Source organism: Pipistrellus hanaki (genome assembly GCF_964339955.1).
Source record: "Pipistrellus hanaki genome assembly, chromosome: 2".
NCBI classification, from domain to species: domain Eukaryota; kingdom Metazoa; phylum Chordata; class Mammalia; order Chiroptera; family Vespertilionidae; genus Pipistrellus; species Pipistrellus hanaki.
Window position 1 is genome coordinate 180,726,829 of NC_140504.1, and position 58,279 is coordinate 180,785,107.

The 58,279-nt window shown below is 50.0% G+C and overlaps 3 protein-coding genes across 11 annotated transcripts; 2 read left to right on the forward strand and 1 right to left on the reverse strand.

Annotated features, from left to right (window-relative positions):
* Positions 1–468: 468 nt before the first annotated feature.
* RNF19B (ring finger protein 19B) lies at positions 469–25,684 on the forward strand. 7 transcript variants are annotated; one of them, XM_084873070.1, is made up of 10 exons: positions 469–1,246; positions 12,466–12,671; positions 13,847–13,991; positions 16,723–16,885; positions 17,340–17,454; positions 18,470–18,610; positions 19,659–19,866; positions 22,505–22,636; positions 23,668–24,166; positions 25,463–25,684. In XM_084873070.1, the coding sequence occupies exons 1-9, from the start codon at positions 579–581 to the stop codon at positions 24,125–24,127; spliced, it is 2,238 nt and encodes a 745-aa protein (XP_084729196.1). In that variant the 5' UTR covers positions 469–578; the 3' UTR covers positions 24,128–24,166; positions 25,463–25,684. The 7 variants fall into 7 exon arrangements, with proteins under 7 accessions (XP_084729196.1, XP_084729197.1, XP_084729199.1 ...); XM_084873071.1 differs by having other exon boundaries at positions 13,850–13,991; XM_084873073.1 differs by lacking the exon at positions 22,505–22,636.
* Positions 25,685–40,838: 15,154 nt separating this feature from the next.
* Positions 40,839–45,776, forward strand: TMEM54 (transmembrane protein 54). Its single transcript, XM_084874374.1, has 6 exons — positions 40,839–41,062; positions 42,239–42,432; positions 44,279–44,338; positions 44,480–44,668; positions 44,803–44,937; positions 45,213–45,776. The coding sequence occupies exons 1-6, from the start codon at positions 41,047–41,049 to the stop codon at positions 45,285–45,287; spliced, it is 669 nt and encodes a 222-aa protein (XP_084730500.1). The 5' UTR covers positions 40,839–41,046; the 3' UTR covers positions 45,288–45,776.
* HPCA (hippocalcin) lies at positions 45,441–53,945 on the reverse strand. 3 transcript variants are annotated; one of them, XM_084874379.1, is made up of 5 exons: positions 53,741–53,945; positions 52,258–52,398; positions 50,686–51,084; positions 46,374–46,479; positions 45,441–46,288 (listed from the first exon to the last, which is right to left on the reverse strand). In XM_084874379.1, the coding sequence occupies exons 3-5, from the start codon at positions 51,061–51,063 to the stop codon at positions 46,191–46,193; spliced, it is 582 nt and encodes a 193-aa protein (XP_084730505.1). In that variant the 5' UTR covers positions 51,064–51,084; positions 52,258–52,398; positions 53,741–53,945; the 3' UTR covers positions 45,441–46,190. The 3 variants fall into 3 exon arrangements, with proteins under 3 accessions (XP_084730505.1, XP_084730504.1, XP_084730506.1); XM_084874378.1 differs by lacking the exon at positions 53,741–53,945 and adding an exon at positions 53,310–53,358; XM_084874380.1 differs by lacking the exon at positions 53,741–53,945 and adding an exon at positions 53,310–53,328 and having other exon boundaries at positions 52,258–52,350.
* Positions 53,946–58,279: the final 4,334 nt, after the last annotated feature.

The window sequence follows — 58,279 nt, forward strand, 5'->3', positions numbered from 1 at the left end:
TTCCACTGTGGGCACAGCCATCTTGTCATGGCATAACAGTCAACTTGCATATTCCCTCTTTATTAGATAGGAAGATGGTGTTTGCTTATTAAGAAAACAAAATAACAAAAGAAATGTTGGAATCACCAGACCAGTTGAGAATCACCACTTAATCTAGCCTTGCCTGCTTTTCGCACATGAAGTAACTAGAGCATCAGCTGCTGGAAGTGGCATTCAGACTCTCCATAAGGAGAGGCAAATCGAAAACCCCACCTCGGAGATGATGCGGTGTTAGAACTGGGGAAGGAGGTCAGGAAAAGCCCTGGGGGTTAGTGTCTCCTTAAGATGGCTGTCCTGGAACCACGTGACCGGCGGCGAAGCCCCGCCCCCGCCGCCGGCCCCGCCCAGCGCCCGGCAGGGGGGTTGTGAGGTGTCCCCGCACGGCGCCTGCGCAGTGGGCCGGCGCGAGGGGCGGAGGCTTTATAACCACTTCGCTGAAGCTGCTGGGTTTCTATCTCGGGGAGGGCGGCGGCGGAGGGGAGCTGAGGCGGGAGCTGTGGCGGCGCTGGGCGCCGCTCGCCCCTCGGCCTCCGGGGGCCATGGGCTCTGAGAAGGACTCCGAGTCGCCGCGCTCCACATCCCTACACGCGGCCGCGCCGGACCCCAAGTGCCGCAGCGGCGGCCGGCGCCGGCGCCTCCCCTTCCACAGCGTCTTCTCCGCCTCGGCCCGGGGCCGCCGCGCCCGAGCCAAGCCGCAGGCCGAGCCGCCGCCGCCGGCCGCGCCGCCGCCGCCGCCCACCCCGGCGCCCGTCCCGGCCCCGGACGCGGCCCCAGCCCCGCTGCCCGAGGCGCTGCCCGCGGATCCGGTCGCCGAGACCCAGGAGGAAGCCGAGGCGGTAGCGGCGGCGGCGGCGGCGGCGGCGGGGCCCGGGCTCGACGATGAGGAGGCGGCGGAGGGCGGCGGCCCGGGCCCGGAGGAGGTGGAGTGCCCGCTGTGCCTGGTGCGGCTGCCGCCCGAGCGGGCCCCGCGCCTGCTCAGCTGCCCGCACCGCTCGTGCCGGGACTGCCTCCGCCACTACCTGCGCCTGGAGATCAGCGAGAGCCGCGTGCCCATCAGCTGCCCCGAGTGCAGCGAGCGGCTCAACCCGCACGACATCCGCCAGCTGCTCGCCGACCCGCCGCTCATGCACAAGTACGAGGAGTTCATGCTGCGCCGCTACCTGGCGGCCGACCCCGACTGCCGCTGGTGCCCCGCGCCGGACTGCGGGTGAGCGCGGGGGCGTGGCGCGGCGGCGGGCTGTGTGTGTCCGTCCGTCCATGTGTCCGTCCCAGTGCGGAGGGACAGCTGGGGGGTGACCCACGGGAGAGGGAGGTTTAGCCGGTAGCCATCCCTAAGCCCCAGTGAGTGCGGTGGCGGCACCCAGCACCCCACCCCTGGCCGAGAGCTTGGGCTGGAGGCTGAGCGGTGGGTGAGGGAGGGAGCTATCCATCAGGTCAGGAGGCAGGGCGGGGGTTTTTTGTCGGGTAAAGGCCCCTCTGTCCAGAGGGGAGGGGCGCTCCTTCATGAGGGGCTCTATGGCAGAAGATAGAATGAGAAGAGCATCCTGAGGGGGCAGCACTCCGGAGGGGTGTGTCCACCGGGCCGGAGGCAGATCAGCCCTGCCGCAGAAGGTGTGTTCTTCTGAGCACCCCTCTGCCTGCCGAAAGTTGGGGCGGAGGTGATGGGGAAGGACAGCTCCCGGGGAGGGTCCGGGGCACCCTGAGCATTGTGTGTCCTCTGTGCCGAGCTGTTGGGGGGGCGCCTGGGGGTTCCACGCCGGTGCCTCAGGCAGGGTGAGGAGTGGACCCTTTGTCCAGGAAGCCATGGGGCACTCAGAAGAAGGCTGTGGAGAGGTTGATAGGGGAGGAGGAAATGTGTCTCCTAGCCCCTCCGATCTCGAGTTCTTGACAGTCTTTTTAATGCACCATGTATGTTGAATTGTTAAGGTCAGTGAGAAAATATGCCTCAACTGCAGAGACATAATACCAACAGATTTACTATAGTGGAGACCCTCCTCCCCTCTTGTGTAAAAAAAAAATATATATATATGATTGTGTCAGTACATCCATGAATGGCTGCATGCAGCAAAGGGGCTCCTGTGGTTGGGAGTCAGGCGTGCCATCACCTGTTCTCTGACCTTGGGAAGATCCTTTTATTCTCGTGTGTCATGTTTGGGGACTGAAGGATGCTAAGGACTCCTTGCCGTGGGTAAATGGAATGCCAGTAAAAAGCTTCCTGATCTTTGCTTCCAGGGAGTTGAGAAGGACTTTTCATTGTAGCCTGTATGTCAAGGCTGTTTTAAGATTTCCGTGCTGCTGCTGTTTGTCTCCTTCAGAAGAAGCCGGCACAGACTGTTCAGGGGAGTAAAAAAAAAAGTTAGCTGCTTGTATTTATCTACCAGACTTTGTTTAGAGAGGGGTGTGTTATTTAACCTCACCGAGACGGGGTTTCTAAATTACTCTGAAGTTGTTGTCAATTCCTGTGTTTAGGTAAATCACTTTCACTTTCAGTTAAGTATCAGAAAGGACTATGTAGGCTCTTAGAAGTTTTTGCTGGTGATCCGACTGGCCTTAAGAGGTTAAATGTTATGGTATTCACATATTACAGAGACTATTGATCTATTTTCTGAACCAAAGGAATTTAAATGAACACTGTTCACTTTGGAATAGTATATTCACTCCTTTTTTTTGAGATGTGAATTTCCTTGAATTTTAACTAAGAAATGTGGCACCTCTGATTATCTTTCTGGAAAAGCTTCTTTTTGTTTATTATTCCTCTGAAGTCCAACTCTTGACTTTGTTCACATCAATAAAAAGGGACAGGAATTAATTTACAATCTTGACGACAACTCCAAACCATTCCTGATTTTGAAGTTATTAAAATATTAGGCCATTTTCTCTCTTAGCCAAGTGTCGCATCAGTTGTCATCAGAATTTATTTTTTAATTAGTTAAAAGAATTTTTATGTATAATATTTTTTAATGTATTGTCTGTGTGTTTAAAGAAGGTGAAGTCTGGGGAAAGAAAGCAAGCTGGCAACATATGCCAGGCATACATAATTTAATTTGATCCCTGCAACATGATAAGGTAAATTTGATCTAGTTTTATAGGTGAGGGAACCGAAGTTTAAATAAAGTGAGTGACTTGTTCAGAGGCATGTAACTAGTGTAAACACTGGTCTTAACTCTAACCAAGTTTAATACTTTCCTCGCTATCTGTTTTAAAAAGCATGGTTTGTCAGCATTATTTGGGATGTTAATGTTTGGGTCATTTCAACAAGTGTGCTCTAAGGACAACATTGAGAGAGCCAAGGATGCTAGAATCGATTTTCTTTCCTGATTCCTGTTGTTAACAGGTCTTACCTACTTTATTTTTCTTACCTGAAATAAGCCTGATCCTTTCCTGACTTTAGAGGCTTAATGCTTGCACAGTGTTTTGAGATCTTCAGTTGAAGGTGGTAAATAAACAGGGAGTAACTTTAAAATTCTGTTTCTTCCCAAACAGGTGTCTGGGTTCCCTGGGTAGGTGGCCAATGGTTTTGCTTCTTTTTAATGCTGGGAGAAAATTAGCTTGTTTTGTTTTAGTCAAGCTGGTCTACTCTTCTGGGTATGGTAAAAATCGTGGATGAACACTAGGACATAGCCCTAAGGCCCCATCTCTTCTCATACCCAAATTTATCAAGTTCGCAAGGTGTGTTTGGCAGGATGAGGAGAGTATGTAAGTGATCCTACAGAGTTCTTTGATTATATACAATATATATATATATATATATATATATATATATATATATATATATATATTATTGATTTTTTTACAGAAGAAGGGAGAGGGATAGAAAGAAACATCGATGAGAGAGAAACATCGATCAGCCACCTCTTGCACACCCCCTACCGGGGATGCGCCCGCAACCAAGATACATGTCCTTGACTGGAATCGAACCCGGGACCCTTGAGTCCGCAGGCCGATGCTCTATCCACTGAGCCAAACCGGTTTTGGCTGATCCTACAGAGTTCTGATCAATAGTTTCACTGTGGTTACTCATGATAACGAGAACACTATATATTAAAAGATTTCATGATTTGTTTGCAAAATATTTATAGAACAGAGCAAATAGATTTGAGTTTTTCTTTACCCATATTTGAAACAATTTTATTTTAGTTGTAAATAAGGGAACTAATTTTAATGGGGAAACATTCACATTGTTATTTATTTATTTTCTGGCCTTGCAATCCCTTTTATTCAGGTTTGGGATCCACCTGTAGCCCTTAGGCAGGCAAATTCCAATAACAGGCAAACTATCTTTATATATATATAATAAATCTTTGTTCAGATTATTGCAGGTGTTCCTCTCTTTTTCCCCCCATAGCTCTCCTCCACCTGATTCCCCACCCCACCCCACGCCCTTACCCCTGCCATTGTCTTCATTCATAGGTGTAAGATTTTTGTCCAGTCTCTTCCCGCACCCCTCAGACCCCTTTCCCCTGAGAATTGTCAGTCTACTCCCTTTCTATGTCCCTGATTCTATTATATTCGCCAGTCCATTCTGTTTTTCAGATTTTTTATTCACTTGATTTTTAGATTCACTTGTTGGTAGGTATATATTTGATGTCTTTTTGTTATTCATAGTTTTTACCTTTACCTTTTTCTTCTTCTTCTTCCTCTTCTTAAAGAATACCCTTCAGCATTTCATGTAATACTGGTTTGGTGGTGATGTACTCCTTTAGCTTTTACTTGTCTGTGAAGCTCTTTATCTGACCTTCAATTCTGAATGATAGCTTTGTTGGGTAGAGTAATCTTGGTTGTAGGTTCTTGCTGTTCATCACTTTGAATATTTCTTGCCATTCCCTTCTGGCCTGCATAGTTTCTGTTGAGAAATCAGCTGACAGTTGTATGGGTACTCCCTTGTCGGTAACTAACTGCCTTTCTCTTGCTGCTTTCAAGATTCTCTCTTTTTCTTTTGCCCTTGGCATTTTAATTATGATGTGTCTTTGTGTGGTCCTCTTTGGATATTCCTCTTGTTTGGGGTTCTGTGTGCTTCCTGGACTTGTAAGTCTATTTCTTTCACCAGGTAGGGAAAGTTTTCTGTCATTATTTCTTTCAATAGGCCTTCAATATCCTGCTCTCTCTCTTCTTCTGGCATCCCAAAAATCCGGATGTTGGTACGCTTAAAAAGCTGCCCCAGAGGCTCCTTACACTATCCTCACACTTTTGGATTCTTCTTTCTTTCTGCCTCTCTGGTTGAGTATTTTTTGTTTCCTTATATTCCAAATCTTTGGTTTGACTCTTGGGGTATGTTGATCTACAATTGAGTTTCTGTATATTCTTTATTTCAGACAGTGTATGCTTCATTTATGACTGGTCCTTTTCCTTTTTTTTTTTTTTTTTTTTTTTTTTGGTATGCTCATTAAGGTCTTTGAATGTCTCTTCAAGTTTCTCAGTGGTTTTTAGAAGATTCTTGAGTAACCTTATAAACATGATTCTGAACTCTGTGTCGTCCAGTAGTTTACTTTCCTCCATCTCTCCCATTCATGACATGCTTCTGTGTCTCCGCATTTTGGTTGCCTCCCTGTGTTGATGGAGTGGCTTTGTGTGGTAGGTGACCTATAGGGGCCAGTAGCTCAGCTTCCTCAATCACCTGAGATGGTTGCTCTTGGTACACCCCTTTGTGGGCTGAGTGCAAAGTCTTGGTGTAGTTAAGCCTTGATTGCTGTTGGTACACTGGGAGGAATTGACCTCCAGGCCAACTGGCTGTGAGGACCCGCTGTGTCTATAATGGAAGAACTGCTGCGCTGGAGACACACTTATGGTGCAGGCCTGGTTTCAGTGGGGCTTTGGTGCTTTGGTGCTCACTGAGTCCGCCTTCCGAATGTGTCACTTATGGATGTGAAGACTTGAAATCTGGTGTCTCACACTGATCATTAGATACACTGGCTTCTGGATCTCCAATGAGATGCAGTTCAGCTACTGTCCTAGGCCATCCTGCAGGAGCTACAGCGAGAGCCACAGTCCTCTCTTCCCTGCTTGGAGCTTAGAGGCTTTGGAGCTGTCTGCACCAGGTTGCAAGTTTGCTAGGTTAAACTGCAATAGAGAAAGCCATTCATATGCAAAAGCTGCTGCTTGGAGCTTGAGTGTGTTTGTGCGGGGCAGGGTCTCAGGGCATCACTAGGCCAGTCAGCCGTCTCTGCCTCTCTGACAGCGTCCCCACATCTTGCACCCAGCACAGCAATTATTCTTGAGTGCAGCTCTGCATGCAAACCACCCTCACTTTCCAACCCGATGGCAGACAGTCCAGCTTCTTTCCAGAAACTGGATTTCAGAGAGATTGGGAGCTTGTCTCTCTTCGGGTTGAAGAAAGCAACACCCTCCACCAGCCTGGACCTGCCACCAGCCCGTACCTCAGCTTTTCAGCGCTTGTGCCCCGAGTGCTCCTTCCTCTTTCAGGCTAGGTGTGGAGCTTCCACTCAGCCAGCTTCCCCGTGGTTCTGGGTGATAGACGTTCGGTCTTGTAGTTGGACTTTTGAAATTGTTGTGCACGGCAGCAGTTTAGGTGTGTTTACCTACGCCGCCATCTTGGATCTCCCACATTGTTATTTAATATCATTAAGTACAATACTACCAAGTATAATCTTTAAAACATACTTTTAAATGAAAATTTGTATAGTTCTTTATAATTTTCAGAAATTATTCAGAAATAAGTAATTTTATTTTTTAATTTTTATTTATTTTGTTTTGTTTTATTCTTTTTTAATCCTCACCCTAAGATTTGTTTTTTATTATTGATTTTTAGAGAGAGTGCAAGGGAGAGGGAAAGACAGAAACATCAGTGTGAGAGAGATACATTGATTGGTTGTCCTCCACACACCCGACCGCCTGGGTTATTGAGCCTGCAACTGAGGTGCATGCTCTTGACTGGAATCTAACCCACAATCCTTCAGTCCACAGGCCAGCACTCTATCCACTGAGCCAAACCAGAAATAATTTCATTTTATTTTCATGCAGGTACATGGTAGTAAACTCATTTTATAAGGGAGAAACCAGTGCAGAGAAGCTTGTATGGGACCCAGTGTCTCATAGCTAATAAGTGGTGCAGTTGATCTTGTTACCGCTTCTAGCCTCTCATTTCAGATTCCCCCTGTACAGGGCTCCCTCCCACCTGACTGCAGCAGGTAGGATCAGCTATTGGCCTTCCTAGACAGCTAGACTGGACCATCCCATAAACAGGAAGCACCTGTTTGTCTCTAGCATGTTTATGAGGAAAGACCAAGCTCCCTGAGCAAGGCAGATTTCTCAGCCAGTGAAGAGGAGTTTTCCTCTCTGAAGCCTTCTGGACCTCTTCTCTTAATTACTCCATACCTTCTGTATCACAACTCTTCACTTCATCTCCCTTACCCACCACCTACATCATCCTTCTCATCCCAATACATCTTTCTCATATTTGCCAAGGTACTCATTCCATAGTGCTTAAAACTGCTCATGTCTGACCTCTATAAGATGACTTATATCTTTAACTAGAGGCCAAATGCACAAAATTTGTGCAAGGGGCTTGGCCCTCACAGCCCTGCTGCCTTGTGGCCCAGCCCACTGGTCATTCCGGAAGGTCGTTCCGCCATTCAGTCTAAGTAGCATAATAGCTCTTTATTATACAGGATAACTCATTATTTATATGGTCTATCCTTATAAATTAAGCCCCTTTACAGGCTTATACCCATCTTTTTTATCTTATTTTCTACTTTTCACATATATCAATATTTCCCAAGAAACGTTATAGACATTACTGGAAAGAGAAGTGTTTTGTTATCAGATAAGCTTGGGAAATACCGGATTGAACAAAAGAAAGCAAATTTATTTCTGAGCTTTCTGAGCTTCTTAGTTCCTTTAAGCATGCTAATATACACTGTAAATTTTGTTAATACTAATAATGCAGTGTAAGTCTTCAATCTGGTATAATTGTGCCAAACGTAATTACCAGGAAATGCTTTTGTTTTTCTATGGCATCTTTAAGGCGAAAGTAAAACTCTCCCTGACTATTTGCGGTTTGGTAAATTCCTTTAATGGTTATTCTGTTCTGCCTTCTGTTAGTGTCCTTATTTAACAGTGAATCTTGATCTCTGAGGAGATAGGGAGCTCCTCTAGACTAGGTTGTCTATATTCCAACTTTTCTCTCAATTAGCTCCCCGAACAATAGAATGAATAGTTGAATTTTGAGAAAAAAGATAAGGCATACAAATAGCATGGTTTTTGGAGGAGAAACAGATAACTGGAGGGTGGCTGAGAAGAGGACAGACAGCTGATCATTCAACAGACACTTTGGAGAATTATATAGTGTTTGAACCTTAGGTGAGTACTAGATATTACAAAAAGGACTTCAAAAGTAGTCCTCTTACAGGGAGTTTGACCTGATAGAAGAGATAGATGATTGATTGATAGATAGATAGATAGATAGATAGATGATAGATCGATAATTGTAACAAATACGAATCCTCTTATTGGATACATGAAAGGTTTTGCATGATGGTGTCAGTAAAGACTTCACAGCCCAAATCGGTTTTGCCTGCAGACTGAAGGATCCCAGGTTCAATTCTGGTGAAGGACACATGCCCGGGTTGGTTGTGGGCTTGATCCCCAGTAAGGGGGTGTGCAGGAGGCAGCCAATCAATGATTCTCTCTCATCATTGATGTTTCTGTCGCTCTCTTCCCTCTCCCTTCCTCTCTGAAATCAATAAAAATATATTCCAAAAAAATTATATTTTAAAAAATCAATGGGAAAAATATCCTCAGGTGAGGATTTAAGTAATATTTGATCTGGGCCTTGAAAAATATCAAGCAAACAAAGAAGTGGGCAGAGAAAAAAACATCTTAAATTAGAATGTTATGAGCAAATTTATGGAGGTATAAAAATACAAGACTAAGCCTTAAGTCTGGTTTGGTTAGTTTCTGAATTCGCAATATAGGAGCATGATCTGGGGAAATGACTAGAGCGCAATCTGAAAAGGTAGACTGGATTCCAACTGATGGGCCAGACTTAAGCCATGCAAAGATCTTTAGGTTTGAAGGATTTTAAGCAAAAGAGTAACATGATAGATAACCTTTAGAACTGGAATTTGGATTGGAGTGGGGAATAAGGAGACCAGATAGTAAGTAGTTCCTTGTGGTTGTCTGGCCAAGAAATGACATGGGTTTGAATTAAGCCAGGAAAAAGAAGATAGCAAAGGTACTGTTTGTTGTGACAACTTGATCCCTATCTCCCACCCTTAATTTGTAAATGAAGTTACATGGCCTGGAGCTTGGGAGTACAGGAACACATTTCTTTATTTTTAAAGTTTATCTTTATTGTTGAAAGTATTACAGATGTCCTCCCTTTTTTCCCCCCACTGACCCTATCACCCCTAGTCCTTCAACCACACTATTGTTTGTGTCCATGGGTTATGCATATATGCATATAAGTTCTTTGGTTAATCTCTCTCCCACACACACACCTTCCCTCTGAGATTCATCAGTCTGGGAACACTTTTAACTACCAGGGTCTGTTGGAATATAATCAAATTCATACTAATGAGATGTTCCCCTCCAGGGCTGAAGTTAGGTAATGGTGTAGTCTAGCCTGTCACACATTATGATGTTTCCAAAGACTTGGGAAATTAATAAAATTAGTAAAAATGCTATGTATGAACTTAAGGGGGAAAAGGTTTATACCTGTATTCTTAGCAACGTGTAATTTCCTGCATCTTCTATTTAGCTTCTAAGTAAGCAAACCTGAATGCTTGATTAAGCTGAGAGCAGGTCAGGGGAGAGGTTCCAGTGTGAGACCTGGGAGAAAAGCGACAAGTTGGTCAAGGCAGATTTGGCCTCTCAAGGATAAGCGTTTTTTCAACTACCTGGAGATTGCCCTATTTAGAACTCAGAAGTTTACCCCGAAAGTGATTTTATACAAAATTTTAGGATTGAGCGATAATACCTGACATATACTCTAAGCCAAATAGGTACATGGATAAGTTTAAAAGATTGCTTTAGGGCAGAGTAAATGGCCCAGGAGAAGAGCTAGAATGCCCTGGGGAAAAGTAAAAATACTAAGCAGGAAAAGGTCTCTATCATTCATTCAACATAGGTATTTTAAACATAAATCAGAGTGCTAGACCCTGGAGATTAAAAATGGGTGATACTTTTCCTTGAGTGTAGTCTGATTGGGGAAGTATGCAGATGGTTACGATATAATGTGATAAATATTATGAAGTAATTGTGTTTCTCTAGGGGCCTCTCATGGTACACTCATGCCAGAGTAAATTGCAGCCTCCAACCATTGCCCAGCCTCCTGAACTGTGAGCTGTGAGCACTGAAGGCATTGTACAGTGTATGTGTGTGTGTGGGGGGGGGGGGGGGGGGGAGAAGGGGAGTGTAATTGTGCACAGGCATGAAGTAGGTAACCAGCTGCCTGGAGATTTAGATTTTACAGAGATGATGACATATGAGCTGGTTTTTACATGGATATGTATTTTCCAGGGCAAGTAAGAAAGAGTTATTTCTAGACAGAAAGAATAGAGTGTACAAAGGCAAGGAAGTTAACAACAACAGAAGTGCTATGATTTTATGCCATTCCTATCAGGGCAAGATCTCAAATGCAGTTTCAGAACATGTTTAGTAACACTTGAAGGTGACAAGCACCTATACCTCCATTTTGGGGATAGAAGCTAATGTTTGTAGATTTTGATTAGCACAGTGTCAAACAGCATGAGTCAGGAGCAAGGAGCCCAGACCAGGTGCCCCAAAACAGGAATGCCAAATCTCATGCCCTGAGTAACTCTGTGTTATGGTAATAGATGGTGTTGGGTTCATGAGTATTTGGGCTTATTTTACTTCCTTAGAACCAAATTCTGCACCTAAAATTGATATTGTAAGTCCTATCAAATGTTCTTATATTTCAAGAAGAGGTTGGGAAATCTGTGAATAAATATTTACTCCCACCATGTGAGGTAGGAATGGATTATGAAATACTCAAGGCTTCCTGACTGGTAGTCTAATTTGTATCATCAGAAGTTGGCTTAATATTTTTCTGAGATCATTCAGTACCTTTTCCATTTAACACACAATAGCAAGCAAGTCACTTTCTTCAGTAAAAACATGGTTTATCTTTAGTAGTTAATTTTGCAGTTAGATTTGCTCAGAACTCCTACAGGATATGAATCATTTGCATTCAGACGTTGACTTTGCTCTTTCTGAGAAGGGTTTTAATAGAGCATATATATAGATGATATCTTGTTATTGATAGTTTCAGTGTCATCCTCAAATCAACTTCAGAATCTATGATAAACCTGAGAACTTGTGTTTCTCTTATCTAGTGTACATTCAAATAAACAAATAAACCATAGGATAAATTCAAGAAAACATGATTAGCCTTTTGTGTAAATGTTTGAGGTTTTTGGTTATTGCGGGAGAGCATGGAATAAGGGACAACAAAACCCAAATGGTAATACCTAATCATGCAGTCATTGACCTGTCAAAAAATTGTGTAAAATTTAACAACTGCTGTTTTTCCTTTGTTTCTGTAAATTACTTTAATTTTTTTAAATAAGTGTCTACTTGTTAGTGTAATCTGAGCATTTAGTTGACATATTTAGAATTAGAAAGGCTAACAGTTGTAAATATATTGGATTGTTTATGGGAGAGTAATTTTGGGTAAATCAACATGAGTTATAAGAAACAGTTTGATGGTGGTGCTGATACATTCTGAATTGCCCATCTTTATTGAGAATGTGGGTCAGAAGAGAGGGGAGGAGATATGACCTTATTTGTGCATTAATTAATGACATAATGAGTGATATTCTTGGATTCTAGAGCCTGTCAAGAAAGCAGATATTTCAAAGTAAATATTTGAGGAGGAGAGGTGAGAGAGAGAGAGAGAAAATGAGAGGGAGAAAAGATATAGAAAGATAACATGAGTCCATCTGTAGCTATTATCTCAGGCTGTGGTCAGACCAGCTTCACTTTGGAACTTAAAAATGAAAACATATACTTGCTTTAGTTTTTGCTATAGCTTTTTATTTTACAAGTGTTCTGTCCCCGTGTAAACAAATTCTAATCTCTTTAAATATAGCAAACCATCGGAAGGAAATCGTTTTGTATCTTGTTATTTACGAAACTTGCTGAGACAAACTGTTCCTAAAGCAGCTTAAACTATTACTTGGTATATGCTAGAAATTCAGGTGAAATAGGACCCCCCCCCCCCTTTTTTCCCCCAGGAAATAAATGATTTGTGTTTTTAGAATTTCAAGAAGAAATTGACTTTCTCACACAGCATATGTTTCACAGTTTGTTAGGCACAATTGTGCATGTGTGTTCTTTTCTTTACATCACATGTGGTGGTGGAGTGCCAGCGTTACTCCACTGAACTGATGAATGTCTGTCTGTCTTGGTTAGATCATTCTTACTATCTCTTCCTATTCCCTTACCCAGTTATGCTGTGATTGCCTATGGCTGTGCCAGCTGCCCAAAGCTGACCTGTGGGAGGGAAGGCTGCCAGACTGAGTTCTGCTACCACTGCAAGCAAATATGGCATCCAAATCAGACATGCGATATGGCCCGGCAGCAGAGGGCACAGACTTTTCGAGTACGGACCAAGCACACTTCCGGTCTCAGTTACGGACAAGAATCGGGACCAGGTATAAATTGACATTTTCTCATTTGTCTATTTTATACTTCATAATGTGAGCCCAAAGCTGGGAGAAATTACATTACTGTGTAACGAAGTATTTCCTGGGATCAGAGATCAGAAAATATTTGGCAATACTTTCAATATTATAATTGATACGTAACTTCCCTCTCTGGCCATAATTGGGTAAAATCAGAATACAATAAAATTGAATTCTCTGGTTTCCGCCTTCTTAGTAATATGTCCAGGTTGGAGAGCAATTTGACTAGAAGCTTTTTGAAAACTTTAATTGTGAGCGAAGAAACATTTAATTAGTGTTTTAATCTGTAGTGTTTTCCTACTAGCTTTAAGTGCATCACACTTTTAGAAGTAGGGTACAGATCCAAAGACAGGAAATATTAGTATGGATTAATGATTAACCTTAAAATTAGGAATGTCACACATTCAGTTCCAACCTTTACAAGTCAGAGAAAACATTTTAAAATGTCAGTGGGTTTATTGCCTTTTATAAATGTACTTACTTCACTGACGTCATTTGGGAGAGGCTAGGAGGAAAGATTTTACCATTCACTTTTTCCTGGCACAGCATCAGCTCCTCAAATTGTCATTTTATAGGATAGTTCCTAGCTTGCTGTGAAGATTGCCAGGTGTATGCTACATAGCATACCGCATTGTTTTTAGGTTTTTAATTTGAAAGAATCTTGGGAAGGGACTGTGGGTTGCGGTAAGAGCAAATCACAATGAAACTTGCTGAGTCCAAGAAATGAATTTCCTGAACTAAAGTTTTTCAAAACTTAAAGGCCAATTCCAGTCTGCAGACTCTTCTTCCTGCTTGACTCTACTTTTAATTGTGCCAGCCTTTTGGCTGATGAAATTCCATTTTTCTTAAAACCATCTTTCTCTAGGGAAGTCTCCTTGCTGAGATTATGGCTCGAGTGGTGTGTAAGATGCTAGTTTTTGAGATAGGCAGCTTGATACAAGATAGGATCCGTTTAGAGAAATTTCCTAAGGCCTAGACATAGGCAGCCTTCCAGTGAAGTGGGTTGCACAATTTGGAATTCTCAGTCAAGAGTTCCTCACTGCCTCCTTTTTTATGTTTACTCCTATGAGTATACATAAAGTCTAACAAGGTTTAACTGGAGTTGTTTTTCTGCTTATTCCTCACTCCCCCCTCCCGCCCCTTAGCAGATGACATCAAGCCATGCCCACGATGTAGTGCTTACATTATCAAGATGAATGATGGGAGCTGTAATCATATGACCTGTGCAGTATGTGGCTGTGAATTCTGTTGGCTTTGTATGAAAGAGATCTCAGACTTGCATTACCTCAGGTGAGTTGAAAAATGTGTCCATTGCTTTTATAGTCTTATTGACTGAGGGAAAAGGATGTCAAAAAGATATCCTATATAATAAAGAGGTCATATACAAATTGACCATCACTCCAACACACAAGATGGGCACCACAAGATGGGCAGCAGGGTCGAAACTGGTGTGGCTCAGTGGATAGAGCATCGACCTATGGACTGAAAGGTCCCAGGTTCGATTCCGGTCAAGGGCATGTACCTTGGTTGTGGGCATATCCCCAGTAGAGGGTGTGCAAGAGGCAGCTGATCGATGATTCTCTCTCATCGATGTTTCTAACTCTCTATCCCTCTCTCTTTCTCTCTGTATAAATAAATAAATAAATAAATAAATAAATAAATAAATAAATAAATAAAATATATTAAAAAAAAGATGGGCAGCAGGGCAGGGCAGTTGTAGGTGATGAGGCCTGCAGGGGAGGGCAGTTAGGGGTGAGCAGGCTGGCGAGGAAGGGATGTTAGGGGTCACCGGATCAGCAGGGGAGGACAGTTGGGGTCGGCCAGGCCTGCAGGGGAGCAGTTAGGCATTGATTAGGCTGGCAGGGGAGTGGTTAGGGCAGGGGTCTTCAAACTACGGCCCGCGGGCCACATGCAGCCCCCAGGGGAGTCTGATCCTGCCCGCCAGGTTTTTTGGGCAGTGAGCGCAGCCAAGGTGTTACAGTAGGGATTAGTAGTTCATATAGTCCGGCCCTCCAGCTCTCTGAGGGACCGTGATCTGGCCCCCACTTTAAAAAGTTTGAAGACCCCTGGGTTAGGGGGTGATCAGGCTGGCAGGCAGAAGCAGTTAGGGGCAATCAGGCAGTCAGGCAGGCGAGTGGCTGGCAGCCAGCAGTCCTGAATTGTGAGAGGGAGGGACACCCCCCTCTCCCTTGTGTATGAATTTCGTGCATCAGGCCTCTAGTATTGATATATATATATATAGTTGGCTGTCATGTCATTACCGCATAAGGAAACTAATAAAGTTCCTCTGAATCGCCCCTCCAATCATGTTTTTTTTCCAGCTCAGCAAACTTCCATGGACTGTTTCCATTACCTTCAAGATAGAGTTTAATTTTCCTAGCTTGGCTTTTAAGGCTTTCCAAGTTTGTCCCCAATCTACTTTTCTGCTTTTTCTATTTTGTTTTCATACATGCTGTATTCCAGATACACAATCTAGGCTTGTGTTCCCTGTGTCTTTCTGTGCTACCTTACCTTTCCATACTTGTTAACAAAGTTCTTTACCTTGCCTGAAATGCTTTCTGATCACCTCTCCCAGCAACCCTATTTTTAAAAAATGTTTGTTTGTTTATTTATTTTAGAGAGAGGAGAAGGAAGAGGGGGGAGAGAGAAACATCAATTAGTTGCTTCCTGCATGCACCCCAATCAGGGATCAAACCCGCAACCTGGGCACGTGTCCTGATTAGGAATCAAACCCACAATTTGTTGTTGTGCAGGAAGATGCTCAACCAACTGAGCCACACCGGCCAGGGCACCAGCAACCCTATTTTATCTCAACCTGTTCAGTTGTGACTCACTCTTCAAGGGCCACTTAAATGGTATTTCATCCGTGATGCCTTCCCCGGCCTTTTCTGCCTCATTTTTCATTGATTGTCCTTAAATGTTTCTTTCTGAATATCATCATTACTTTTACTTCATGTACATATCTAATTTTGCTAAACTATATTAATTCTTAAGGCTAGAATTAGACTTAAGAATTTCTAGTTCATTGCATGTATAAGTTTTCAAAGAATTTATTGAGTGAATATTAAAATATTGTCCTGAAGGAGTTAATATTTTAAAATTTAATACTTGTGTGGATGAAACACTTTAATTTCTAGTTTAGCAAACATTTGAGTACTTATAGTCTACCAATTAATAGAGATATAAGGGTGGATAAGATATAATCCCTACTTTCAAAATTGTTTATCCCATCTGGTAGAGAAGACAGGACAAAAGAAGAAAGTAAAAATGGCTGAACTTGCCCTAGCCAGTTTGGCTCAGTGGATAGAGCGTCAGCCTTCGGATTGAAGGGTCCCAGTTTCAATTCCAGTCAGGACACATAACCTCAGTTGCAGGAGGCAACCAATCAATATGTTTCTCTCACATCAATATTTATTTCTTTGTGTCCTTCCATCTCCCACTCTCTCTAAAAATCAATGGAAAAATAACCTCAGTGAAATTTAAAAAAAAAAAATGGTTGGACTCAAAAGGGGTGAGTGTAAAAGTGGCCAAACTCAGAGTATGAAACTGACAAAAAGGCTGTGACAATGTATTTTTATGTCCATTCCTAGAAATATGGTTGGCAATATCTGTTGGCTATAGTAGAACATATGCCAAGAAAACTTTGCAAATTAGTGTTCAGTAGCAGCGAGGCACAATGCAGTTTGAATGAGGTATCAAGTGTGTAGGTTAGGCAAGATCCCAAGTAGTATCAGTCAAGAAAGCTGGGTCAGTATTGGTGGGTTAGGGAGGATAGAATTCAGAAAAGAAAAGAGATCTCAAGTCTGGAGGTCTGCCTTTACAAAAAATAATAAAGTGCCCAGAGCTGCAATAGTCTGGCCTTGTCCTTTGTTCCCTCATGTAATATATTCATTTCCTGTAACTTCTTATAACTGTTAACCACTCCTATTGAAAAGAAGGTTCTTGCTCTTATCAAGACATCTGGTGACAACAGCTGCATTTATTGGTAATATTGACATTCATTTCAATGCTTCCTCTGCAGCCCCTCTGGCTGCACATTCTGGGGCAAGAAGCCATGGAGCCGTAAGAAGAAAATTCTGTGGCAGCTGGGCACGTTGATTGGTGCTCCGGTGGGGATTTCTCTCATTGCTGGCATTGCCATTCCTGCCATGGTCATCGGCATTCCTGTTTATGTTGGCAGGAAGGTAAGACATTGAGTTCTGTGCGTGTTCCATTTTCAGGTTTGTTGGTAAAGGTTTGAAGGAAATGGGGGAAGGGGGAACTATATTTCAGAGCTGCCTGAAAACCAGCTGGTTCTTGGATAAAAATAAACTTAATTTCGTAAATGGATTTTCATAAACCCCCAAGAGATCTGAAAGTTCTTATTAACATCCTGGGCCTGGTTTGTCTCAGTCTGTGACTTAAAGGTGAAATTCTTACTTCGTCCTCCTGAGTTATTTTGTCTCTTCTTGGTTTAACTTGCTCTATATTTATATCATCCTCGTCTTATTAGGTTAAAAGTGAAAAAGATGCTTCTTTGGGGTGGAGGATATTTTTAATATACACAACTTATATGGGGGATATTCACAAGTTCTTTTACTTCCTTGGCAAAAAGATTGATGTCCTAACCTGTGACCTGGATTTTTTTCTTGTTCTTAGATTCATAGCAGGTATGAGGGAAGGAAAACCTCCAAACATAAGAGGAATTTGGCTATCACAGGAGGAGTGACTCTGTCGGTCATTGCATCCCCAGTTATTGCTGCAGTTAGTGTTGGTAAGAAGCTGGCCAGGACCATTACTCCTCTTCCCTCTCCCCTCTCCTCTCTTCTTCCCCATCAGCTTTCTGACTATAGCATGTAACCAACGGGCCAGATGTTTCACCCTGAAGGCCCCTGTATTTTATACCAATCCCACCGTGGGAGTTAATTCTGTTAGGTACCATTATTATGATTATCAACCACACTATCAGAGTTAGGAAATCTTTCCGAGAAGGTTGAATTAAAGAATATTATTTTAAGGCCTAGTTTTTCACTTTCAGTTTCTTTTTTTTTCCCTCCACTCACAATGGAACCCACAAAACAAATTACTTTTATTTTGATTTGCTTAATGCCTCACACTATTTTGGGGAAGCATGAGGGTTTGTTTCAGAATAACAGTCATGTAACTAACATTTATTGAGGCTTGCCATGTGCCAGAAGCAGTTCTGAGTGTTTTATATGAATTAACTCATTTAGTCCTTCCAGCAGCATAATTGTAACAGAAAGGGGCAGCCGTTTTCCCAAGGCCACTTAACTGAGACAGAAGTGGAGGCACTCTGACTTCTGAGCCTATACTCTTTTTTTCTTTTTTCTTTTTTGAGCCTGTACTCTAAACAACTCAGCCTTCGTGCCTCACCTAGCAGTAAGATTTTGGAATTAACACTGCTGGTGATCCTAACGCCAAGAGTCACTTGTTCAGTATTTGGTTATTGATTTGTTTTTGGATTAGCACTTTAGCAGGGGGAAAGTTAAAGCAACATACACTTATTGTGCTGGGCACTGTACATACATCCCCTTTTTATCGTTGACAGCCCTGGGAAAGTAAGTTGTAGCCAAGATTTTAATCTAAGCCTCTCTGATTCTGGCCAGTTGTCCTTCTGTTAGGACCAGTCTGCCTCTTTGGACAGCCATCTTCTTTCTGCCTTTCCTTGGCCCTTTCTAAAGTGGTTTGTCTGTGCTCAGGCTGGGAAGGAGAATTTAGGACAGTTGCAACCTGATGGCCTGCTGACATGTTTCCTTATCTTCCTCCAGGTATTGGTGTCCCCATTATGCTGGCTTACGTCTATGGGGTTGTGCCCATTTCTCTCTGTCGTGGAGGTGGTTGTGGAGTTAGCACGGCGAATGGAAAGGGAGTGAAAATTGAGTTTGATGAAGATGATGGCCCAATCACAGGTAAAAGGAGGATTTTCATTCCCTTTGGAACTTATGGAACACAAGATAAAAATCAGTAAAATTCAGCACATTTACAGAGAGATTGCTATTGGATTACTTCAGATAAAGAGCTTTGTAGGGGGTAAAGTATTTTTAGCTTTTCATTTCTTTGTTCCAGAGTTATTAGGTTAATTCCTCTGGTACTTGCTTCTGTGTGGCAGGTACAAACTTGTAGGATTCCAAGTACCCTGGTAATAGTAGTGATTATAAAAAAGTCTTAAATCTTCACAGTACTTTATAATTTTCAGGGGAACTTACACAGTTATTATCTCACTTGGTTTCTTACAACTTTCTAAGAAGAAAGGGTGGGGGCTGTTATTCCCCATTTAATGGGAACTCCTTTAAGCTTGTGTCTCAACATCTATTAAATGGGTTTAAGAGCTTCTTCAGAGCTGGGATCAGAGCAAGTCTTCTGACTTCTACTTTAATGTTTCCACTTTATCACGGAGTTCCTCACAGGTTTTTCAAGCTTCCTACTAGAATCAGCACATAACCTAAAATGTATTATGAAATCTTCATGTTTGATTAGCTGGCATCTATGGACTTGGAATCAGAATTTTTGTTTTGTGTGACTAGCCATGATGTGGACAAGTTATTTAGTTCTAAGCTTTTGTTCCCCTAAAATTGGGGCTATTAGTGCCTAGTTATTGGAGAGATTATATACAGACAAGAGGCCCAGTGCATGAATTTGTGCACAGGTGGGGTCCAGCAGCCCACGCTGATTGGGGGTGGGGCCGGCTGTGGGGAGGGGCCTCTGTGGTTGGCAGCTGGCCCTACCTCCTGATAGAACTCCTGGTGGAACTCCCAGTTGAGGGGACAATTTGCGTATTAGCCTTTTATTATATAGGATATGTAGTAAAAGCCCTGGTGTTTGGTGGCTGCACATAGTAGCTGCTCATTAACTGAATAGATAAGTATTTTTCTATGTGAATATTTTCTAGCCTGAAGAGTCATTGCAGACTGTTGATGCTGTGCTATCTTGAATTGCGATCTTGGTTTCCATTCCCAGTGGCAGATGCCTGGCGAGCCCTTAAGAACCCCAGCATTGGAGAAAGTAGCATTGAAGGTCTGACCAGTGTCTTGAGCACCAGTGGCAGCCCTACAGATGGACTCAGTGTTATGCAGGGCCCGTACAGCGAGACGGCCAGCTTTGCAGCACTCTCCGGGGGAACTCTGAGTGGTGGCATCCTTTCCACTGGCAAGGGAAAATACAGCAGGTAAGCAATAGGTAATTTCTGACAGCCAGTTGGAATTACAACACAGCATTACCTGTATGAGCCATTTTCCTATGCCAGGCATGTCCTGTGAATCATCTGATTTTGATTTAATCATCAGTGGGGTTTTTTGTTTGTTTGTTTGTTTGGTGTTTTTTTTTACAATTAGAAAACAGACTCAGAAAGGTTAAGTGACTTATAAAAAGTTCAGTGTTCTTTCCACTTATTCCATGTAAAGAATAATAGTTAGATCCTCCCTCTACTATATTAGGCTGCCTGCTTCATAAAGGGAAAGCATGCATTTTTTTGTAGAATTTCCAAGACTTTGTTCTTCATTAGACTGAACAGTATTGTCACTGGCCTTCAGTTGAGCAGCATTTATGCTGTATCTTGTTGGCTTATTGGTCCTGTCCTCTTTGTTACCTTCCTATTCCCATTTGGTAGATAAAGAGAATTCTGTGAACTTGTGTTGAGAATATGTAAAACTTTATGACTAAAAAAAGTGGCGACTTGCTTGGTTATTTCACCAGTCAGACTAATGAAAGCATATTTAGAGGAACTTAACAGCTGTTACTTGAGAAGCAATTAGTTGAGTGCACTGGAGACAGAGGCCTAGGGAGGCCTAGAAGGGGGTGGGGCGAGGCAAAATAAGTTAGGGAGGCAGGGGAGATGGTTACCTTCAGATATCTGAAGGGCATTGAGCTGGAAAAAAAGAATTAAACTTCCGACTCATGCCAAGAGGTAGATTAAGATGACATGGCTAGAGGAAAACCGACTTTGTTTCAGTATAGAGAATATAGGGAACATCTCTATAAGAGTCCAAAGAAGGAATAGATTACCTTAGTAAATACTTAGCTACCTAGCCTTGAAAGTGTTTAAAGCCAGACCAGATGACATTTTGGCTATTAGGAGTTAAGCAATAGATGGCAGATGGACTGGATCCCACACCTGAGAGCTTGTCAGTCACCTGGGAGCCTGTAAAAATAGATTTCAGGGCCCTATCCCAGTATTAGTAAATTAGAGTCTCCTGGAGTGGGAATTAGGGGTCTGTATTTTGAAAAGGCCTGGGAGGGGTGGGAGTGGGGGGGGGGCGGTAGGGGAGAAGGTTGCCTTCTATCATAGTCCTTGCACGAATGAGCCCCTGAGAACCACCTAGATAGATGGTCTTTGTGAGAGGCCTCTTCCGGCAGAGCTCAGGCTTTTCCATCACACGGCTCATTTGCCTGGGCTGTGGGGTGTTGAAGGGCATCTGAAGCCGGAGCAGCACAAGGAAGGTGCAGGCGGCAGGCTAAAGGTTGTATGAATGTGCAGATGTAGGCTGCTGCTGACCATTCTGCGTCTCATGACTCTGGCTGTCTCTTTGTTAGGGGATCCCGCCCCCACATTCTGGAGAATTCACTGCTGTGCTTTCTTAAAACCAATACCCCTATAAATAAGCAGACAGACATAATTGGAGACTGACTTGCTGAAACTGCAGCTTAGCCAGTCCAGCTGTTCCAGTTCTGTGAAAGCTTTCTATAGGAAGTGAATGAGTCAGTTGGGTTTGAGTGAAACCCATTATGAGGAAATACTTAAGAGTACAGCAGGATGGTATTGGAGCCAAGAAAGGAAATAGGTATGCGTTCTTAGCCATGAGACACCATTGGCAAGGTTTGCTGCTCTTGTAGGAGATTGGCTCTTCTATGTCCTTCAGTTTCATAGCGTGGGGGGTAATTTGCTAAATGTTTGAGTTCCTACTATGTGTAACACATGGAGGGTAAAGTGAATGAGATGCAGTCTTTCCTTTTTGGAGCTCTCAGATGACTGGGAGAGAGATGTGTAAATTGATTAATAAATAGGTAGGTAGGAGCACTTAGCAGGAAGTGACTGGAAAAGTGAGGGAAGATGGTACTTTCTTTGTTAAGGACTGAGTATGAGTTTGTCATCTTGAGAAAGGAACTTTTCAGAGTGAAAAGTCATGGAGGTATAAAGTGTGTGTAGGGGCCCAGCCAGTGTGGCTTAGTGGTTGAATGTTGACCTATGAACCAGGAGGTTAGGGTTCGATTCCCAGTCAGGGCACATGCCAAGATTGCGGGCTCAGTCACCAGTGTGTGGTGTGCAGAAGACAGCCAAACAATGATTCTCTCTTATCATTGATATTTCTATCAGTCTCTCCCTCTCTCTTCTCTGAATTAAAATTTTAAATGTATATAGGTGTGTAAGGAAAATAAATCCCGAGTGATTATGACTTGAGACCTGTGATGAGAGAGGAGTCAGAGAGAGCTTGGACACAGATCAGGAAGACCTTAAATTCCTGTTGAGGACTTGCTCGAGTGATCAGACCTGTGTCCACATTGGCACTGATCTGGAAGTACTTTAGTGTGGACTTAGGGCTACTGCAGAGGGTGCCCACTTTCAGTTATCTAGGAGATATTGAAGGCCTGAAGTTAAGCAGTAGCAGTGGGGACAGAAAGGAGGGGACGACTTCAATAGATATTTGAGAGAAGAAATGTGTGGGCATCTATCTTGAGCTGTTTGACAGTTGGAGGAGATCAGATCAATTCAGTTTGCAAGAGAATAATGGAAGAGCTGGGTGCCAGGAAGCAGATTGTCTTGGAATACCCAGGTCTCATATTAACGTGAACGTCCCCTCTTTACACAGGTTAGAAGTCCAAGCCGATGTCCAAAAGGAAATTTTCCCCAAAGACACAGCCAGTCTTGGTGCAATTAGTGACAACGCAAGTACTCGTGCTATGGCCGGTTCCATAATCAGTTCCTACAACCCACAGGACAGGTATGTGACCAGGCAGATGCCCAAGAGAGATTGCATTTTGGGGTTAGGTGCTAGGCCTTTAGGAGCTCAATGCCTTATGTTAGAGCTGAGTGCACCATCTAGTGGGAGGTATAGCGTGTGTACCTGGTGACTTCATTGAGCAAGTTCTTGGCAGCTCTTGATTGATTCTTTTTGTTAGCACTTAATTTTTAGAGGTTTTTTTTCCTTTCTTTTTCCCACCCTTCTCTTAGCTTTTGCAACAGTATTAACTATTCAGGTGGAACTTTAAGAGTTAGTTTGCTGTTCGTTGATGTTTGTAGTCTATGGCTTCTGCTCTCATGTTGCCCTTGGCTTGCTGTGGCTTCTGTAGCCTATTTCTCTATTTTTGAGAAGCTAGTGTATCTGGTATGGTATGGTTGCAGCACTCCCTTCTGGGGACTTTCTGGCTTCTTCTAATTGTGGCGCAGTAGTAAAAAGCTATGCTTCTTCTTTCACTTTCATATTTGAGTAAGATAGTGTGAAGCTCTGACATTTAGTTAAATTTTAGAAGTACTTTTTTCATTTAAAAAAATTGGCAGATCCCTGGCAGGTGTATGGCTCGGTTGGTTGGAGCATTGTCCCATGCGCTGGAAGGCCATGGGTTCAATTTCCAGTCAGGGCACATACCTACGTTGTGGTCTGATCACTGGTTGGGGTGTGTACAGGAGGCAACCAATCAGTATATCTCTCTCAAGTTGATGTTTCTCTCTCCTCTCTCTCCATTCCTCACTCCTCTCTAAAATCAATAAGAAAAAAGAAAACTGGATGATGACAAAAAAATTTTTTAAAGGAATTGGCAGAGGTGTATGTGTGTGTGTGTTTTAAATCAACAAAAAGGATCTAATTGTTGTTCATCTTGAGTGTTAGGTTAAATTTTTGTTTTCGCTAAAAGTGAGCTCTGGTCTATTTACCTATGTTTTTGGCCTTCCTAATCTTGAACCCATAAACTGCTTTTACCACCAGGTATATCATGACCCATGCATGACTCAGCATAGCGGGTTTTGTTTTTACAGAGAATGCAACAATATGGAAATACAAGTGGACATTGAAGCCAAACCAACCCACTATCCACTGGTGAGTGGAAGCAGCACAGAGGACTCGCTCCATGTTCACGCTCAGATGGCAGAGAATGAGGAAGAAAGTGGTGCTGGCAGCAGTGGCAGCAATGAAGAGGATCTCCCCTGCAAACACCAAAGCTGTGAACAGAAAGACTGCCTGGCCAGCAAACCTTGGGACATCAGCCTGGCCCAGCCCGAGAGCATCCGCAGTGACCTGGAGAGCTCAGATACGCAGTCAGATGATGTGCCAGATCTCACTTCAGATGAGTGCGGCTCTCCTCGCTCCCACACTGCAGCCTGCCCCTCGACTCCCAGAGCCCAAGGTGCGCCGAGCCCAAGTGCCCATAGGAACCTCTCTGCCCCGGCGGAGGGGAAGACTGTGCTGAAGCCAGAAGGTGCAGAAGCCAGAGTATGAAGTGGAAGGAAAGCTCCTGTTCCGAGAAGCACACTTGTTGTAACTGCATCTTTTGGAATTTTTTGGGGGGGGTGGGGATGGAGATTTATGTATTTTATTTCAAGGATTCTCTGGTCACAGGTTTTACCCAGGGAAATTCTGAGAAATTTACAGTTTCTTACAGATAAAACATGGGAAATTTTGCCCTTAGTCCCACAGCCCACCCTCCCCCTTTTTTAAGTTTTAATTTATTGGTTAAACTAATGGTGGCAATCCGTGAGGTGTGTCAAAGAGTGTACAGATGTATGTGTGTATATTGTATGTATGCTAACATTACTGAAGGACACGTTTTAATAAAGATTTCTGTTGTAATTCAGCTCATCTCGTTCCTTGGCTTGGGTAGTCCTACAGAGCCAAGGGTTTGAAACAGACCACTACTTCTTTAACAGTCTCTAGATCTGACTGTTTCTAATCTCAGGAAAAAGGGATTGTATTCTAAGCAGACTGCAGTGGAGGCGTCTATAACTAGGGATTCCAAGCCAACCAGGCTTCTTTTGGACTGTGTGGTCAGACGGAAGCATTAGCTGAGTCAGCCAAATAGAGAAGCTGTAGATTAAAATGAACCTCGTTTGCCCTCTAGAGGCAGCTGTGCAGTTTTCCTGTTAAAATTTTATTTACCCTTTTCTGTATTGTAGTCACTACTAGAAATGTGTTTCCAGAATGAGGGCAGGATGGAATGGCAATTCAGTGGCTCTTTAGAGCGATCGCAGTGAATATTGTAGGATTATAAATTGGGAAACAGTATTCTTATTGAAGGAAGTAATGTACTGATTCTGCATAATCTAATCACTAAGCAATAACCTGGGTGTGTGTTCAACTGTCGGGCACACATTCCTTGTTCCAAAAGCTTTCTCGAGTTTTATAAAGTTAGTTTAAAAGGGGCTAAGGAATCTGACTAAAATTTGTCGTGAAAGGACAGAGAAGAAATGCCATCAAAATTTCAACATACTTCATTTTATCTGATCTTATAAATTTGTCAGAATTGAGCTAAATTGGTACTACTTCAGATTTTGGTGCTGTCTAGAATAATGGTCTAAGAAATGAACACTCATGCACAAGTATAGCAGAGGAAGTTAAAGATTCATGAGATGTGACGTAAGATTCCAAATTTGGCAGTAACTTACTTTGTGATTGTGTGAGATGACGGAGATTTCTTGCCCTCAATTTTTCCAGCTCAGACAGTATTTAAGAAACTTCCAGTGCCAAACTCCTCTAGCACCTTAGCCCTGGGCCCAGAGGAAGAATTGCAGATATCCTTTCTCTGAGGACCAGATAGCTTTCTGTTTCCTTTCACAGATGCACCTGCTCTTTGTCTTCCTGGCCTGTGCTTTTCTACAATGAGGATGATGAGTCTGGACAACAGCCAACCTGGAAGATTCTTTTCTCTTGGGCATTGCAGCCAGACTTAACACATTTCTCTGCACCTGGAACTGGAAATGCTGTCCGTGGACTTTGGGGCTTTGGAAAAAGGCACCCTACAGGACGTCCATGTGTGTGAAAAAGGAAGCCTGTTGGGGGGGGAAAAGGCAAGACAATCTGAAATGCAAATTATTAACTCTCCACTTGCAATTCTCTTGAAGACTCAGGAGAGCAATTAACTTGGATAAAAATCAAGGAAGTCTGTTGGAGGGGCAAGAGTTTGCAGCCAAACCTGTAATCTTACCTGGGTCCCACTTCTTATTGCTGTGAGACTTTTGCAACTTACTCTGAGTCTGTTTTCACTTCGCGGAAATGGCGATAATGATTTTAATTATGGGGTTGTAAAGATTAAGACTGAAAATGCTTTTGGTAAGAGCCCACGCTTTTTCCTCCTGCAGGAATAAGAAATAAGGAAAGGGAGATTATGAGTGTCTTCTAAGACAAGCCCAAAGCTCTAGACCAGAGGTCACGGAAAACTAAATTTATTCTAATCCTTTGCAATACTCATGTTGTGTCTTCTAGGCATTAGCAGATGAAAGACCTTTCACCACCACTGGGAGACCAGGAGTTGTTGGTCCAGTTATTTATTTTTAATGACTTGAGGGAGGGAGAGAGACAAACATTGGCTTGTTGTTGCCCTGACCAGGGACCAAACCCACAACTTTGGCATACCAGGATGATGCCCTAACCAACTGAGCTACCCAACCGGGACCTAAAAGTGGGTCAGTTTAATAGGGGTGTCGAACTCAATCAGAGAAGGGGCCAAAATCTAAAATCCAGCCTAAATCTCGGGCCGAATGGTTTACTGAACAGTCATAAACTGACAATGTCATAAACTGACAGCGGAGTGCAGTGATGACAGCGCGGTGCAGGCCACATTGCAAGGCCTGGCGGGCTGGATTTGGCCCGCGGGCCTTGTGTTTGACACATGTGGTTTAGAACATAGGGAATGTTTTAAGTAGAGCTTTCATTCATACCTACTATGTTTCAGGTATACTGTGCATTAATGAGGAAAACAAAAGTCTGTCCCCGTGGAACTAACATCAGAGTGGGAAAGGTGATCAGGTACATACTCTGGATGAGGGTAAGTGCACTGAAGAAAACAGAGCAGGGAAGGTGGAGAGAGTTGCAGGTGGTGGTACTATCCATCTAATTATTTCGAAGATAATATAGGCCTCTTCAACAAGGTAACATTTTTATCAGAGTCCTGAGTGGAGTGAGAATCATGTGATACCAAGCATGAAGAATAAAGTACAAAGGCCCTTTGGTAGCGCATCCTTAGTCTGCTTACACACACACACACACACACACACACACACACACACAGCATACAGGCCTGTATGGCTGGAACAAAGTGGACCAAGGAGGAGAGTAGTAGACTAGGTTGAAGAGGTGTCTGGGAACAAGATGTGTAGATTAGCAAAACAACTCTGAAGACAAGGAGATGGTAGGTTCCTCTCAGGCCCGGAAGAGATAATCTTTGAAGCCAGACAGATGGGCTCTTGTGGTCAAATTTCAAAGGGGCTAACGCTGAAAGGGCATATCTGGTCACAAGTCCTACTTTGGCCAATGGAAAGAGACTGGATTTGGGAAATGGATACTTATTTATTCCAACCTCTTTCTAATGTACTTTTTGGGACCTAAATGGTCTCTGTGGTCTACTAGTTAGAATAGAGGCTTATGGGGTATTAATAGGTTGAATCGTGTCCCCCAAAATATGTTGGAGTCCTAACCCCAATACCTCAGAATATAACCTTAGTTGGAAATAGGGTTGTTGCAGGTGTAATTAAGATGAGGCCATACTGGAGTAGGATGGGCCCCTAATCCAATATGATTGGTGCCACATAAAAAAAGATTTGGACACAGAAACACAGAGAGAACACCATGTGAAGATGAAGGCAGAGATCGGGATGATTCAGCAGAAGCCAAGGGGTGCCAAAGATGGCCAGCGAAACATCCAGAAGCTAGAAGAGAGGCATGGAACAGATTCTCCTATAAGTGCTCAGAAGGAACCAACCCTGCAGACACCTTAACCTTGGACTTTTAACCTACAGAACTGTGAAAAAATAAAATAGTGTTTAAGCCACCCAATCTGTGGTGCTTTATTACAGCATACCTAGCCAACTAATATATGAGGGTCAAGTAATTTATTTTTTAAAGTATATTTTTATGATTTCAGAGAAAAGGAGAAGGAGAGAGAGAAACATCAATGATGAGAGAGAATCATTGATCAGCTGCCTACTGCATGCCCCATACTGGAGATCAAGCCTGCAACCTGGTCATGTGCTCTGACCCTAAACTGGTTCAGAGGTCGACATTCAACCACTGAGCCACCGCGGCTGGGCAGGGGTCAAGAATTTAAAAGGAATTTTGGCCTGGGTCTGTTTTACACATCCATCCCATTATTATTGCCCAGTTCCTGTACGTACAGTGGTAGTAGACATACTTGGCCACTGGCAGAACCTTCACACTGACACATGGTGTGAACGCTGTGTAGGAACCAAGAAAGTCTCCAGAGCTGTTCTTCCCCACCAGAATCATAAGCCAAATGCCACGGTGCATCCCTGAGGGAATAGGAGATGTTACCACCACCATCGGAGACTGAGAAATCCAGGAGTGATGGCCCCGATCTGTTCACATTTCAGTCATTTGCCCTGTACAGGACATGCTTGTAGCTGTTCTTCCAGATTCCTCTTTATAAAGCAAACCAGCACGTTGCTGGCACCTGCAGCCATGCAACTATTGACCTGGAATATGCTCTTCCCCTCTCCCCCAACGCGCAGAAAACATGAAACGCAGGTCACTTCCACCTGTTGGGCAGCAGTCCGTCCTGCTGTTGTACACCTGGCTTATGTCAGCTCACCGGCAGTTGAAATCTCATCTGCAGGCACTTTAATCATCTCACATTTCGCAGCAGGACATCACTCGACATGTTTTTGGATCTAATAAGAAGTGGCAGGTATGTAAATGCCTTGTTTAAAAAAACGTGTTAGAGGATAGACAATAATCCTGTAGAAACTTACAACTCTGGAGTTTCTAGGGGTCCAGAGGAGTCCGGAACGTGGCAGGTAATCTAAAGTGAAGGATGAGCTGTTGCACTGTACACCCCCCACCCCCCACTAAGAAAAACTCTGAGCATTTGATGGATCGCTTTTTTTTTTTTTTTAATATTTTAATTGATTTTTTTACAGAGAGGAAGAGAGAGGGACAGAGAGTCAGAAACATCGATGAGAAAGAGAGATCGACCAGCTGCCTCCTGCACACCCCCCACTGGGGATGTGCCTGCAACCAAGGTACATGCCCTTGACCAGAATCGAACCTGGGATCTTTCAGTCTGCAGACCGACGCTCCATCCACTGAGCCAAACCGGTTTTGGCGATGATGGATCACTTTCGATTTTAGAGTTCACATACCACATTTGGTTGTGCCGCACTGACCTGTTTATCAAGTAATCCATAAGGCCACCAGCTTTGGTGGGCCCCCGAAAAGAGAATGGCCAGCCATGAGTACAGGCTGCAAGGCAAGCCGTTTGGTTTTATGACCCAGCAGATCCAGTGGGGTGCAAAGTCCCTTGGCAAATCAGGATACAAGATACACATTGTGGCAAACTTCCATCAGAGAGTCCCTGAGCCTTTTGACTTTGGAGTGAAGCCACGCTATTTCTGACAATGGCTATTCTCTCACTACTGAGCCCTGCTCCCCCTCTGAGGGGACCGGCTGGGCACTCAGCAGCAGTCAGATTATATCGGATCCCTTCCATCACAGGAAGCAGCGGTTTCTCCTCCCTGAAAAGGCATTCACTCAAGATATGGATTGTTTCCATGCATGCCACGCCTAAAATATTCACAAAGAAGTTTTAAACTGAGAAAAATCCCAATTATTATAAAACCAGGCATTTTCCCCAGCCCCTATTCTAAATGTGGTTATCTGTTGAGAAGCATAGTGGCTCAGAGGATAGACTCCAGAACCAGAAGGCCTGGGCAGGAATTCTAACCCCACTGTTTTAAGTATCTTCGGATCTTGGGAAAATTAACCTCTATTTTAGTTTCTTCATTTGGGATTATGGGAATTAAATAAATACATATAATAGTGCCTGGTCTGTAGTAAGTTCTGTATGTATTAACTAATATCCATTTCACTTATTATCATAATCATCAGCATTATGATTATCTACAAACTTCCTGAATGCCTTGTTCATCATGCGGTGTTCCACACTACACGCCTCTCATCCAGGGAGGCAGTGGGCTAAGACCCATGGAATCAGACTAAAGCAGCTGGCCCTACAGAATAGTTAAATGGCTTACAATTCTCAACACCCACAAGAGAAATACCTCACCGGGGCACATAACAAGTCCATCGACTAGAAGTCTTCCGCCCAATTTGGGCTCCTCACGCTCTGAACCAATAGCCTGAAGGGGGGCAGTTGTGTAAGGTGGAGTGTTGGACCCTGGCTCCCCAGGGAAACGGGTTGCTGTGCTCATTGGGGGATGGGAAGAGGTGTGCCTGGAACCTAAAGGCCCTCTGGGGCTCCTTCTAGCATTACTACCATGTTTAGGAGAAAAAGTTCCAAACGGCTAGACCACTAAGGGCTCAATTCCTTTAGGAATAAAGATTTGGGTCATCAAACCAGATACTGAGGTACTGGCTGGGAGACAAGGCACTTAGAATGGGTAATGGAGAATGAAAGTTATGAATATAAATAATTCATGAGAACTTGAGAGAGAAATGAGGACTGCATTAGTATTTCATGTTTTCCTTGCTGTGCTGCGTCTATGTTTTATAGCTACTAACTGTTTCTTCCCCACTTTCCACATTTTCCCTAGTGCTGTAAGGTGTGTTATTGTTGGTGATAATGTAGCCTGTAGGTTGCAGATTGTTGAGGTTAGAATTGTGACCGAACCGAATGAACATCACCCATAGATGGATGCATGACTAATAGGATTTTAATCTCTCCTTATAAAAGGAGGTGGTTTATTTATTATTTTTTAAATATTAATATATTTACTTACTATCTTTTTTATACTAACTATCTTTTATTTCTTTTTTAAAAATACGTTTTTATTGAATTTTTTAGAAAGAGAAGAAGGGAGAGGGAGAGAGGGAGGTAGAAATATCAAAGGGAGAGAAACAACATCTGAGAGAGAAACACCTGATTTGTTGTATTGAGTCCTTTCCTGCTTAAAAATAGAGTGATTTCTGTTCCCTGACTGAGAAATAGCACAACTTGAAACCTTCGAGCCAAGATATGACTTGTCATTTTGCTAGAGCTGATGTGCAGCCGAACTATAATAGTAAATTCCTGGAAAGTCAGATGTGGAAGTACCTTTGAAGACTAACTGGTCCAACTCCTTTTTTTCCCCCCTTATTTTTTTAATTAAATTATCTGTGTACATATCTTACCATTGCCCCCTCCTCCCATACATACCCTCCCTCCCAAGAGTTTTGTGTCCATTGGTTGTATTTATATGCATGTATACAAGTCCTTAGGTTGATCTCTTATCTCCCCCAGATCTCCCTACCCTACCTGCTGTAATTTGACAGTCTGCTTGTTGCTTTACTGTCTCTATATCTATCTTTTGGTTCATCAGTTTATAATGTTCTTTATTATCCATAAATGAGTGAGGTCATGTGGTGTTTCTCTTTCATTGACAGGCTTATTTCACTCAGCATGATGTTCTCCAATTCCATCCAGGTTGCTGCAAATAATGAGAATTCCTTCTTTTTTGTGGCAGCATAGTATTCCATTGTGTAGATGTACCATAGTTTTTTGATCCAATCATCTGCTGACGGGCACCTAGGCTGTTTCCAAATCCTAGCTATTGTAGATTGTGCTGCTATGAACATAGGGGTGCATATATTCTTTCTGATTGGTGTTTCTAGTTTCTTGGGACATAATCCTAGGAGTGGGATTACTGGGTCAAATGGGAGTTCCATTTTCAGTTTTTTGAGGAAACTCCATACTGTTCTCCATAGTGGTTGCACCACCAACTCCTTCTTTTGTAAAACGAAAGAAGGACATTGAGACACAAGTTAGAAGACACACACACACACACACAAAAATCCTGATGCCAAGTGCCTGCAACTCCCTCAGCCTCCTCCCACAGCTGGCGGACCTGAACTGTCGTCATGAAACACTGTGATCTGGGCCATGGAGATCCAGTGCGGCCAGCCCCAGCCTAACTGCAGCTGATTGGACTCAGAATATGGGCCGTGAAGAACCTGGAAGTGATGGGTGCTTTTCCTCTAAGATGATAGAGGAAGGGATCAAGGGCACAGCAGAGGGGATGGCAGTGGACACAGGAAGGGGAGGGAGGTGGAGATGACCCTGAGGTTCAGTGTCCTTCCCAAAAGGGGACCATCCCTACCATGAGGAGATATAAAATGCCTACTACAGAGCAGATGGCGGTAAGCATCAGCCCTTCCCTGCCTCCCTGGCTGTGCAGTCCCGTCCTCTGAGGCCCATGTGATGTCATTGTGGGATGTCACGAGGCTAAGGAACACAGCTAGAGCTAGAGACATGAAAGCCACCCCACGCTTTTCTGAAACCCCAGGGGAGTAGAGGCTGCTTTCTCCTGAAGTTCCTACACTGAGAAGACGTATGCACGGATCTTCCTCTACGTGGACAGAGACTGCCTGATAGTGACACCAAGACGGGGGTTGGGGTGGTCCAAGCTGAGACATGGAGAGAGGCCGAGAGACTGAGACACCGTGTGAACACCACACGACATGGTTTTAATGCCAGGAGCTAACCTTGCCTGACGCACTTGAACTTGCCCTAATCCAACAAAGCCCTCCCCACCACCAGAGCCCCTGTAATGAAGAAGTCCTGTGAGGGGAGTTGCTGGTGATGTCTCTGACACGCGCGCTGGCTGCGTTGAGGTTGGTGCAGAGGGCGAGGGATTCCCCAGCCCGGTCAGGAGGTCAGCATTTCCCGGGCTGTGGCCGCACAGCCAGGCTCTCCTGAGGCCGGACCGTGTACCTAACGCAGGAGGAAACTTGGGGACTCGGTAGGAATAAGTCAGAAGGTGATGTTGCTATTTTCCCAAGACTTCAGAGTCAAAGAGACAAATTTTGCAGAGAGAATGATGAATAACAGAAGCCAACGTTCCGAGGCACTCATCCTGTGCCAGGCTCTGAGTGCTTTACACATGTGAACTCATTAATATTCACAAAAACACAAAGAAGTGGGTGCGGCGGTTATTCCCCAGCGTGCACTGAGGAACTGAGGTGCTGGATAATTTGCCCAAGGTCACAAAGCCAGACAGGGGGAGAGCCATGACTGGCATCAGGCAGCCTGGCCCCTACAGCTTTGCTAAGAGAGGCTGCCTGAGCCCACAGTCCAAGTTGAGGCGGAGCCTGATGGTCAAGGCATGCAAGGCAGCGTCTCTCACATGGAAGCTAAAGTGAGAGGAAGGCAGGGAGGCACCCCCAAGCCCTTCCTCCCTGCCCACTTGGAGGATGGTCGCTATGCAAAAAGCCTTCCACTGAGTGCAGCCTAGCGGCCAGGCACCTGCTGTGCCCTCCCCGCATGCCTGGTGTTCACAATGGTTCCCAGGCAGAGGGGAAGGCGGAGGCCCTGAGCTGAGGACCTTAGTTCACAATTCCTCTGACTTCATTATCAGCCCACGGAGTTATCCGAATGTGAATAGTCCGAAAACGTACACATCTGTGATGGGACTGCGTTTGCCAGAGAAGCCTGGCACCTGGGAGCCTGGGATGGATCAACCCCTAAGGCAATGTCTTGGCTCCAAACAATCCCCACAGGAAATCCTGCACATCCTTCTGAGCGGCCACCAAGTCACAAGAGGAGGCCCTTCCCAAGGCAGCGCGGCCAGACAGGCCTCACTCTCTCGGCGGGGACTCCGTGCTCTTATTGACCCCAGGATGCACCCCGCACTGTGGACCAATGGGCACCACTTCAGCTCCTCTCCTTTCCCAGTTGGAGATGCTTCTTTATAATTATCTTGTTTTTCCCTCCTGACTAATTTTATTATAGATCTGTAGCAGTGTTCGCCAACTTTTTTGGTCTCAGGACCCTTTGCACTCTGAAAAATTGAAGATCTGAAAGGTGTTTTGTTTATGTCAGTTATATAATCAATACTTACAATATTGGGAGCATTTCTCATTTTTATTTAAAATAAACCCATTAATGTTAACATAAATAATACCCTTTTCAATGAGAAAATAACTACATTTCCCAAAGCATAGTGAGAAGAATGACGTTGTTTGAGGTTTTTTGCAAATTGCTCTAATGTCTAGCTTTATAAAAGGCATCTAGATTCCCATCCGCTTCTTTATTTAATCTGTTGAGATACGTTGTTTTGGTTGCAGTATATGAAGAAAATTCAGCTTCACACAAATATATAGTTGAAAAAGGAGGAGTATTTTAAAAGCCTTTGCAGATAATTGTGGATATTCCTATTTGATACTATACTAAAACTTGACAAATGATACTTTTGTAAAATTTGGTTTCAGTAGGGAACCTGAAACCATATCAATCAACTTTTCATTAAATTAAAATACATTGGTCTATCTTGCACTTTTAATATATATATGTTGTTGTTTTTTTCTCATTTCAAAGAGGGAGGGAGAGATAGAAACACCAGTGATGGTGAGAGAGAATCATTGATCTGCCGCCTCCCACACATCCCCCACTGGGGACAAGCCCACAAGCCAGGCATGTGCCCTGACCTGGATTCAAACCGTGACCTCCTGGCTCATAGGTGGACGCTCAACCACTGAGCCATACTGGTCAGGCTATTTTGCACTTTGAATGCATCCAATATTCATTCATGATTTTGTAACATCATGTATTGGTTGCTTGGAAAACATTGGTTCACTGAGTGGTACAGATCTTCCAAATGTTGAATTTTCCAAAAGTCTTTTTTTCATTCAAAACCTCAAATTTTATCATTAGCAGCAAATATTTTCAATATTTCCCCTTGAATTGACAGGCTCACTTCCTTCATTTTGGAGAAAATGTCTTCAAAAACCCACATTTGCATAAGCTTAGTGTGTCTTTCAATCAGGAGAAGTGGTGTTCATGAAAAGAAGCAGCTAGTTCAGCTTGCAACTCAAACAATGGCACAGGTGCTCTCCTGGGGACACCATGGTACTCAGGCAGCCAGCAGAATGCTTCCGTTCTGTCAAAATATTGAAAAGAGGTATCCTCAGGGATAGAAATGTAACTGAGTTAGTGATTTTTACTGTTTCATCACGTCATTCTCAAGTGAAACTGGCGTATTTATTTCTCGTGCTGTGTGCCCATGGCAGTGACACTACAATGACTGCATGTATAGCCCGGAGCCTCTGCCTTCCTTTGCGCTAAGGGGCCAGCTGTTTTACTCACCATTGCCTTTCCACCATCAAAAAAGCAAAAGAACATCAAAGTAGATAAAGAAAATAAGTTTGACTTCACAGATCCTCTGAAAAGGTCTTTGAAGACCCTCCTGGGTTCCCAGACCATAGTTTGAGGACCAGATTGAGTGCTCTATTCATCAGTTAGCACCTGCCATGTGACTGTTCCCGGAGCTGAAGACTGAGTGGTGAGCTATGTATAAGACACTTAGGGCCTCTGTTTTTCATGTTCATCTTATGTCCTTTGAAGCACAAAAGCTTTTCATTTTGATGAAGTCAGATTTATCTGTGATTGTTTGTGCTTTTGGTGTCATACTTAAGAAAGCATTGCTTGCCAAAACTGGTTTGGCTCAGTGGATAGAGTGTTGGTCTGAGGACTGAAAGGTCGATTCCGGTCAAGGGCATGTACATTGGTTGCAGGCACATCCCTGGTGGGGTGTGCAGGAGGCAACTGGTCGATATTTCTCTCTCATCTATTATATGTTTCTAGCTCTCTATCCCTCTCCTTCCTCTCTGTTTAAAAAAAAAAAAAAAATCAATAAAAAAGAAAACATTGCTTAATCCAAGGTCACAAGCGTTTATGCCTATGTTTTCTCCTAAGAGTCTTATAGTTTAGTTCTTACATTTTGTATTTGGTATGAGGTAGGGATCCAACTTCATTCTTTGTTGTTGTTGTTGTAGTTGTTGTTAATCCTCAACTGAAGATACTTTTCCCACTGATTTTTAGAGAGAGTAGAAGAGAGGAAGGGCAGGGTAGAGGGGGGGAGAGAGAGAAAGAGAGAGAAACATTAATGTGAAAGACACATTGATTGATTATCTCTCATACATACCCCAACTGGGACCAGGGATTGAACCTGCAACCCAGGTATGTGCCCTTGGCCAGGAATTGAACCTACGACCCTTCAGTGCTCAGGCCGATGCTCTAACTACTGAGCATCACCAGCCAGGGTCCAATCTCATTCTTTTGCATGTGGATACCCAGTTGTCCCAGCAACATTTGTTGATAACTATTTTTCTCCCTTAAATCATCTTGGTACCCTTGTCAAAAATCAGCTGATCATGTGTGTATTTTTATTTCTGGTTTCTTTATTTTTGGACTCTCAGTTCCATTCCTCTCATCTGGATGTCTATTCTTATGCCAGTTCCACATTGTACTGATCACTGTAGATCTGTAATACATTTTGAAACGGGGAAGTGTGATTGTTTGTTTCCTTTTATGGTTATTTTGGCTATCCTGGATCTTTTGCATTTCCATATGATACTAGGATCAACTTGTGAATTTCTATTTTTAAAACCAGGCATTTGAAAGGGTTTGCATTCAATTTGTAGATCAGTTTGGGGAGAATTGTCATCCTAACAACATTAAACATTAGAATCCAAGAACCCCCGATACCTTTCCATTTATTTGTCTTCTTTAATTTATTTTGTATTACTTTTTTTTTTTAATGTTTTTTATTGATTTTTTTTTACAGAGAGGAAGGGAGAGGGATAGAGAGCTAGAAACATGGATGAGAGAGAAGCATCGACCAGCTGCCTCCTGCACACCCCGCACTGGGGATGTGCCTGCAACCCAATGCACATGTCCTTGACCGGAATCGAACCTGGGACCCTTCAGTCCGCAGGTTGACGCTCTATCCACTAAGCCAAACCGGTTTTGGCATCTTTTGTGTTACTTTTGATGTTAAGTAGGGAGTAATGTGATCTGATTTATACTTTAGGAGGATTACTTAGTTGTGTAAAAAAAAAACAAAAAAAATAATTTCGGGGCAAGAGATGCTCCATGAACAAGGGCAAGGGCAGTAACAGCAGGGCCAAAGAGGAAGCACTTGTTATAGAAACACTTATGACGTAAATCCGCAGGGCTTGATCGGTGACTTGATACAGAAAGAGACAGAAGAGCCAAGAATGGGTCCCAGGTTTTGGCTTGAGTTCATCATGATGCCACCAGCTGGGACAGAAAATACACGAGCAGCAGTTTCGGAGAAAAGATGAAGCCATCAATTAGTCCATGTGGAGCTTGAGGTGACTGAGGACACACAGGTGGAGAGATAAGATAATTGGATCCTGGAGTCTGATTCAGCTCAGGGGAGCTGTCTAGTTGAGGGACAGTGATGTGACAATCACCATAAAAAAAGGGAACCACAACAGAGCATGAACCAGCCAATGCAAACAAGAAAGGAAGCAGAAATAGGAATACCAATGACAAAAGCCCCCGGGGGAGACTGGGAAGGAACCACCGGAGAGGTGGGAGGAAGCCAGGAAAGAGGTGCTTCCATTGGACTCAGGGGAGTGACGTCCTGGTGACCTAGACAAGGGCTGGCCCGCATTGCTGTGGGCTGAGGAGGAGGTGGGAGTGGAGAGGATGGCAGGTAAGATAATCCACTCTGGAAGTTTGGAAGCGACTGGAAAGGGAATGCAAAGGAAGTAACTAAAAATGCAAAGGCAGTTGAGGGAGGGTGTGTTTTTGTCGGATGAAGAGACTTGGGCCCGTTTGTAGCCAATGGGAAGGACGCAGCAGAAAGAGGATGTGGCAGGGAGCAGTGTCCATGTGGGGCTGGAGGAGTGACTGGGAGAATAAGGTAAGGGGGTAAATGGGTTTAAAATAGTGCTTTTTTCCCCAAATTTCCATGTGCATTAGAATTACATCCTTCAAATCTCCCCTCTGCTCTCCATCTCCATAGCCGTTATCCTGGTCCAAGGCCAGTCCCCTACCCTTCTCACCTCTCACCTGGACAGCTGAGCTGGCCTTCAGGCGCTCAACCTTGGGGTGTAGGTTTGGTGGTGAAGAGGTCGGCAGGGGCCTAATAGCAGAAGAGAGAATGGGCCCGTGGCCTCTGTGAAGTCAGGGAACAAGGCAGGGGCATCAGGAGGTGGGCATGCTGTGCCTTGAGGGATGTTTGAGGTTGGGATGTCAGAGGGGTTGTTCAAGGTGTGGCCCAGAGAGGATGGCTGGGGTCATGATGAAGGTCCCTGAGGAGGCTCGTTCACATGATGAGCAGGACCTGAGCACAGATTGCCTGACGGAAATCTGGAAACCCCAGCCTGATGGGCGGAGGTGGGTGACAGGGAGGTGCTGAGAAGGACTGGCAGAGCGAAGCCAGGGGGCAGGCGTCTCAAGAACAAATGATAGACACACATGGGGAAACCTTCCAAATGTGGATGGTGGTTTTCTGTGAGGGCAGAGAGGATTGTGGGTAGTTCTGATTTCTTCTTTATACTTTCCTGTTGGCCCCTCAAATTTTCTACAATGAACTTTTTTTTTAATATATTTTATTGATTTTTTTTTTTTTTTTTTTTTTTTTTTTACAGAGAGGAATGGAGAGGGACAGAGAGCTAGAAACATCGTTGAGAGAGAAACATCGACCAGCTGCCTCCTGCACACACCCTAACGGGGGATGCGCCCGCAACCAATGTACATGCCCCTGACCGGAATCGAACCCGGGACCTTTCAGTTCGCAGACCAACGCTCTATCCACTGAGCCAAACCGGTTTCGGCTGAGCTTTTTTTTTTTTTTTTTAAGAAATGTAAAAGGTATAAAAAATACAAACAATAACCAACGCCCCCATTCACACCATCCAGAATCTCTCATTGTAAACACATAAAAGTCCCCGTTGACCACCTCCTCTTCTCAGACAGGCATGATCAGCTGGCTTTCAGCTCTGTGCGCATGTACACCTATATCTACATTGGAATAGGGTAGGGTTTGTGGGGACTGTTTTAATCACATGGAGGAACTGTCCTGTACTGGGGAGAGGCCTTTTTTAGGGTCGGGGGAGGGGGGGTGCACAGGGACAGAAGCCTGGACCGCCACCCTTGCAGAGCAGCCCTGGGCAGACCCAGCCTGCAGTCTGTGCCATACCTGGCTGTTAAATGTTCCAGGAAGAGAGAGAACGACTCCTGCTATTTCTCTGGCGAGGTTCCAATCCATTCTCACATCCCTCAAAGCGTTATGCCTCCAGCATCTGGGAGGCAGGAAAGGCAATCATTATCTCTATGTGACAGATGGGGAAACTGAGGCCCAGGGAAGGACAGTGAGCTGCCAGTGTGTCCAGGCAGTTGGTAGAGGACAGGTGACCAGAGAGCTCTGGCCTGGGGTTCTTCCTGGAGCCCAAGGCCAGTGTGCAGAGGGGTGGGGCCAAGGCCAGGGGCGCTGGGCGGCGCGGACTAGTGGACTTTGACCAATGGGCAATAAGGAAGAGAAGCAGCAATAACTTCAGGCGGCGAAGGCCGGGCCCTGGCCAGGAACTGTGTCGGGAGAAACAAGGGGACAGAACTCCCTTCTCGGGGCCCAGAAAACAGGCCCACTCCTGGGGCTACGGCTCCCCACTGTCCCCAGCCACACTCAGACGTCAGGGCTGCCGAAACCAGTTTGGCTCAGTGGATAGAGCGTGGCCTGCGGACTGTTATCGTGGTTGTGGGCACATCCCCAGTAGGGGGTGTGCAGGAGGCAGCTGGTCGATGCTTCTCTCACATCGATGTTTCTAGCTCTTTATCCCTCTCCCTTCCTCTCTGTGAAAAATCAATAAAATATTTTTTTTAAAAAAAGAAGAAGAAGTCAGGGCTGCCTTCACAGTTAGGCCTGATTCAAGTCTCAGCTCTACCGCTGATGTGTGCTGGGCGGTCTCCGAAGAGCCCTTTACCTTCTGCCTCACTTTTCTCCTCTGTAAAACGTGACAATCTTTCCCTCTCAGGACTGACCCAGCCGTACCTCTCTTGGTTGCCGTGTTAGTGCTGTAACTTGCTGTTAGAACAACTTGTCCCTAAGCATCCTCAGAGGCATGTGTCCCTTTGCCCTCTGGGGCGAAGACCTGGACGTGGTTTGCTGGGTCACCAGCACAGGTGTGGGACCGTTTACCACACAGACCAGTCCTGCCCAGCCGCCCTCGGAGGAGGCCGTCCACAGGGACGCCAGCATCCCGATGCCAGCCGAGGGCTTGGGAACTGTCCCCCTCTCTCCCCTCACACACTTTCCTCCACCTGCACCTCCGGCACCGTCCCCCTTCAGACGGCGCCTGCCTGACGGGAGCACCGCTGACTGTGTGGCCTGTGACGTCGCAGGGGCCTCCAGGCCCGGCCAGAGGGCCCCACCCCCTCCTGTGGGGTCCCTGCGCTCCCTTCGCTCTCCAGAGGCCCTGGGTGTGCTGACCCAGGTGCCAATGCGCAGGGCACGCAGTCGGCGCTGGTACAGCTGTCACCAGGCCGCCCCCGCTTCGGTGGTGCCCACTCTGCAGATGGAAAGGAGCTCAGAGGAGCGTGGGAGCGGGAGAGGGGGTCGTGTGCATATTGGCTGGTTATCGTGATCAGGGTGAAGGCTGGGATCCTCTTTCTTCTTCCCAGAGAATGAGGCACACAGCAGTGGGTGCAGGACAGGGTCTGCCCTTAGGGTGACCCTGGGCAATTGCTTTCTCTTCTGTTCTGGCCTGTTGACCTCTGTCTACAGGGATAGTAATGTCTGCCCCCTAAGCTCGTGGTGAGATTAAATAAGAAAATGCTTTGAGCCAAACCCAGTTCGGCTCAGTGGATAGAGCGTGGCCTGCGGACTGAAAAGTCCCAGGTTCGATTCCGGTCAAGGGCATGTACCTTGGTTGCGGGCACAACCCCAGTTGGGGTTGTGCAAGAGGCAGCTGATCGATGCTTCTCTCTCATGGATGTTTCTAGCTCACTATCTCTCTCTTCCTCTCTGAGAAACAATCAATAAAATATATTTAAAAGAAAAAAAGAAAAAGAAAATGCTTTGAAAACTCTCTAGAGACCCTTTACAAAGTGCAGCCCTGGCAGGAGCACACAGTAGGGACTTTACCAGCCCAGCTACAGTGCACTGAGCTCAGTGCGCGGGGCGGGCGGGCGGGGCCGGCGCCGTGACTCAGCGGGCGGGCCGGGGAGGCTGCCCAGCCGGTCTGACCGGCCGGATGCGCCGGCCGGGCCTCCCGGGAGGGGCCGGCGCCCGGGGGGTGACGGGAAGGAGGCGGCGGCCCAGCTCCGGCGGGAAGTGGGCGCGGATGGGCGCGCGGCGGGCACCGAGCAGGATGGCAGCGCAGCCCCCGGGCCGCCCGCAGCGCCCGGAGCCCCGCTGAGCCGCCGCGGGGACCGCGCGGGAGCCGAGATGTGCCTGCGCCTGGGTGAGCCGCGGGGTGCGCCCGGGCCCCGAACCCCGAGGCTGCGCGGGGCGGAGCGCTGTCCGGGGAGCGGGGAGCCGGAGTCCGGGCCGCTTCTCCGCAGGGCGCGGGGCGCCGGCCTGAGCTGTGCCCGCGGGGATGGGAGGGATGCTGGCATCTGGTCCGAGCCCCTCCGGCCTCTCCCCACCTCCCTCTCCTGCGGAGGAGGGGACCCCTCCCCCCCAGGCCGAGGAGAGAGCACCCCCCTCGTCCAGAGGAAGCCAGGGAGGAAATCCGGGCCTGGGAGCTCTGAGCCAGAGGCGCCTGCCTTCCGCCTCCTCGCCCGGCCCAGTGTTCCCACGTCCATTCCCGGGGCTCCCCACCCGGGCTGGGAGGGCAGGACCATGGCAAACAGGACCCTAGAGCAGTGGGGTGGCTGTGCCCCCTGCCCGCTCCCGGGCTCTGGGCATCAGGCACACCTGGGGAGTCCGAGAGACCTGTGGTCCTCAGCTTCCTCAGCTGTAACACGGGGTGGCAGCCCCTCCTCAGGACCACCGTGAGCATAAAGGAGCTCTGAGAGTAAGGTGCCTGCCAGGATGCCAACCAGGCTAAGTGCTCCGAGCATGGTGGCTTGGAAACACAGAAGCCGGGGCGTGCCCCAGACTCTCTGCTCGGTGCTCCCGGCATGGCCCTGAGGTGGTGCCTCCAGTCTGACCGAAGGCTTGGGCCTGGGATCCTGCTGTTGTTTATCCCTGATGCCAAGGCCGGCTCAGGACCAGTGGTATCTGGGTTGCAGGTGGGTGGGTGGATGCAGCGAGGTGGGTCAGGGCCCTGGGACCAAGCTGCTGTGCCCCTTCCTGTTTGACGAGCAGTTAATCTGCCCGACGCCATTCCAGTCCCACATGCCTGTGCAGCCTGTCACCTCCCTCTGACTCTCCCACAGCCGATCCAGCTCCCGCTCCCACTCCCGCTCCAAGGGGTCCTGCAGCCTCTGGGTCCTCAGAGCAGCCAGACCAAGCCCTCCGCGTTCACACAGGAGTGATGGGGCCCCGGAGGAGCGGCTGGTGCAGGGTCACAGAGTGTCTGTGCCTGGATGGCCCCATCCCTCCCTGACTCCCGGGAACGGCCTGTTGGCACAGGGTCCCCGAGAACAGGGCAGGACGAGCCGCCCGCATGGCCCTGACGCACTGTCCCCCGCAGGCGGCCTGAGTGTGGGTGACTTCCGGAAGGTGCTGATGAAGACGGGGCTGGTGCTGGTGGTGCTGGGCCACGTGAGCTTCATCGCGGCAGCCCTGCTCCACGGCACGGTGCTGCGCTACGTGGCCGCCCCCCACGACGCCGTGGCGCTGCAGTACTGCGTGGTCAACATCCTCTCCGTCATCTCCGCCCTCCTGGTATGCCCGGCGGGGCGGGGCTGGCGGGGCTGGCGGGGGCCCAAAGCTTTTCGAGGAGTCTCCGCCCGGAGCCCGGACGGCACGTAGAGAGCCCGAGCACTCCCCCTGCTCCGCAACTGACCAACCGCACCAGCCGCTCGGCCTCTTTACCTCGGCCTCCTCGTCTGCAAAGTGGGCTCGTAACAGCGTCCACCACACAGGGTCCTCCTGAGCACCGACCGGGATCGTCCACAGGAAGTGCGGGCACAGTGGCTGACACACGCTCAACCTCACCACTGGGAGCGGGGGCGGTTGCTATCATGACAAGACGCCATTGGACGGAGGGAGGAGCGTCCGCTCAGCCGGAGGGGGCTCAGGAGGCCTCGCCCAGGTGGACGCCCCTGAGCTGGGTCCTGACGGACGAGCAGGAATTCCAAGATAGGGTGCATTTGCCATCGCCCACGTGTGTGGCCAGCAGGTGGTGGAGGAAGCTGGGAGAGCATTCCAAGCACAGAATGGCAGATGCACAGGGATGGGGGCGGGAGCAGCTCAGATCTGCTCTGGAGACACTGAAAAGCCAGGCATCAGAAGCTCAGCATGAGGCCTGGTCCACGCTAAGTCCTGGGCAAATGGTGGCCAGGATACACCGGAGATCAGGACCCGTTTGATGAATACGTGAATGAAGGAGCCCGGTATTCTCAAGTTCTTCCCCGCCTAGTAACGGAGGAGGCCACAGCACCAGGCCCTTCCCTGCCTCCTCCTGGCTAAGGGACTTATTTCCCCCTGCCCGCCTGCTCCCTCCCCTGCCTGGGGAAGCTCGGCCCGCCCAGCGAGGGGAGCACAGTCAGCGGGACGGGCTGAGCCATTACTAGGACTGGCGTGTTTTCCTCTCACCAGCCTGGATGGAAGGCAAGGGAGGCCGTGAGCTCAGGGTTATGGCTCCAAGGATGGACCCCTTCCGCTTCACCCTCATTTCCTCATGTAATTCTCACTGTTCTCAGCAAATGGGGCCATTATTATCCCGACCGGGGGAAACCAGAGACTCCAGCTAAAGCAAAGAGGCCACGCTGGATGTGACACAATGTGTGACACCAAAGCCGGCGTCTTTTCCATAAGCTCATCCTGCAGAGCAGGCCTTAGCCCAGAGGGGCTGGGGCACCTGCTCACGGCTGCACAGGGAACTAAAGACGCTGCTGGACGCCCGTGATGCCTCCTGTGGGTGCAGCCCCTGCCTGGTGCAGTGAGGAGCTCAGGAGGGAAGCTGGCTGAGGGGGGCCCCGAAGACCCGGGGGCAGCTGGGGGCTCACACAGCCAGCTCCGGGGCTGAGTGGACCGCGTCCTCAGCAGGCTGTGTGGGTGCCCACATCCGGGGCAGTGAGGAGAGACTTGGCAGGGTGGGGCTGAGCTGCCGCTGGGACGGAGGCCAGGTCACCGAGAGCCTGAGATAACGTGCTCCTAGGATTGTGAATTCTCCATAAAGCGCCCTGATTTGTTTCTTTTGTTTTTAGTTCCTTGACAGCCTAGTTACTGCGTTTCTTCCCAAATCTCTTCCACTCCGGGGAGGCGAGTCAGACATATCCTGGCGCATGGCCCTGCGGCCCGGGATCCACAGGTCCCTGTCTGAGACACACAGCGCTGGGCAGTGGGGAGCCATGGCAGGTTGTAGGCAGGAAGCGATTGTGCTTTGGAAACATTCCCCGGGGGCAGCGCCTCCATGCAGATCGAAGTCACAAGGCCAGGGCTCGGCAGGGGAGGAGGTGGGCGGGCTCCGGCTGGCATCGGTGGGAGCCTCACCTGCGGGGGCCCTGACCTCACTGCCCGCTCTCCTCCGGCAGGAGGGTCAGGGCTGACCGGAGTCTCCCCACAGGTCATCACCTCGGGCATCGCCGCCATCGTGTTGTCACGCTACCTCCCCAGCATCCCCCTGGTAGGTGGCGCCTCCTGGGGCGGGGCTTAGGGGAGGGAGGGGCCTGGCCTGCTTGGAGGGGGTGAGCTGACCCCGTGGGGGCCAGGCCTGCCCGTGTGGGGTGGAGCCTGACCTCCATTGACCGGTGGCCTCTCCTCCCAGCGCTGGGCCGTCTTCAGTTCGAGTGTGGCCTGTGCCCTCCTCTCTCTGACCTGCGCGCTCGGGCTCTTGGCCTCCATCGCCGTGACCTTTGCCACCCAGGGCCGGGCGCTGCTGGCCGCCTGCACTTTTGAGAACCCGGAACTGCTGGCCCTGGCCCCCGACTGCCCCTTCGACCCCACGCGCATTTACGTGAGTGCTTAAGCCTGGGGGGGGGGGGAGTGGGGGGGTGCCGTCCAAGTGCTCATCAGCGGTGGGAAGGGTTCCTGGAGCCTCGCCCACCCACCCCCAACCCCCGTGGCCGCCTCTGCCCCTGTGTCCCGCAGAGCTCCAGCCTGTGCCTCTGGGGCATCTCCCTCGTGTTCTGCGTGGCCGAGAGCGTGTTTGCCGTGCGGTGCTCTCAGCTCGCCCACCAGCTGCTGGAACTGCGGCCCTGGTGGGGGAAAAGCAGCCACCACATGGTAAGGCCTGCCCGCCCCTCCGCGGCCTTGACGCCCCTCCTTTTCTGGGAGTCCCTGCTGGGCAGCCCCCATCCCTCTGCATGGGGTTCCCGCTTGAGAACTGGGGCGACAGTGTTCTCCCCAGGACCAAAGGGAGATCTCCCAGCTAAGTCCCCGGCTGGCTCCTGGTCCACCCAAGGCCCAGGACTTGGGGGGTGGGGAGTGCATCTGGGCTCGAATTGGGGGCTCTCCAAGGAGACCCAGACCCAGATCCACAGCCTGTCTGTCCCCCACAGATGCCGGAGAGCCCGGAGCCCGTGGAGAGCCATGACCTGATGGGCGGCCCCAGCTCCGCCCCGCTGACCCTCTGACAGCGGCTGCCTCAGCCACGCCCCCTGAGCACGGGGTCCCACAGCCACACCTGCACTGTGTCCAGCCAGGACTCCTGAGCTGGCCCGTGAGGGCTCAGGGGCCGTTCCCGGCCGGGGTGGGGATTGTGAACCCCGCCCCAGCCACCCAGACTCTGCACTGAAGTGAGACTTTATTCCGAAGTTATTAAAAAGAACAGAGACACTCGGCGGAGGCATGCAGCAGGGGAGGGGCTCGGCGGGGCCCGTGCTTTCCCACGCAGGATGGGGGCGGGGAAGGGGGGGCAGTTAGGAGTGTCTGCCCCTGTGTCTGCGGGCCTGTGTTCATCCACGTGCGGAAAGGCAGGCAGGGGCTCCTGGGATTGGGAGGTTTTCCTTTTGCAGCTTGGCCTCCAGCCAACAGAAGCTGCAGCAGGAAGGGAAGCTTCTTCCTTATCCCCCCCCCCCCCCCCCATCCTGCTCTCCCCTCCCAATAAAAAGCCTGGCTCCGCACCTGGGCCCGGGTTCCACCGCTCTCCACCCGGGCTGAGGCCTCCCGGGGAGGGGGCGGGGGAGGGGGAGCTGCCCGGGGTTGGCTGGGGGAGGGCAGGCTGGCCTCGGAGCTGTGCGTGTGGTTAGGAGGGAGGAGGGTGGAAATTCTAAGATCTAGGTAGGAGAAGGCCAGCTCGGAGGGGAAGACCACGCCAGGGCCTGTCTCCCTTGGCCTCTGGCATTGGGGGGCGCTAACGGCTTGCTTGGGCCTGGGGAGGACGGCAGGTTTCCTTTTCCATAGGCTCCCCGCAGAGTGCAGACCCCGGGGGCGGGAGGGGAGGCCCATCGGACCCCCAGCCTGGAGAGACACAGGGGAGCGGAAGCGGGGAGCCGGGGTGGCCGGCGAGGGCGGGAGGAGGGGACCCGGCTCCGCGCTCAGAACTGGGAGGCGCTGCTGGGGTCGCACTGCAGCAGCCGCACGATGGACGGGTCGCTCTTGGCGCCGCGGATGAACTCCTCCAGGGACAGCTTGCCTGCAGAGAGAGGGACAGTGTCTGGGGAGGCCAAGGGGGGCAGGGCCCGGGGGAGGGGGGGGGAGGCGCCCGCCCCGGCCCTCACCGTCGTTATTCGTGTCCATCTGCCGGAAGATCTTCTCAGTCCTCTTCTCTGGGGTCGACTCGTCCTCCGGCATCTTCATCACCGACGAAACCATCTTGTAAATGGCCTGGGGGTCGGAGGGGAAGGCGGGAGTGAGAGGAGGCTGCCTGAGCACCCCCCACTCCAACCTTCAGAAACGCCCCCAGAGGGGGTCACGGGGGCGCGGGGAACCGGGGGATGGGGGGCCGGGAAGGAGTGTCTGGGAAGGTGTCCCAGGAGAGGGGTCTGCAGGCGAGGCCCTGACCGAGTTCCCGGGAGCGCTGGGTGCCAGAGGAACTGCCGACAGAGGGACATGCATTTCCAAAGACCGCGGCGGGAATTTGGGGGTAGCTGAGTGCAGGGGGTGAGCTGAGATGTTGGAAGACATCGGGCTGCAGGTAAGCACGATTTTAGCGCTGTTTCTGGAAGCTCCGGGCGCCCGAGCAGGGCAGCGGACAGAGGGAATTGGGCTGAGCCGGCGGCACTGTGCTGCGGTACCCGCTGTGGCCGGCAGGGGGCGCTGGGCCGCCCTGAGGGCTGGAAGGCCGGAGGCTGCAGGGCCCGGAGGGGGCGGGGGATGTTATGCAAATAAACGCAAATGAGCATCTGCCGGGGGCGGGGACAGCCTGGACTCTAGGCAGCAGTCGCCCACGTGCAGGAGCCCCGAGGCACACCCACGAGGGTTTTTGCGCTAAAAGCACGCAGAGCACGTGGGGCTTGGCCGGTGGGATGGGCTCCAGGAGCGGACCGATCGTCCCAACCTTCCAGCTTTTTGCTACTGAAACCACCTCCAAGAAACCTGCTTCCCTTCGCCCATACCACGCCATGTATCCTGCCTCAGATCCGGCTTCAGCCTCCACACTGGTCTCCTCCAGCCTCGTTTCCCTGGGTCTGTCCCCCCCACGCTGCCTCCCTCTGAGAGCTCTTTCTAAACACAGATCTCCCACACCACATCCCCGGCCCAGCGGGCCGCCCCCTCTCCCCAGTCATCCACAGGCCTCCCTCCAGACCTGCCGTGCTCTCAGCGCCTTCTGGATGCTGCCCCACGCTTCTTCTGCTGCTTCCCACTCCCTGCGGCTCAGCTTGCATGGCGCTGGCTCAGGGAGTCCTCTGATCCAGGCAGGTCAGGGCCCGGATGCTGGCATGGAGCCTCCTGGGCTTTTCCTTTGGGGACACCGCCTTTGTTGGATTGTTCCGAGTCCCCGACATACAAATAAGGACCGTGGACACCTAGCGAAGTGCCCATATCCCCAGAGCTTAGCACAATGCCCGGCGCCTGGCAGGAACTTCCCTTTTGAAAGCCTTGGCACCTCCCACTGCCCTCTGTACCAAGTCCAAGCCATTGGCCCTTGGCATTCAGAGTTTTTACAATCTGGTCCCTCTGACCCCTCCACTATCAGGCCTCCCCCGGCAGGTGATTCTGCCACAGCTAAACACACCTGCACCTTCCAGGTTTCCCGGCATTGACAGCCTCTGCCTGGACACTAACACCAGCTTCCATGTATGTGTCAGGTACTTTATTCCTATTTTCCAGATGAGAAATAGAGGCTCAGAACGGGAATTAATGGCCGAGACCAGATTAGAACCCGCTTCCTCTTAGTTGCTGGAGAGATAGATGCTTGTGGGGTGGTGGTGACCAGCGGGGGCTTTGACGTAAGCTGGATCTGGAGTGGCGTCCTGTCTCCACCAATCACTCCCTAGATAGCCTTAGACAAGTACTGAACCCCTGTGAGCCTCAGTTTCCTCGCCTGTGAAATGGGGTAGTCATATCTCCCCGGTGAGGACTGTCTAACGGATTAAATGAGATCATGTGTATAGAACAGGGACTGGCTAGAGTAAGTAGTCAACAGCAGCTTGTATACTCATTGTTACTCATCCACCACATCCTCAGTTCTTCCCTGAACGTCTGTCCCCTGAGTTCCCAGATGCCACCTTTACAACCCTGTCCCCAAGCTGGGCAGCGTGGCCTGCCCACCGGAGTGGGAGCCCCAAGCAGCCCAATGCAGTTTCTTCCCTTTTGGTGTGCTCACCTCCTGACCACAGGACAGGGTCCTGGGAAGGACCCGGTGAGCGCCCCCTTGTGACGCCTCTCCTCCTAATTAATTGTCTGGCATTGCTGCTCACTCACTGTTTCCCTGGAGCTGACTGGTAATTAATCAGGCACCGGGGCCTGCCCAGCTCTGTCTGCGCCGGCCTCTGGGGCTGATGGACGGGCTTTGCGAGGGAAACCGGGGCCCAGACAGCAGAGGCCAGCCAGGCTGGCCTGAGGATGCCCGAGGAGGGGACTGGCTGGCGCCTCCAGCAGGGCTGAGACTTATCAGTATATACCAGTGCAACCACACCGAGTGTTCAAACGTGAACACCCCTCCACATGGGTTGGTGTCCAGCTGCTGCCTGATCCCTCAGTAATCCTCCACCACTCGTGCCACCTCAACCTGTCCACCAGAACCCCCAGAACTCACCGCGTGCGCGACCCATCAGCTAGAGACTTGATGCCCGGCCCACGGACATCGTTTACTAAAGATGACCTGACGTCCCGCTTTAGGCGGGACCGTCCCGATTTTTAACAATTTGTCCCGCGGCATTTTTAAAAAGTCCCGATTTTTGGGAAAAAATCGGGACTTTTTTAAAACGCTGCAGAACGCGGGACAAATTCTTAGAAATTGGGACGGTCCCACCAAAAGTGGGACATCTGGTCACCTTATCGTTGACAAACATAAAGGCTTTCCTCTCTTGATAGGCAAAGGGAGCCACCACATCCCAAGGCAGCCCGTTCTACTCTAGCTGGAGAGAGCAGGCCTGGGCCCTTAGTGACAGAGACGCCAAGGAGTCCAGCAGGGGCTAGGCGGGCTGGAAGTGGGAAGCGGTCGGCAGAGCTGAGGGAGGAAAAGAAAGAGGCCGAAGGAAAGGGAGCAGGAGCTGGAGCAGCGCTGTGCCGCAGGATTACCCAGGCACACTCCAAGGATGTTGAAAAGGCCATTCTGGCTGAAGCAGAGGATGTGCAGAGGAGAGAATCCTAACGTTTACCAAGTACCAGCTGTCTGCTGGGCCTCTGCCAGAGTCCTCACCCACTTCATACCTCTAGCAGCCTTGAGGGTTAACATCCTCACTTTCCAGGTGGAGAGACAGGAGCTCAGGACAAGGAACCGAAGAAGTAAAAATAGAACCAGAGCCCTGATGGCCTTAGTGCTGGACTGAGGGGATGGACACCCTGAAAGCTTTTTGAGATAAAGCTAACATGTCGCACTCAATTTGTATTAAAATGGTATTCTTATCAGGCCCTACATTCTCCCTGTAAGATCCGAATCACCATCCCTATTTTTCAGGTGAGCAATCTAAGAGTTGATTCCAACTCCAGAATTGGAAGCCAGACCCTTTTCAAGAGGTAGATGAGTGGTAGCCAGCTTGAGCTTGACCCCCACCCCCCTTATATGCTGTGTGACCTTGGGCAAGTCACTTCACCTCTCTGAGCCTCACGAGGCCGTTGCAAAGATGCACAGAGCTTGTGGCCATATGCATGAGGCTGTCAGAGAGCCCTGAACTAATTAGTTGGATTGTGGCTGGGGATCCAGATGGAATGTGGACTGTGAATCCAGGTGGCCCACTCACTGGCTGTGTGGCCTCGAGCAAATGTCTTGACCTCTCTGAGCATCTGTTTTCTCTTGAGTAAATGAGGAATGATTAAACATATCTGGCCTGTACTCTGCAGGAATGTCAATCTTGAAAGACAAAGAAAGGCTGAGAGCTGTTACAGGCTAATGGGGACCGAAGAGACATGAAAACAAAATGCAGTGTGCATTTTGCTGGAGGTCAGGGCAAGAAGAGTCTCATGAAGACGTTTGGCAGCATTGGAAGATGGTCTGTACGTCAGACAGCAGCACTGTTTCTATGTTAAATGCCCTGACTTTGATGTTCATATTTGGGTTATGTAAGAGAATATCCCTGACTTAGGGAATGCACCCCGATGTATTTGGGGGTAAAGGATCCTGTTTAGAACAACAGAACATTGCACACACGTGCACATACACAGTGGTAAAGCAATCATGGTCAATATTAATGGGTGAACCTGGCTAAAGGGTTTCTGGGAGTTTCCTCAACTTTTCTGTAACTTAGAAAATATGTCCTAATTAAAGAGCTTTTTAAATAAAAATGATTTCCACGTACTCGATGCCACAAGAGCTTTTTCAGTGGGCTGTAAGGAGAGCACCTGCTACCTCCTTCCTGCAGGGCTGCGGAGAGGCTAAAGGAGGGTGGGGGCGCGCTGGGCCCTGCACCGCACCGGGGCCCGGCCCACCTGCACGATCTCCAGCATCTCCTCGCGGCTGATGTAGCCGTTGCCGTCCAGGTCGTACATGCTGAAGGCCCACATGAGCTTCTGCTCCAGGCGGCCGCGCGAGGTCACGCTCAGCGCGATGATGAACTCCCGGAAGTCGATGGTGCCGTCGCCGTTGGTGTCGAAGGTGCGGAAGACGTGCTCGGCGAACTTGGAGGCGTCGCCGTAGGGGAAGAAGTTGGCGTAGATCTTCTTGAACTCGTCCACGTTGAGGATGCCGGTGGGGCAGTCCTTGAGGAAGCCCTTGTACCACTCCTGCAGCTCCAGCTCCGTGAACTCCGTGTTCTCCCGCAGGTCCTGCAGCATCTCCGGTCGCAGCTTGCTGTTCTGCTTGCCCATGGCCACGGAGCCGAGTCCTTCCTAGGTCCCCCCGAGAATCAAGGAATGGAGAAGGGGGTGTCAGGCCCTCCTGGTCCCGTGACACCGCTCCAGGGAGCCCCCAAACACCAGACACCCAGCCTCTCTGGGACTCAGTGAGAGGAGCTGGCCCCGGTCACACAGCCTGCACCCAGCACCCTGCCTGTGTGGCAGGCTCCACACCGTTTCCCCAGACCTCCCCCTGCCCCAGGGAAGGGGCCTGGAGACGGGAAGGGGCTGACATTTACTAGGGCCCTGCTCGGGCCAGCCACCGGGCCCGCACAGACATGCACCACTTCACCCTCCCAACGCGAAGCTTGGGATTGGCCCCATTTTACAGATGAGAAGACAGGATCAAGGAAGTGAGGTGACCTGGTCCAAGTGACACAGCCATGGAGTCACAAGACTGACTCCCAGGGGGGTGCAGAGCGGCCTTCTAGTCCTCCTCCCTCCTCCCCACGGCCCCCTCATGGTCTCACAGGTGTCTGATCGCCACGAAACACACCCGCAGCCCACCCTCCGGCCTGTTCTCCCACACGCTTTGCCCAACCGGGGGTGGCATACGGTAGATGGGCTCCGGAGCCAGACCACCGGGGCTCAATCCCAGCTCTGCCTCTTCCCGGCAATGTGACCTGGGACAATTTCCCTAAACTCTCTCTGCCTCGTCTGTAACGTGGGGATAGTAGCACTTACCTCATCAGGGTTAATACATGGGAAGCATTCAGACCGCACATCTAAGTGCTAGGTAAGTGTTAAGTAAATAAAAATGATTTCCATGTACTCGATGCCACAAGACTCGTGCACAATACACAGATGAATGCATGCTGACATATGACACACAGCTCACCAAATCCATGTGCTGGGTCCCAGGCCACTTACCAGCCCACGCCCACCCATGGGTCACCGTGCCTCCACACAGGACAACATTCCCTCTGCTCCGCACCTCACATGGGAGGACACGGGGCACCACGCATGCACAGCCCCCAGACCTGTCCCATCACAACATACCAGCCCACGATCCCACATGCCATCACAAGCACCTCGCATGCCGACCCCGCTCCTGTGGCCAGCTGCACATGGGCCCGCCGGCTCCCTGCAGCCCTTCTCAGCCCTACGATGGGGCCCTCCTCTGGGGAGACCTGCGGCCAGCCCCCCCCCCGCCCCCCCAGCATTCACCTTGCCTCTGGTCCAGAAAGGTCCCCTCGGTGCAGGAGCTCAGAGTGTGGAGGGCCGAGGGGGCAGCCACGGGGAGGAGACGGCCAGGCAGTTCTGGGCAAAGATGCGGGGTACGTGCAGGTGGATCTCCCCAGCTCCGGGCTGTGAGACAAGGCGAGGGGGTTCCTGGTGTGCGCCTTTGCAGGAAGCCCTGTGCACATGTGGGGGAGCATGTGTGTGAGTGTGTGTGTGCCGGCATGCATGCCTGTCCCGGGTTTCTGCGCTGCATGCGTCTCCCCATGTGTTTCAGTCCCTCTCTGTGCATGTGCATGTGACTCGCTATGCACCCATCACAGCGAGAGGAGCTGTGCTGTGTGGCCATTTGGGGACCTGTGTGCGCCCTCAGCAGTGGCTCATGTGCGTGTTTCTCTAAGTTGGCCGCCCTCCCTCCCAAACCTGCCTCCTCTGCCCGAGCCGAGCACCCGCAGAACAAGTGTGTGGGAGGGGACTGGGGACATGCCTGCAGCTGGGGGGCCGGGTGCGTCCCCTAGTCCCTTCCTCAAGGTCCAGGGAACTGGGTCATGGGGTGGGGGCAGACAGATGCGCTGGGCAGGAGCGGTCTCCCAGTGCCCCTTCTTCCCTGCACCCTCAGAGCCGCCCCTCCCGGTGAGGACGTGGACATGACGGTGGGAGAAGATTCTGCTGTTTCCCATAGACCCCCAGCCCCCCAAATGGGTCGGATTCACGGCTGGACCTGAGGAGCCTGCGGGGGGACCCTCCCCGGACCTCCCCGCGGCTCTGCCCGGAGCCCCCGCCTCAATCCTCCAGCGCCGGGCGAGCGGCCCCTCCTGGAGGGGGCGCTCCGTGGCGGCCGGAGCCAGACTCCTCAGCGGCCACGGAGGTCAGGACCCTGGAGAGCTCCGCGCTCCCCCGGGACCCCCGCCCCGCACCCGCGCCCCGGAGGGCGGGTTCCGGGCGGCGCGGAGCGGCGGGGCCGGAGCCCGCCCTGGACGGGCCCCTCCCGCCGGCTGCCCCTCCCCGCGCCCAGCCCGGCCCGGAGCGGCCCCACTCACCGGCGACGCGAGCACCGACTGCGCAGGGAGGCGGCGCTGCGGCGGCGACAGAGGCGCCGGAGGGCGGGCGGGGGGCGGGGGGAGGGACTGCGAGGGAGCCGCCCCGCGGCGCTGGCCCGGGCCCTCCCCTGGGGTGGGGGTCCCGGCTGCTCCCTCTCCCCGCCAGCCCCGGGGGTTCGGGACCAGCCTCCGCCCCCGTCCCTGCCCCGGAGAGGGAGGGGGCGCCCTCACTTCCCCACTCCCCCTCCCCCGCAACACCAGGGAGCACCCGCCGGGGAGGGGGACCGAGGTCCATCTTTTCAGCATCTCCATCAGGTAGCCTGGCTGGGTGGCTAGAGGTCAGTGCCCAGACTCCTCTCTCCTAAGCCCAAGCACCCCATTATCTCCCCCCACGACCACCACCCCACCTCACTGCCATCCCCCATCCCTACCTGGCGCGGAGCCGCACGTCGATCCGGATCCTGGAGGTGCGCTAATTGCCCTGCTGCCCCCGCGCCTCAACCCGGGACTGAGCGGAGGGTTCTCCGGGAGGGGGCAGTGCCCGCTCCCCCACCTCCGCCTTAGAGAACAGAGTGCACCCCCGTATCCTGTCTGACACGCCACATCTCCTCAGAATCAATCCCACCTTCCAGCCCTGCTCTAACGAGCTCCTCCCACTCACCTCCCCCTTCAAGGAAACCCCTGCCTCCCTCCCAGCCTGGGCCTGTACGCGCTGGGGCCATCTCTCTCCTGCTTGGCGGGTTCTGAGGTGCACAGGCCCAGCCTCAGCAACAAGCCTTGCATCCTGAGCTCGGATTCTGTCCTTTCTCCATCTCTAAGGGGTGGTCCCTAGTGTCTCCACTTCACAGATGAGGAAACCGAGGTTCACCTGGGCTGAACGACTTTTCCAATGTCTGACAGCAGTGAGAGGAAGGTTTGGACGTGAACCCATGTGCCCTCAAGCACTCATTGCACCTACTTATCAAGCACTGAGTCTGTGCCCGGCACTGCTCCAGGCAGTGGGGTTACAGGTGTGGACAGTAAACAATGGACACAATAGCCCGGCCAGTGTGGCTCAGTGGTTGAGCGTCAACCTATGAACCAGGAGGCCACGGTTTGATTCCTAGTCAGGGCACATATATACCTGGGTTGCGGGCTCGATCCCCAAGTTGTTGCGTGCAGGAGGCAGCGGATCAATGATTCTCTCTCATCGTTGATGTTCTATCTCTCTCCCTCTCCCTTCCTCTCTGAAATCAATAAAATCATATTTTTAAAAAGCAATGGACATGATATACAAATCAAGCCTACAGTGCATTAAATAGGTTTTTGGGGGAACATGGAGGTCGGTGTGCAGGGTTGGGATATTGGCAGTGCTTCGGACCACGCCCAGGACTTTAAGTTTTTTTGTTTTGTTTTTAATATATTTTACTGATTTTTTTACAGAGAGGAAGAGAGAGGGATAGAGAGTTAGAAACATCGATGAGAGAGAATCTTCGATCAGCTGCCTCCTGCACACCCCCTACTGGGGACGTGCCCGCAACCAAGGTACATGTCCTTGGCCAGAATCGAACCTGGGACCTTTCAGTCCGCAGGCCGATGCTCTATCCACTGAGCCAAACCGGTTTCGGCAGGACTTCAGGTTTTATTCCCGATGAGATGGGACACGCCCGGGGCTTTGAGCAGGGAGAGGGGCTGGCGTCCAGGTCCAGCCTGCGCAGGGCTCCGTCAGGAACAGACTTTGGGGATGGGGCGCCCCGGTGGGAGCCAGGGGCCAACTCAGGCTAAAGGATGAGCAGGTGACACAGAAGGGGCTGGCTTCCACGGCATCTGTCTTCTGGCTGGACAACCCCTCCCAATTCTGTGGCCGCGGCCTGGGCCCTCCCGGCTGCCAGGGCTCAGACCAGAGCTCCACCTCCAGGCTCCCAGGCCACGCTGCTCAGGCAGTCAGTCTCTCCTTCCGCCGGGAGCCGGGAGCCGGGAGCCGGCTGTGGGGCCGGGATGGCAGCTGGGCCTGGGAACGCCGGCTCCTGTGTGCCTTGGCACCGGTGTTGGGACCCCCTGGCGGAGGCCTGAGAGACGCCAGACATGTGTGGGTGGTTCCCAGCTGCCTCCGGCAGGAGGACCTGGGGGTGGGGAGAGGCTTGCTGCTCAGCCCCCACCTCAGGCCCTCTGAGTGACAGGCCCTCTCCCCCCACGCCTCCTTCCTCTCCCACCTGCCTGGAGCCAGACTCTCCCCTTCCCCTCTAGGTCCTCTCCCATCCTATGGTCTCAGTTTACCCTCACGTGGGCTGCTCACCACTCCCTGCTCCCTCCCACTTCCCTGCCACAGCCTCACCTCCTCCGGGCGGCTCCTCAGCTCAGCTCCTTTCCTCCGCTGGGCTCCTAGCTCAGCCTCTCAGAGCCCACTTCTCCCAGCCCTGCTGTCTTCCTGCCCTGTGAGGCTGCCCAGCCGATGCCCTGCCCTCAGGACCCGTCTGCACCTGCCTCCCCAGGGGGGCTTCTGCAGGCGGGCCTGTGGCTTTCCCTCGCCCTGTGTACCCCACCTCCCTGTGACTTTCCCTGCACCTCCGGTGAGTAGGTGGACCTGGAAGCAGAGTTTGGGCCCTGTAGGCTCTGCTGGGGACTTCCCATCAGCCCCTTCTCCCTCCATGGAAGCTCTGGGAGGCCTCTGTGAGCCAAGGGGGAAGGCCTCGCGCCCTGAGATACAGCCCAGAAAGGGGAGCAGAGGGGCAGTCGCCAGAGGCCTGGGCACCTTCCCCTTTCTGAGCAGAAAGGTTACAGGTCAGCTGGGTGCCAGGCCTTTCCCAAGCCCAGAGCACTGACAAGGAGGCCTCACGCACTGCCTCTCCGCCCTCGGCCTGGGATTGTGGGCATGAGCACACACAGATGAGGCCCCAGCGGTCCTGGAACCCTGCCAGCGTGCCTTCTATGGGGGTGAGGGTGGGGTGGGGGTGGGGGTGTCCTGGCTGATGACACTCAGCCCCTTGCACCCCAGGCTGAGGCCTCCAGGAGGGAGAAGAGGCCGGTCTAGGGTAGATGTAGAGGCCACTTCTCCCAGCCCCGCTGTCTTCCTGCTCTGTGAGGCTGACCCGTGCCCTGCCCTCAGAACCTTCCGTACCTGCCTCCCCCATGGGGCTTCTGCAGGCGTGGCCATGGGAGACAGAGTGAGGGCCAGTCCCAGCGTCTGACCGGTGAGGAGCTGAGCAGTCAAAAGCCAAATGCAGAGTGGCTGCCCGCCCTGGCTCTGACAGGATCAGACCAGCTCCCGGGGTGCCAGAGAGAAGCAGGGGGGCGTGAGTGGAGCGGGGACCATGCAGCTCTGAGCACCCGCGTATGCGGAGCGCTTTGCGTGTGTCACCTCATTTGATCGGCACTCATCCTGAAGAGTCGCTGCTATGAAGCCATTTTACAGATGTGGAGACTGAGGCCTCCGAGAAGTGAAGTCGCCGATGTGAGGAAACACAGCAAGAAGGCGGCTGTGTCAGCATCGGAACCCAGTTCTGTCTGACTCAGGAGCTCAGCACCCCTCCCGCCCCCAAAGCCGGGAGGTAGGCAGAGGTAGGCCCTCCTCACCCCCTCACAGGCCCAGCCCCCACCCTCCCTCTTCGGCTCCAAACGGTTTGGAAAATCCTGGCGGGAGCAGATGGTGGGGACAGATGGAGGGAAAAGCATCTCGGGGCTGAATTACAAAAACAAACATTGATAACGTGATTAAAACCTCAAACCACCCTTTTCCAAAGGGCCCTGCCTCCCCCAGCCCGGGGCACGGTGGACCCTGAGACGGGCCCGGGGCTCTCTGGACGCCCAGCAGCGTAGCCCGGCTGGTTCCAGCTTCTGCCCGCCCCCCTCGCCGCTGGGGACACCCCTGGCCGGAGCCCAGGTGGCAGCCTGCGGGAGGGAGACAGCCTGAGCCTGGCTGTTCCCCGGAGGCTGGGCCGGAGGAACAGAGGGGGCGGGGGGAGGGGGGGAGAGTCCTGGGGGCGTGGACCACCGGAAGGCAGGGGCGAGAGGGGCGTTGTGGGGAGCTGGGGTCCCTTGAGTGGGTCTTGCTTTGTAGATGAGGCTCAGGGGCTGCCATGCCTGTCAGGTCAAACCCTGGCCCCCACCCACCCCGCGGTGCAGACGGGCAAGGCCAGGGGGCTGCGGCTGTGAAATGGGGAGGGTGGTACTGGCCCCTGGCCGGGCCGGTGGGAGGATGAAGGGAGGGAAAACCTGAGAAGTCCGGGCACTGGGCCTGCACGCAGTCTCCCCAATAGACGGGGGTTCTGAGCAGATGACGGGGAATCCCCGTGGTCGGAGGACCGGGAAGATGGTGGGAGGGGTCCCTGCACCGCAGCAGCTTGGGCTTGGAATCCTGCAGCCGAGGGGTGGCCCAGGCCCCAGGAAGAGCGCTGATCCCCAGGAGTCAGGAAGGGGCTGGCCCCTCGCTGGCCCCTCAGTCTGAGCGCACAGGCCTCACAGGCCTCGGACCCGGCTCAGGTCCTGGGCGGCCCCTTCCTCTGGCCCTGCTCCTTCCCAACAGAGCCCGCATCCCAGCTGCTTCCGGACTTGGTCCCAGAAGCCACGGACACCTTGGACTGAAGCCAGCCAACGTCCAACTCACCCCGTCCCACCAGCCGGTCCTGGGCCCGGTCCCTCTCCATCCATCACACAAACCCCAGGCTCCAGCCTATCGGGGACCCCTGCCCCCCATTCTTTCCCTGGCAGCCCTTTTCGCTAGAGGATGTCTCTCTGCCCGCCTGCCCCTCACTGCCCCCTTGGTGGATGGCCCTCCACAGCTCTCCCACCTTCAGTTTCTCTCAATCAACTCCCCTTCTTCTCTGCTTAACAACCTCCTATGGCTCCCCATGGCCTCCGGAGTAAGCAGACAGCCATGCCCCAGCCCTCCCCGCCCGCCTCAGCCTCACCCTCCACTTACCTGTCGCTCCCCATCCGGCCAGCACCTCCGCAGCCAGATGACCAGCATCTCTCTCCCCTGCATCCAGAAAGGG

Bases quoted from the DNA above. Each gene is read 5' to 3' on its own strand.
- RNF19B (XM_084873070.1), top strand. From the start codon at position 579: ATGGGCTCTGAGAAGGACTCCGAGTCGCCGCGCTCCACATCCCTACAC. The intron at 12,672-13,846 runs GTATAAATTGAC...CCCGCCCCTTAG, and splicing joins CGGACAAGAATCGGGACCAG to CAGATGACATCAAGCCATGC. The intron at 18,611-19,658 runs GTAAAAGGAGGA...TTCCATTCCCAG, and splicing joins AGATGATGGCCCAATCACAG to TGGCAGATGCCTGGCGAGCC.
- TMEM54 (XM_084874374.1), top strand. The intron at 42,433-44,278 runs GTATGCCCGGCG...GTCTCCCCACAG, and splicing joins CCGTCATCTCCGCCCTCCTG to GTCATCACCTCGGGCATCGC. The intron at 44,339-44,479 runs GTAGGTGGCGCC...CTCTCCTCCCAG, and splicing joins ACCTCCCCAGCATCCCCCTG to CGCTGGGCCGTCTTCAGTTC.
- HPCA (XM_084874379.1), bottom strand. From the start codon at position 51,063: ATGGGCAAGCAGAACAGCAAGCTGCGACCGGAGATGCTGCAGGACCTG. The intron at 46,480-50,685 runs GTGGGCCGGGCC...TCCGACCCCCAG, and splicing joins AGATGCTGGAGATCGTGCAG to GCCATTTACAAGATGGTTTC. The intron at 46,289-46,373 runs GTGAGGGCCGGG...CTCTCTCTGCAG, and splicing joins GATGGACACGAATAACGACG to GCAAGCTGTCCCTGGAGGAG.